The sequence below is a fragment of the Nicotiana sylvestris genome, chromosome 10 (assembly GCF_000393655.2).
Source record: "Nicotiana sylvestris chromosome 10, ASM39365v2, whole genome shotgun sequence".
NCBI lineage: Eukaryota > Viridiplantae > Streptophyta > Magnoliopsida > Solanales > Solanaceae > Nicotiana > Nicotiana sylvestris.
Window position 1 is genome coordinate 126,546,561 of NC_091066.1, and position 72,089 is coordinate 126,618,649.

Here is a 72,089-nt window from a genome sequence, read left to right on the forward strand (position 1 = left end):
GGGGCTTCCCCAAAATGATAGGTTTGAAGAAGGACCCAGAACTGACATGTTTGAAAGAATCCTACATCGTTTTTGACTATTTGTATGAGAGGTATGGGCACAGCAAATCCTATCGTACCTATCCTGACAAGTTCGCCATCACATCATTAGGGCATATTCACCGAAGAGTCTTTGCATTCATGTTTTGTTTCCTTGGGTTGATCGTGTTTCCAATGAAGAAAGCAAGAATCCACACCAGACTGGCTATGGTAACTAAGACTCTAATGAAGGAATTAGTGGGCAACACTTCAGCATTGTGCCCATGATCATTGCAGAAATATATCGAGCCTTGGAGAAGTGTCACCGAGGAGCCAAACACTTTGAAGGCTGCAATTTGTTACTTCAACTCTGGCTCATGGAGCATCTCCAAAGGGGTGAATACCGACAAGAGATTCAGTGAAGGGACTGGGATGATCATATCTCTTTCCATCATCCGAGGCGAATGAATTACATGCCCAATATGTTCGCTCAGCCAGAAGATGTCAAAGGATGGGTAGAGTTATTTGACAATCTAACTGAGGACCAGGTACAGTAGATGTTCGAGTGGTTTCCGATCGAGGAATTTATCGCCCGATCCAGAGATGCACCTTTCCTGTTACTGATCGGTCCACGAGGAACATACCCTTATGTCCCTCTCCGGGTTATGAGACAAGCTGGTAGGAAGTAGGTTATACCCAGGGTCGACAAGATGAGTCATTTCCGGGATGACTTTCAGGCTGATGATAGTCCTTATAAGTGCCAAGCTCAGCATATGCGGCACTGCAAGATCGTCATGGGGAGAGATACCATCGAGCCAGATAGATACCACGCTGGTTGTGCTCCCTACTATTCAGGCTGATTGGAAGATAATCACGATAGTCTGGGCCAGCCAAGGTTTGCTAGGGGCCACAGGATCATAGATGAAAGGGCCGAGGTATAGGTCAAATACAACCAACTGCGCAAGAGGATCTGGGAGTGCGAAAGCGAGCACCGTGAGATACAAGAAGCCAACCAGAAGTTACTTGAGGAGTGGAAGGACATGGCTGTCAGTGCCAACAAGTGACTGGGATACTTGGAGCGGGGCTAGTGGAATTGGAAAGGAAGTTTCTCAAGAAGGTCGAAGACTGCCAAAATGCTGAGGGAAATGAAGGCGGACATCTAGCTAGAGCCTACCTATTGCTGGGACTTCGAGAGTTGGGAAAGCTGTTCAACGGAGACAAAGATGCCGAATCTGGGGAAGGTCCTTCTGGGACCAAGTAGATAGGAGTTTTTTCTTTTCGCTTTATAAAATGTAATAAGGCCAATGGCCAGTAGTGACATTTATTTCCTGTTTACTTAGTGTCAATTTGGGATTCGTCTTATTTTCTATCAATAAAATGAGGCATTCAACATTCTAAGTTCTCCAAATCAATTTGTCGCTAGGCCTACCTCGGGCACAAAGAGGTCCCCAAATTAGGACACGATTTACATTCCCGCATTATGTGTTTAAATATTGCATTACTTCCTATAGTCCTTACTAACTTGTTACCTTTTTTGTTTTTTCCTTTTTGTTTGTTATTCCCCTCCCCAAAGGTTAGTTCGTGCACTCTGGCAACATCATCTTATTCCACGGGATCCAGGGGCCCTCCACCCACTCCTCCTCTTAGTCCTGTCAAAAACAAGAACAAAGGGACGATGGAAGATTTGAATAATGTCAGAAAAGAGAACTCAACTAAACGGGTAGAGGTCACTCATTGTCACGGTACTCAGGTTTCCAAAGAAAATGCATCCCAACTCGAACAAAAGCTGCTGAAATTCCAGGAAGAACTTGATCAGGTTCGGAATCTGGCAAATCTGTCATTTTCCCTCACCACTCCAGATATCAATTTCCCAAATGCTCAGAACCCTACACCTCCACAAAATATCACAAAGCAACAAAACCATCCCGCTCCTCACCATCACTGTAACACTTGCCATACCTCAAACAACACCCCGCTGCTTATCCCAGAACTCCAAAACTCCAGAAATGACCACTTCCACACCCACCATAACACCCACATCTATGTGGAGACTATGGCACACTCCGCCCAACCCATCTCAAGCACATTCGAGTCTAATGACAAGGATTTGCTCATCAGGAACCTGGCTGAAGAACTCAAGAAATTGACTAGCCGAATTCAAGGCATTGAAGGAAATAAGGGAATTCAAGGGCTGAACTATGAAGATCTTTGCATATAGCCCGACGTCAAACTACCCGAGGTGTACAACCTCCGAAGTTCGAAACGTTTGATTGTACAGGGGATCCAAGGGTCCATTTGAAAACTTACTGTGGCAAGCTGGTTGGAGTAGGGAAAGATAAAAGAATCCGTATAAAGCTGTTCATGAGGAGTTTGAAGGGAGATGCTTTGTCTTGGTACATTAGCCAAGATCCGAAGAAGTGGTCAAATTGGGTAGGCATGGCATCCGACTTTGTGGACAGGTTCAGGTTCAACACAGAGAATGCGCAAGACGTGTTCTATATTCAGAATCTGAAGAAGAAGCCCACATAAACATTCTACGAGTATGCTACTCGCTGGAGGTCCGAAACTGCTAAGGTCAGACCTGCCTTAGAAGAGGAACAAATGAACAAATTCTTCGTCCGGGCTCAGGACCCGCAGTATTATGAACAACTAATGATGATCGAGAGCCACAAATTTTCTGACATTATCAAGCTGGGTGAAAGGATCGAAGGGGGCACCAAAAGTGGTATGGTTACAAACTTTGAGGCCTTGCAAGCTATAAATAAGGCTTTACAGTCTGGCGGTGTGTCGAAAAAAAGGGACGTAGGGGCCGTAATGGTTGCACAAAGAACCAAATCTCCCATCAACTACCAAACCTACCAAATTCCTCCACTCACATATCAGCCTACCCCGAACTACCAAGCACCTTCACCCTCTTACCAAACTCCGCCACCCGCTTATCAATTACCTCCACCTCCCATATATCAGCCTACTTCACCTAGATATTTCCAACCCGCACATGTGTACCAAGCCTACAATGCTCAACCATCCCACCATCAATCCCCTCCTGCACGCCAAAACTTCCCTAAACCTCAACCAAATTTTGACCGCCGACCTCCGAAACAATATATAGCCATTGCTGAACCTATTGACCATTTGTATGAAAGAATCAAAGTTGTTGGTTATGTCACTCCCATCTCTGCTACAACTCTTGAGAACCCTTCTCAGTGGGTTAACCCAAACAAATCCTGTGCATACCACTCCGGCATGAAGGGACACACCATCGACGAATGTCGTTATTTGAAGGACAAGATCCTAACTTTAATTGACAACAAAATTATTGTGGCAAAGGAACCCGATCCGAATGTCCGTAATAACCTGCTGCTAGACCACAAGGGTGGAGGCGTTCACATGATTGAAATAGAGGATGATTGGGATCCCGAGGGACCGATCGGTTTGATCACAGAAGGTGATGACCCAAAGAAGCCAATAGTTACTCTTAATCCGATCGTGGTCCAGATTCAGCCCTCTGGGGATGCCGAGGTAAATATGTTTGTGCCACTTGAGTTTGAAACAACGTCATCTGCAAAGACACCAACACCAATTGAGGTCGAATTCGTGTCTCCAGCAAATGCACCCATACCGTTTGAAGTTATGATTTTACCACCCAAGGCATATGCTCCGTTCGGAGTAAGGATATCCATGCCGATTCCAGTGGCGATGTCAACCATGATGCCATACCATACAAAGCCTTTACCATGGGACTATACAACCGGGGCAAGGAGGAAAGGCAAGGGTAGGTTCGAAGAAACTATTGTCGCACAAGGTATGACGAGAACTGGTAGAGTTTATACCCCTGAACATCTGGCTGAGTCAAGCAAGCAGGCCTCCAACCGACCACCCATTATAGAGACAGGTCCAGACGATCTTTGGAGAAATATACAGGCCAAGGAATACTCGGTCATCGACCAGTTGAACAAAACACCAGCACAAATCTCCATACTTGCTTTGCTACAAAATTCTGAGGCACACAAGAATGCCCTGCTAAGGGTGCTAAGTAAAGCATAAGTGCCAAGCAACATCATTGGAGGGGAAATGGCTAACATAGTAGGACAGGTATTGGAAAGTCATAAAATTACTTTTCATGAAGATGAGCTGCCACCTGAAGGGTTGGGTCACAATGAAGCACTGCACATCACCGTGCAATGCGAAAACTATTTCATCACTAGGATTCTGATCGACGGGGTCCCAGTCTCAACATTTGTCCACTGGTAACACTCAAGAAGCTGGGTAAAGGACTATACAAGATAAAGGACGGGGCCATCAATGTGAAAGCCTTCGACGGCTCTCAAAGGTCCACTATTGGGGAAATTAGTCTATGCTTGCAAATGGGGCCAACCTGGTTCAATGTTGATTTCCAGGTAATAGATGTGCCAACATCTTACAATCTGCTGTTGGGACGGCCATGGATCCATGCCGCTGGGGTCGTAGCATCAACACTACATCAGGCAGTAAAATTCGAATGGAATCATCAAGAGATAATTATTCACGGCGACGGGAGCAACCCTATATACAGTCGCCAAACTATCCCGTTAATCGAAGGAAGAAGGAAGTTGGGCGAAAAGACTTACTATCACATTGAACGGGTAAATGTTGTTGACAAAAATAAATGGTGGGATAAAAAGATCGAGAGTATACTGAATTTTGAGTGGGTATGAACCTGGAAAGCGGCTCGGCAAGAACCTCTAAGGAATCACTAAGCCTATAAAACTCAAGAAACATGGCACCACTTTCGGCTTGGGATACGAGTATACCTGGGAAGAACTCAACAAATGGTCACCACCATGGCGCAGTCCCTACTATCCGCTGGAGCAACCAATACCACATTTGGAGCAGACTTTCCAACCAGCCGATATTATCTATAGGTCTGATAAGGAGGAAGCCCTGATAGTGGTGAAGAACTTGTTCCTAGAAGACAATGATATGGACTACTGTGTTATTCTTGAGGAGGAGGGGAGGAAGGCCCTTCCATACAGGCTGTAAGCAGAGGAGCACGCCTTAATAACTGGACCATCAGGACAACCAGAGCCCGATGAGCCTTGGGGTAGCAAGGCTAAAACAAGCATCATGCACTGTTTTTATTTTACTAAATGATTTTATTTTCGTATTTTAATTTCCGCAATAAGATCTCCAATGTTCCAAAACAGTTATGCAATTTATCAAAGCATATTGACTTTTCTTATGAATCAATGCTCATTATTATTTTTCTCTCATTACTTTACTTATACAGCATTACTATTACTTATCTTGAGAAGTCAATGACTGTGACATGCAATAAGACAACGCAACAAACGGACATAGATTCATAGGAAGATGACATACTGGAGGAGATTGTTAAAGAAGTTGAGAATTTTGAAAACAGACCTAAGTCCAACCTGGACAGACAGAAGTTGTTAACCTAGGAGATGCAGAAAACATCAAAGAAACATGAATCAGCGTCCACTTATCACCATCAGAAAAGAAGGAATACACAGATTTTCTAAGAGAATATGAGGACATATTCGTCTGGTCGTATGATGATATGGCTGGACTGAGTACGTCTATTGTGGCTCACAAACAACCAACCGATCCAACATGTCCACCGGTAAAGCAAAAGCTCAGAAAGTTCAAGCCTGATATGAGTCTGAAAATCAAGGAAGAAGTCACTAAGCAAGTCAAAGCTAAGGTTCTTAGGGTAGTAGAATACCCGACATGGTTAGCCAACATTATGCCTGTACCAAAGAAGGATGGGAAGGTCAGAGTCTGTGTCGACTATCGGGATCTCAATCGAGCCAGTCCAAAAGATGACTTCCCTTTGCCAAACATACACATCCTGATCGACAATTACGCCAAGCATGAGTTGCGATCATTTGTAGATTGTTTCGCTGGTTATCATCAGATCTGGATGGATGAAGAAGATGCTGAGAAAATGGCTTTTATTATGTTGTGGGGAATGTATTGTTACAAGATGATGCCATTTGGGTTGAAGAATGCAGGGGCCACCTACATGAGGACCATGACCACCATTTTCCATGATATGATACACAAGGAGATTGAGGTATATGTAGATGATTTCATCATCAAATCCAAGAGAGCCACTGATCACATGGAAGATTTGAGGAAGTTCTTCAATAGACTGCGAAGGTACAACCTGAAACTGAACCCCGCAAAATGCGTATTTGGGGTTCCCATTGGGAAATTGCTTGGGTTTATTGTGAGTCGCCGAGGAATAGAACTGTATCCATCAAAAGTCAAAACTATTCAAGAATTGCCACCGCCAAAGAGAAATAAGGATGTGATGAGTTTCTTGGGAAGGCTTAATTACATCAGCCAGTTCATAGCATAGTCTACAGTTATCTATGAGCCGATCTTTAAGATGTTGAAGAAGGATGCCACTACCGAATAGACCAATGACTGCCAGAAGGCCTTCGATAGAATCAAGAAGTACTTGTCAACACCACCAGTCCTGGTCCCGCCTGAGCCAGGTAGACCCTTATTACTCTACCTTGTAGTATTAGATGGAGCTTTCGGTTGCGTTCTGGGGCATCATGATGAAACGGGGAGGAAGGATCAGGCCATCTATTACCTCAGTAAGAAGTTCACCCCGTATGAGGCCCGGTATTCTTTGTTAGAGCGCACCTGTTGTGCTTTGGCTTGGGTAGCTTAGAAGCTGAGGCATTACTTCTGTGCCTATACCACGTATCTCATATCAAGGATGGATCTTTTGAAGTACATCTTTCAGAAGCCCATGCCCACTGGCAAGCTAGCCAAGTGGCAAATCCTATTGAGTAAATTTGACATTGTCTACGTAACTCAGAAGGCAATCAAGGGATAGGCACTAGCAGATCACCTTGCTGAAAACTCCGTGGATGGAGAATACGAACCCTTAAAAACGTATTTTCCTAACGAGAAGGTATCATTCATAGGAGAAAACATTGCAGAATCCTATGATGGTTGGAGAATGTTTTTCGACGGAGCAACAAACTTCAAGGGAGTTGGCATAGGAGCAGTCCTAGTATCGGGAACCGATCAACATTATCCGGTATCTGCCAAACTCAGGTTCCCATGCACCAATAACATGGCCGAATACGAAGCTTGCATCCTAGGGCTCAAGATGGCCATTGACATGAACATTCAAGAGTTGTTAGTGATCGGAGATTCAGACCTACTCATACATCAGGTCCGAGAAGAATGGGCGACCAAGAACTCCAAGATACTCCCGTATCTGCATCATGTACATGAATTGAGGAAGAGGTTCACGAAAATGGAGTTCCAACATGTTCCTAGAGTCTAGAATGAGTTCGCTGATGCATTGGCTACCCTATCATCCATGATACAACATCCAAACAAAAACTTCATTGATCCCATTCCAGTGAAAATACATGATCAGCCGGCTTATTGTGCCCATGTTGAAGAAGAAGCGGACGGAAAGCCTTGGTTTCATGATATCAAGGAATATTTGACAAAAGAAGAGTACCCAGAGCTTGCAAATCCTACTCAGAAACGCAGGATTTGGAGGTTGTCCAACAATTTCTTTCACAGCGGAGGAATCCTATATAGGAGGACTCCTGATTTAGGATTACTAAGGTGTGTCGACGCAAAAGAAGCATCCAGGTTACTAGAGGAAATTCACGCCGGGACCTGCGATCCATATATGAACGGCTTTGTCTTAGCAAAAAAGATACTCCGAAATGGTTACTTTTGGATGACTATGGAAACAGACTGTATCCAATATGTCCAGAAATGCCACCGCTGTCAAATACATGCAGACATGATAAAGGTACCGCCAAACGAGCTTAATGCAACAAGCTCACCATGGTCGTTCGCCGCTTGGAGAATGGATGTTATTGGACCAATCGAGCCCACCGCTTCCAGCGGGCACAGATTTATCCTGGTAGTAATTGACTATTTTACCAAATGGGTCGAAGCAGCATCTTACAGAGCAGTGACTAAGAAAGTCGTGGCAGACTTTGTCCACGACCGCATTGTTTGTCGATTCAGGATTCCAGAGTCAATCATTACTGATAATGGCTCCAACCTCACTAGTGACTTGATGAAAGCTATGTGTGGAACTTTCAAGATCAAACACAAGAATTCTACAGCCTAAGGCCTCAGATGAATAGAGCTGTAGAAGCCACCAACAAGAATATCAAGAAGATATTGAGGAAAATGGTAGAGAAGCATAAACAGTGGCACGAGAAGTTATCATTTGCTTTATTGGGGTATCGAACCACAGTCCGCGCATCAATCGGGGCAACCCCCTATATGCTGGTTTATGGTACAGAAGACTCATTCCCGCCGAAGTAGAAATTTCCTCCTTAAGGATCATACAGGAAATTTCAGCCCTATGGGTTCGGTCACAACTCAATAAAATTTTCATTTCCCCCCTGAAATTGGAAACTGGGGCAGAATTTTGAGGGGTAATTTCAGTCGATCGTCGCAAGCAACAGTCAGAAACATCAACCCATTAAACTGGGGCAGAATTTTGAGGAGGACCCTCAAAATTCCGTAGCAAGAGAGGTTGCAATGTCTCGAACTACGTCACAGTCGTCGGTCCATCTAAAAAACTATCTTAATTATATACATATGTTATATTTTTACAAATCATGCATGTTTATTACTGAAATTGCCTTGTTTAGCAACGCTACCCCAATGATACATATAGTATCACCAGATCGAAGCCGAGCAAGTCAAACGGAGCCAGTGGGGATACGAACTAACCTTCCTCCTTTACAAAACTCACGATTTTTCTTTGGATGCAGGCACTTGGATTACGAAAGCATCATACATACAATACACTCACGAGACAAACATCATTCAGGAATACAACTCTCAGAACTGTCGCCCTTACTCACATTTTCCATCCATGCATACCGGTGACGTTCCGTGTGTCACCACATTCCCAACAGTTACAATATCGCAATCCACTATCAACTAAGAAAGCTCTGTTACCGCTTGCTACTTTATTTCTTGCATAAGGCTACCATTCTGCCTTTCGAGACTAAACGCTATCTCCATCTGCATTTCTACATTGCATAAGGCTACCATTCTGCCTTCCGAGACTAAAAGTTGTCTCCATCTACATTTCTACATTACATAAGGCTACCATTCTGCCTTCCGAGACTAAACGCTGTCTCCATCTGCATTTTTGCATTGCATAAGGCTACCATTCTGCCTTCCGAGGTTAAATTCAACCTCCATCTGCATATGCATGGCTAAAATATCACCACCCTATCTACACTTGCATGACTGAAAGATCGTCATCTTATTTACATTTGCATGGCTGAAAGATCGCCACCTCAACTACATTTGCATGGCTGAAATATCGCCACCTTATCTACATGTGCATGGCTAAAGGATCACCACCTCATCTACATTTTCATGGCTGAAATATCGCTGCCTTATCTATATTTGCATGGCTGAAAGATCGCCGCCTTATCTATATTTGTATGGCTGAAAGATCGCCATCTTATCCATATTTGCATGGCTGAAAGATCGCGAAATACTACATCTCATGGGCTAAAGATCGCCAAATCATCCGAAGGCGTCATTGTTCGGAGGCACCATTTTCATAGCCAGAGAACGCCATGTCATGGTCTGAGGACCCCTTTTAATCTTTTGCATATCATTATTCAAAGGCGTCATGGTTCGGAGTCATCATCCTCATAGCCCGAGAGCATCATTTCCTGGACTGCGAATCCTTTATTATATGCTTCATGTCCGAGGACATCATGGTCTAAGGACGTTATTCTAACCGTCCGAAGACAATCCTCATGGTCCGACGGGAGATTGCATCATGTTTAAATTTATGCACAATATATGCTTGTATTGCTTATTTGCAGGTAAACCGGAAAGTAACGGCAATCTCGGCAGGAGCGATCCTGCTCCAGTTCCCGTAGCCATGTCCAATCTTAACCATTCCCCCGCCCTGAATATTGTGTTCGTTCTCGAAAGTCTCCATCAACATACCCCGCCAATGAATATCGAACTACATATGGACTGATTCCTGTAAGACCAGGTATATGTAGGAAACTCAGAAGCCAGGGTGCGGCCTAATTCCTCAAACCATTTTTCTTGGTCAAAATTGGCCATCATATCTTTACCCGACAACTCTTTCATCCTTCCCGGATAAAGAGGGGCAGCTGTTGATATCCAATTTTTCCATGTATATTTCTTATATGCAAATTACTTTCAAAATAGCATATATATGCATGTATAAGTAAGTACCAATGTTTAATTAATTTTCTTAATTTTAAAGATTTTTTAACCAATTTATTCCTTTGTTTTATTCATAAAACAAACCCAATAATAATTCCCAAAGTTATCAATCTTGGTGATTCATTTATTATATTCTCATATTTATACTAAAATATAGTCAAAATAATATTTGCATATTTTTACAAATTTATTTAGTATTTTTAAAGCTGAATTGCATATAATTACAATATTAGCCTCTTTTAGATTTATATGCGTTTATATTTATAAATAATTAAGTCCAGTATTTTTAAATTGATAATTATGTATTACAAATCATTTTAGTACCTTCAATTTATTTTCAGGAATTAATTTACTATTTTTTATAAAATTAAAAGGGGAAAGTGGCTATTGCAATTATAGCCCAAATTGAGTTTCAATTATAATCCAAAACAGGTCCCCAATTTCCCAACCCAATTTCAATTTCAACCCGACCCCAACCCAATCTAAATAACCCAACCCGGATCCCCTACCTAACCCTTTCAATCCTGGCCGTTGATCAAAATGATCAACGGCCAATATCGGCCCTTTCCATTTTTAACCTCAAACGACCCCTTACCCCACCTCATTTCACACCAAATGCCGCCCCTGAATCCCTTTCCCTCTCAACTCTCTCTGCAATCCCTCATGAACCCTAGCCGCCGCCACCTAACCCAACCCTAATACCTCTCAAATCTATGGCTTCCGAGGTCATCGAAGACCTGTATCAACCCCCCTTGGCTTCTACGTGTTCGATTCTTTGGTCTTAAGGCTAGATCTTGAAAGAGCTTGGTACAGACCCTGTTCGATTTCAGCTCATGACTGTTCTCCGGTCATCCATGGCTATTCCAATCAGACCCTTGACTCTTCTACTTAGATCGATGGTTTTCAAAGCCTTTCTCATCACTTGGGGTTCTTCTGAAACCCTAACCTCTAAGGTTCTTTCGATTTCTTTTAGATCTGTTTCAGATCTATGTTTGCTCTGAACTGCTAAGCGTTTTTCTCGAAGTTTCTTTTAAAACTCTGCCTTCAAAACCCCTTATCTTTTCCGATTAGGGTTCTTGTTAGTTTATTTCAAAACTTTTCTCTGATTTTTTACATGTTCTGTTGTGTTTCCTTATATCTTTCTTCTACTTGAGCTTGCATGTTAAAAGCCCTAATTTCTTATGACTGTTTATTAGACGAATGTTTGTTTGCCTGAATTTCTGTCTGATTTGTTTGTTTATCCTCTTTTAAAAACTCTTTTATTGTTGAAAATCCTATGGTTTTGGGTTTGAGGCTGTTCGTTTAAGTGCATAACTCGATTTTGAAGTTCTTTATCTCAAAATCTCTTATTTCTCTGTGTGATTCTTCTGACTCTAGTTTTCTATCATCTATAAAAATTGATTTTGCTCGAAACCCTAATTTTCAATAGGGGTTTTCTTCACCTGCTACTGTGCGATCTTCACATGCTTTGATATTCTATATTTTCTTCACTACTTGACCTACTGGCTATCATGTTTTGAATGTTGCTATCCACTGACTTTTGTGCTACTATTGTATGCTATTTCCTTCTGCCAACAGGCTTGGCCTCGTATGTATAGTGTTTATGCACCCTATTTATATGCTAAGTTTCCTTCTTTGTTTGACCTTCGACTTGTGACTGATTTCGAACTTTTCCTTTGTGAAATTCTGATTTCAATCGCCTGTTAGGGTTAATTGATTTTGTTTTCCTATTTTGCCTTGCTGAATTCTTTCCAAAATTAGTATATCTCTATACCTAGACTCGATGGCCCACTTAATGTTTTACTACTTCTTTTATGGCAACTGTCAGCCTGCTTATAAATTGATTTCTTTCCTTATTTTTGTACCTGTCACTATCCGTTAAGTAAAGTGATCCCTTAATTAAAGGCAATCACTTGTATAATTGATTCTGAATCATGATTGTTTCCATGTTTGTAGCTTATTACCCTCTCTTACTTGTTTTCAAAAAGCTATAAATATCATGTACTTCTTTTCTTTCATAAAACATGAACACAAGGCATAAACACTTGAGTTCAAACACACACTCCACCAAATCTCTCTTTTCTCTGTTATTACTATATTGCTGCCTTACCTAGCCGGCTGAAAGCCAAGGCTAGGTTGTGGGAAAACTTGCTTATTTTCTGCATTTGCATTTCTTACTGGTATGTTCTAATTAAGTTTTCTGCACCAACAACAATATGCTTATTTACTGTTTCTTGCATTCTTGTCTGCCTACTATTTGTATTTAGCCCAGTACCATTGTTTAGCATGCTGTAATTTCCTTTCTCCTATTCTGAATCAATGTATCATGACCTATGAATTCTAAATCCCCACCCCAATGTGTTTAATACTTGTGGTTGGTTTAGGGCATGACAACATTAGAAATTGCTGTGCATGACCCAAACTTGATCCTCTTAGGATCATAACCTCCATGTTTCTCTTATATGTTGTGTGTTCTTGTTGATTTACAGGCATGTCAGCACTTTCTATTACTGTACATGCCCAAAGTTAACTCATGCCTAAGTGTATAAGCTCCTTGAATGGATTCCCAATCCCCTGCCCCCTTTGTGTGAAGTTATTGACTCCCTGAAATGTTAATGGTTGTCTCCCATCACCATTTCCCTCTCCTTTATTCCCTCAGCTCTTAGAACTCTGTGTCTGCACTTTCACTCTCTTCTTAGATTTAAGTTCTGCTCCCCTCATGTGAGCCTTGCCTTGGGACCCATGAGCTCCATCTGAACTTGGACACTTGAGGGCTGACATTTTCACACTACACTCATCTCTATTCTGGTTATGTAACATGGGTGTGAGTACTACTCGGGGTCCTATTGAGGCCCTTAGGGAGCTCTGACACACTCAAGTCTGAGAAAGGCTTTGGATCAATGTCATTTTGAGGTGGTTTACTCCATAACTCAGAGAGAAAGTAAAGAATCAGGCTTCCTCTAGTTCTAACCTTTCTTTGTACTTTTCTGATGTGATTCAGTACTCCTGGTTTGTAATAATTTATAATAAACATTTGGGGCTGGCTAGTGAAAAGGGCTGGGTAATTATGCATGCTCAAGGGTAGAAAACATGCCTATAGGACTGCTTTTTCTACATGTTCAATTTGCATTTAGAAAATATGTCTATAGGACTGCTTTTAATTCTACATATTCACATCACATTTAGAAACCATGTCTATAGGACCTACTTGTTCAACTTCACAGCTAGATAACCTGCCTATAGGAATTATCTAAAATTTTGCATGTTTGTCGCCGTTTAGATATCATATTTTTTTAGGACCCAATTGGCTATAACCCAGTCGCCTGTTAAAATCAGCATAATGAATATAAATCATGCTTATAGGAATTCCCAAGTGAAAACCCTCCTGTTTCCATTGTCTACTAGATATTATGCCTATAGGGGTTTGACATTATTCAGATACTATGTACGCAAAGGTTTAAAATCGGCAATTATGTCTCAAGGGTCTAAAATTAGTAATCCTAGATACCATGTTCATAGGAGTAAAAATCAGCGATAGTGGATACTGTCATCTGCAGAAACAGAAACTAGTCTAATTTAAAATTCGTCCATTCTGAATCATTTTTTTAATAATCTGATTCCCTTATTTTAACGAGGCTTAGCAAGTATGCCTATAGGATTTCAAACAATTTGCTTTGAGTTATCACTGTTTCACCACCTTCTGAATTAAGTAGATATCATGCCTATAGGACCCCGTCTAAATACTTAGGCAAGCCTTAGAGTAATGACTATAAAATTGAGTCCGCCTTTGTTAATTGTTACAACCAGCAGGCGGGCCTGATTCGGACTTCTTATCTGAGTTATGTAATAAACAAATTTGCTTCAATAATCAAACACCCTTCGTCTTTAGTATTTTAATCAGACCTAAAAAGTATGTGCAAGTCATGCTAGTTATGTGCTTTTGTTCAAGGAGGTATATTTGAGCCTTTATCTGTTTATATGCTTCCCCAACATGCAGTATGTGTTTTTTGTATGTCGCCTTAGATTTTTATCATTTGAAACCAATCAGCCTAATATCCCACCCTTTAGGACTAGTAGTCCTAAGTGCCTCCGGGACTGATAGGAATGGGACGGGTAATAGCATGCAATAGTAATCGAGACCAATCTGCGCTTTAATACCTTAAAAGGTGGGAAAGGTAGATATGAATATGATGACCGGTGTACTAATGCCACGTGTAACCCCTCTTTGAGGAGTGATTACCGGGTATTGCATTGACGTGATCCATATTAAATATAAACCTAGGTTCCTTTTCCTTTTATTGGCAAACTTTTTCTTAACTCTTCTTTTAATTGTTCTTTCTTTTTTTATATGTTTAAATCCCCTAATATTTGAGCCCGTACTTGTATATTTGCTAAATTCACAATAACTGTTTGGCCGGGAACCACACTAGTGGATCTTGAGGGGTGCCTAACACCTTCTCCTCGGGATAATTTCAAGCCCTTACCCAATCTCTGGTTATCCAAACAAACTTAGAATTGAATCCCATTGGTGTCCTAATGCACCTCAAATCATTAGGTGACGACTCTTCATAAATGCAAAACCCAGTTCCCAAAAGGAACGAGTTGTCCCATACCAAATGTCATAAACCCAATTTCACGAGAAAAAGGGGGGCGATATAGGAGCACTCAAAGAATCACTAGGCATGACCAGATATGGTGCAAAATAAGATGACACATAGGAGTACGTAGATCCTGGATCAAATAGAACCGAAGCATCTCTACTACAAACCATAACAGTACCTGTGATAACTGCATCAGAAGCCTCAGCCTCAGGCCTGGCTGGAAGAGCATAAATCGGGGCTATGCCCCACCACTTTGAACCACATCTCTAGGATGGCCTGCTGATGGCTGGCCTCCACCTCTAGCGGCCTGACCTCCACCTCCACCTCTAGCACCTCTACCTCCACCTCTAGCTGGCTGAGCGGGCTGTGGAACACTCAGTGCCTGAACCATGGCACGAGAACCCTGATGCTGAGAACTGCTCGATGCTCAAGGGCAAAATCTAGCAATATGCCCCATATCGCCAGAAGTATAAAAGCCCTCGGCTGCTAAGACTACTGACCCACCCTCGGGAGTCATGATGGCGCCTACTAGTGAAAGCTAGGCAAGCCAGCTGTTTGAACGATTTACCTTTTTCCCATTTTTAATCCTTTAACAATTATGAACCAACAATTTATAAACAGTGGAATTTAAACAAGTGGAAGAAATAAATAAAACCATTTAAATATTTCCAATACAATTTATTAAACAAGGACTACCCAGAATTGGTGTCACAACTTCACAGACGGTATGAGAATACTACAAACAAGGTCCGAAAAATAAATACAATATTGTTTCTAAAATACGTAAATGAAACAGGATGAAAGGATAGATGGAGACGTCAGGGCCTACGGACGCCTGCAGGACTACCTTGGATCTCCGAATGGACTGAAGGCAGCAACCCAAAGCTACAGTCCGTATGCTCCAGTGCCGGGATCTGCACACAGTGCAGAGTGTAGTATCAGCACAACCAACCCCATGTTCTAGTAAGTGCCTAGCCTAACCTCGGTGAAGTAGTGACGAGGCTAGGACCAGACTACCAAAATAAACCCGTGCAGTTAAATCATATACAGTGGAAAGTAAAAGCAGGAAAGTATAGTTAAGGATGGGAGAGGGAAACATGCTGCGGGGAAACATCAAATGATAATAGAAGGACTGCAGGTAAATACAAGGAACAACATAACTCAATTATCAACAAGAATCAGAAATCAAACAAGTACACGACATCACCCTTCGTACTTTTACTCCCGTTCTCACCATAAGAATCAATATAATCTGCACGGTATCACCCTTCGTGCTTTTACTCTCATCCTCACCATAAAATCAATATAATCGATACGGAATTGTACATTGTGCGGCACGGCATCACACTTCGTGCTTTACACTCTTCCTCAAAAAATAATACACGACATCACCCTTCATGCTTTAACACTCTTCCTCACTCAAACAACAATCACAAGAAATAAGGGAAAGGAAATAAATGAAATCATAATAAAATCCCGGCAATGGAACAATATCAAAATATCAACATCTCGGCAAGTGAGATAGCATTATAAGCAACAACATCCCGGCAAGGGAGACAATATAATAATTCTCTTCTCTTTTTCACATTTGCTTCACGACTCACTACACAACTTGAGTCAATGCTCCATAAGGTCCAATTACAAATTTTACTTCCATAATTCGTTTTACAATTTGAGCCAACACTTCTCAATATTCAATTACCAATACTATTTCCACACGCTTTGCTCAACAATAGAAATCATCACATAAGGCATGAATAATACAAACGGGGTCATAATAATCATAATATAAGACTCACGGGCATACTTGACACCAACATATAGATACTCGTCACCATGCCTATACGTCGTACTCAATAAATAATACATAGCAAATAGGACACAACTCCTAATCCATCAAGCTAAGGTTAGACCAAACACTTACCTCGATGCCACGAACACAATTCAAGTCTCAACTATCGCTTTACCTCTTGGTTCCACCACCAATTCGCTCGTATCTAGCCACAAATTACTTAACTATATCAATAAAAGCTAAATGAATCAATTCCAATGCATGAAAATAGGTTTTTAAAGTTTTTACCAAAAAGTCAAAAATCGCTCCCCGACCCACATGGTCAAAACCTGAGGTACGACCCAAAATCCGATTACCCATTCCCCCACGAACCCAAATATATAATTTATTTTGAAATCGGACCTCAAATCGAGGTCCAAATTTGCAAAATTTGACAAACCTAGGTTCTACTCAAAACATCCAATTTCTCCCATGAAAACCTTTGATTTTGAGTTGAAATCATGAGAAAAGATGTTAAAGATTAATAAAAACAAGTTAGAAATGACTTACAATCGATTTGGAAGAGTACTTGTCTTTGAAAAATCGTCCAAGAGTGTTTTGGTTTTGAAAGGGTTTGAAAAATGAAAGATTTTCGGCTAAGTTAGTAGGTCGCAGATATCGCATTTGCGACCAGGGTTCGCAATTGCGAACCCTTCAGAAGACTGCTGTCATCACATTTGCGATTAATATTCGCAACTGCGAACTCGCTTTTGCGATGGGATTGTCGCATTTGCGACACTGAAGGATTCCAGGCCACTTCGCAAATGTGATGGCCCTTGCGCATTTGTGATATCGCATTTGCGATATCGCTTTTGCGATGACTACGTCGCATTTGCGACCTCAAGGCAGACCAGGTCTTCTTCACATTTGCGATGAACGTTCGCATTTGCGGGCTCGCATTTGCGAAGCCTGCAGACCTGCAACATACCAGCTAAAAACCTGGAACTTCTTAAGTCCAAATTTCACTCTGTGGCCTATCCAAAACTCACCCGAGCCCTCGGGGCTCCAAACCAAACATGCACACTAACCCAAAAACATCATACAGATTTGCTCGTGCAATCAAATCACCAAAATAACATCAACAACTATGAATTTAGCATCAAAATCAAAGAAAATCTCAAGAACTTTCAAAGTTTCAAATTTTACAACTAAGATTCCGAATCGCGTCATATGAACTCCATTTCTTACCAAATTTTACAGGTTCAACTTAAATCACATATAAGACCTGTACCGGGCTCCGGAACCAAAATACGGGCCTGATACCATCAAATTCCAAACACATTTCATTTCCAGAAACATATATATATTCCAGAAAATAATTTTCTTTAAAAATTCATTTCTCGGGCTTGGGACCTCGGAATTCGATTCCGAGCATACGCCCAAGTTCCCATATATTCCTACGGACCCTCCGGGACCGTCAAATCATGGGTCCGGATCCGTTTACCCCATTGATCGAAGTCAACTTAAATTCATTTTAAAAGCAAATTTTATCATTTTTACAGATTTTCACATAATGGCTTTTCGGATGAGCGCCCGGATTGCGCACGTAAATCGAGGTAAGACAGAATGAGGTTTTTAAGGCCTCGAAACATATAATTTATTTCTAAAATAAGTGATGAATAAAGTGTTGGGCCAAAAACGTGAGGGAAGTGTCAATCCGAAAAAAATTGACCCTGTAACAACCTCCATGACCCGTTTTTAGTACTACTATCTATGAAGCCTCTGACTTGAAGAAGTGGCGGACTATCCAGGATACAGATTTTTGGGCTAGTCCTCAAAATCAATAAAGTAAAAGAATAAGTAAAAAAGATAAAATGTTTCCACGTGAAGCAAACGGCGGAACTCGCCCATTAATTGGGGCAGTGAGGTGAATATCCTAGCTCATAACCTGCTTACGTGTAAAACTTATACCTACATTGTCATAGATCAATGTAGGTTTCGACGAAGAGAACGTCACTATACCATGAAAATACTCAGTGAGTCTCAACATTCCCCTCACGAAAGCTGGAACGAGACTTGAAGAAAACGTGAACGCAACGCAGCAAAGCATCTTTAAAATATAACCATTTTTATATCCGATAATTCATCTGAGCAAAACAATTTTTGTAACTTCCAGATATGCCATTTCTTTTTTACTTTCTTTTCTAAAATAATATGCAAAACTCAGACAAATAATATGGAAGCTTTTGCTCAAAATAATAGTTGTAAATTTCTTTTATAAAATAACCTTTTTTTTGGAGGAATACCATTGAGTTTAACATTCTTTCTTATTCTTATTTGAAAATGACACTATATGATTGATAATGGTGGACGATCCCAACCCAATCGCCTAAACTCTATTTGTGTGGTGCCTTATAGTTTATGGTTTTAGCATGCTCGCCTTGTTGTTCCTTAACAGGACATTCTATCATGGTGTCTGAACCAACACTACACCAATCTCATACTCTAGCACGAGTAATTTCGGGGTAACACAAACCTTAGAGGTTATGAACCCTTCTCAGAAAACTTAGGAAACTCCCAAAATATTTTTCTGAAAATTCATTCTTTGACCCTTGAGTTTAATTTTGTTTCTGAATTCTTTTGATGAAATGTTGGAACAAGTTTTTTATTCTTTAAAAATAAAACAATCAATTCGCGGGTCATTCTGATATTCAGGACATAAGATAAGTATGAACATGATTTTCTCATATCTAAAATTTTCTTTCTATCAATAATGAATTTAAGCGTATAACATCATGAAAATACTTTCTAAGCTTATGATGGAAACACTCATACAATACAATTTGATCAATCACTAGCAATAAATTATTCTGTAATAAGGAATTTACCTTTCAAACCCAAAACTCTAACTCTTCCTTGATGTGTGATCTTGCCAAACTGTCACGCCCCAAATTCTATCTTAAGGACCGTGATGACATCTAGTTTTTAAGATTAGATAAGCCTATTACACAACAATATCAGACAGATTATAACAACCTAATATTAAATAAAACTGAAAAATAACCCAAAACATAGCCAATATGGTAATACAACATTCACAAATCCCAAAACACGAAAATACGAAGTCATAAGCTCTACAGAATAGTACACAAAAAATCTCAAAATACAGTACTGTTTGGGAATTTCAATAAACTAGTAGCAATTTTTTCATTTTTTATTTCTAATTTTTACCATTCTTTTAAATTTAAAGATATCATATACATGAATCATATTGTAACTTTCCAAATTCTTTATTGACTTTTCTTGTTTTTTTTTCTTTACGTAATGTCATGCAACTTTCCAAATTATTTTCTTCTTTTTCCATACTAAAGCAAATTATCTACATCCTTCTTTTGGATTATCAATTCTCTTCGTACAAATAATCATTTATAATTTCTTTTTCTTATAGGCTATTAATTCCTGAATCTTTAAAACAATTATTTAATCTAATTTGTTAAAATTACCTACAAATAGGTAATATATTTATAATTAATCTATATTTTATTTATTAAAAGAAGAAGAAAAGGCCTCCACATTAAACCAAGTGGCATCCTCACAATAGGCCACTTGGCAATTTAGGACAAAGTTAGTTACGTTAGATAATAATTAGTTTCTCTTTGAGTTTAAATTTTTAAAAAAATTAGATTATAATTTGTTGTTAATATTAGTTACTCTTTTTAAATTTGAATTTAAACATACTTATTTTACGAAAATAATAATTTTTTATATATTTAAAAAAAATTCTATTTTACGCTCAATGCCATCTTTCAAGTTTGACACTCAGATCATCTTGTTACAACTACCATACCTCTATAAAATTTTATTTGTCGGCATTCTTCTACACATAAGTAATTCAACTATTATGCTAATAAAGACATTACTGTAGAGATTGAGAAAGGGGACGGGCTTTTTGGTATTCCTTTTGAAATGCAAGACAAGTCTTCTACTAATATGGAGGCGTTCTATGATAGAATAAGAGATGAAATTATTGAGAAATATTATCATGTGTGAGTGACTTTGCTTATTATTTCATGTTAATATATAGTAATTTGTGGAATAGACTTCTAGTTCATATTGAATGATGTATTTTGATTATTCACTCAACATGTAAACAATAAGTGATTATACTAAATAATATTATATGTTTTGGTATAACTATATATGTCATATCGATTTAAATCTTTAATACGTATATTTATTTTATGTTTTATATTTTAATTAAATAAAATAAAAAATAATAAAAGTCACTTAAGGTAAATATTTAAGCTCATTTTTTCTCTTAAAAATAATTATAAGATCTTGGTACTATCCTTTTTGGTAATTTGACACTCAAAAGTACTTTTTAGAAAGATCGGCCAAACATCATTTGTTTACCAAATGTTGCAAAAAGCACTTCTTAAATTAATTGGTCAAACATAAATTATTTTTTTACAAAAGTACTTTTGGATAAAGCACTTCTAAAAAAAATACTCTTTGAAATAAACAATTTTTGGCAATTTGCTAAAGCGGGCTCTAAATCTGCTACGCTCTACGAGGGTTATTAGATGCACAATGTCACAATGTAATTGGAGTTGAAGTGGTGAACTCAAAATTTTAATTTTATGAGTTCAAAAACTCAGGTTCCAATTCTGGGTTCATAGTTAAGTATTTTTAGTAATTTCAACAGATTTTATTCTGATAAATTCAGATTTAAGTTAAAACTATGGATTCAAACGAACTACTGTATCATTACTTGTAGGATATTGTATATAATTTTATAACTGGAATATATTTAAAAGATAGTTAAGTACTCCTAATACTTATTTTCTTGTGTGTGTGTGTGTGGGGGGGGGGGGGTACATTGTCCCCCTCCGGTTATTTTGAGTTTAGGTTTGTGTATAGAGTATAGACTCCTCCATTCCAAATCCCATCAACTATTGTCAATAACAGTAAAATCTCATGACCAGGGTCATTTATTTGGTTCATTACAAGAGTAAGAAACTTTTGACAAATATTTATTGACCAATCAAATATTAACTCTCTATCTGTATATATTTCTTTTATTTTCCAAACGAACGTCTTCAGTTTGTAAAGAAGATTCGGAAAATATTAATCCCAGTAAACATCAATTATGTATGCCATATTATTTTTTCAAAAAAGAGCTCATCAAAAACCCTCTCCTTAAAAGGAATGAAAGCAGAGTGTAAGAGTAAAAAAGAGGGCCATGAGGCTGCATAATTGTTTTAGTCTTCAATTTCTTTCTCCTTTCCTTCTTTCTGCCGCCTGCTTCCTTTTTCCTTTATTTCTTTAGCGCCTGTTGGATTGGATCTCCAAATTTAATGAAGGTTTATTTAGTTGATAGAATACCTATGCTCGGTATTAGTAGATTGGAGGTTCCAATCATGTAGAAGTAAGCTTGGTAAAATCGTCTCTAGCTCAGCTCGAGCTCGATTATATTAGGCTCGATTCGACTCGATATTATAGCAACTTTAGTTGAACTTAGCTTGGACTCAACTCAACTTGATATTATAGTGAACTCAATCAGGCTCAACCTGCTAGACTGGACGTCCAGTCCTATTTAGAAGTAATTAAAACGAGAATGTTGCAAATCCTTCCGAAAATAACCAAGGTGAATAAAAGGTTTAATGAAGTGTAATGTGATTACAATAAGCATATTGATGGTCTAATCATTGGAAGACAAAAGAACCCTACCCCCAACTCAAGCAAAATCATATCCTACATTTACTTTCCCAAAAGCCAAGGAATAAAGAAACGAATCAAAACAAAGTGTGTCCCAAATTACTCCCATCACTAACTATATATTTTTCTCCATTATTTTTGCATCGGAAAACTCTTCTTTGACACTTTATTTTTGTTGGTGGATTCATACCTACTTTTCCACATTTCACATAATGATTATTTTCTCCTTTTTATCCCACCAATGCTTAAAACAATATGACCACCTTCACTTTTATGCCCAAAATTATCATGATTGAAGATTAGATCACAACATTATACGGCGATAATTAAAGGCCATTTCACATATCCTCCTCGATTTCAGCAACTTGTTCTACTCCATTAGCGAGAAAAAATAATCATTCTCTTATTTTCAATCCAAATCCCAATTAGATTTCAATTTGCTTTTTCCCAATAAGTTATTCTCCAAATCATTGTTTCCTCCGCACTATTATTTTGGGTTTATATTTTAAGTTCGGACAGTAATTTTTTTTTTCTTTCTATCGGATTGAGTTGATCTACATGTAACTCTACAGATTAAGCCTAGTATGATTTTGTGAAAAATACAACAATAATATGAAAAATTCTTTACATCATGAAAATATATAACTTAAAATCTATTTTTTCCAAGTTTGAAAAGTCAAAAGTTCTAAGGGACATGATCTACTGTGTGTTTAACCTTTCAGAAAAGGTGACAATGATCCTACAATTGTATGCTGAGAACACTGTTGGAAAGTCGAAGATTGATGTACATTCATCATTGAATACGGGCAATATCTTCAGACATCCAAAATAGTGAGATGTGGTGAAAAAATGTGGGATGGAGTGAATACTTGTGACACCAAATCATAATAACTCATACTCTTTAATCTTCTTTTTGCTCAATTTTTGTAATGTTCAGAGTACATTTGTTAAGTTGATTCCATTAGTTGCATCAAACAAGAAGAATATATATGTGTATCACTTAGTCAATCAACTGTTATGCATGATTATTTCATGCAGGGGCGAATGCAGAGTATAAGGTATGAGTTTTGTTGAATTAACTAGCTTTGGCTCATATATATGTCTTACATACGTGTTAAGAAATACACCACATGTTTACACATTAAATTTTGAATGTAGTAACTCAAACGGTCAACAGGGTCAATGGCATCCCAAATTCATAAAATTCATATATCCTGAATCCGTTTTCATGATGTTTGGAAAGAATCCAAATCATTAGAAGTTTATAATCTCGTGATTAATATGCCAATCAACTAAGCATTATTGTAAAAGTACCACAAATGATCTAGACAAATTCAGGCATGTAAATTCTGTACTGACTAAACTGACATAACAGTCTCTGCTGCATTATAGACATAATACAGAGTAGTAAGACAGTAAAGTGAAAGGAGCTGAGCCATGTTGGAATAAGAGACTTTCATGGGGTCTTGTGAAATTCAACAGATTAGTGAAGTATTCAAAGTTAGGAAAGCCAAAATCTTACTTTCTCTCTTAACAAAGCAAACAAAATTAAAATACCCTTCCTTCCTGCAGTAAAGGACATCAAGAATATCTTTAGTTGTCTCTCTTTATTAAAGAAAAAGCATCCCTTTTTTGAATTCAAAACCCCCCTCAAACCAAACCAAGAATATATCTAACCTAATGGAGTACAATAACCCCACATGTATGATTCTTGATAATTGCTTATTTTTCCATTTCTTCTCCTAAGTCTTCTCTTGTTTCACTCAAACACCTTAGAGATATTAGCCTAGAACCCTATCACACCAAAATCAAGAATCACGCTTTATAAAATGAAATATTCCTACATGTATTGTCTTAGCTAATGTTTGTTCTCCCATACTTCTCAAAGACATTCCTTTGGTTTCACTCAAAGAACACAACCTTAGATTTTAGTCCAAAAATAAGTTCATACCATTAGTCAAACTGCTGAACTCAATCGCTTGTTGTTGTTACTCTTCAGTTTCTGTTGGCGTCTGTTCTACTTACCCTAACTTGTCTAAACCAAAATTCCAAGAAAATGTCTCAGTTGGAACCACAACAACCAGTTCAAGTTTATCCTAATAATCCAAACAATTTCCCTAATCAGGCAAACAATATCCCAACTCAATCTTCTTCTTCTTCCTCTTCTCAGTCAAATGGTTCATTTGTCAGTGTTTTCGTTGTCCTGGCTATAGTTTTGGTCATATCTCTCATTGCTTGTGTCGTTGGACGTCTCTGCAGCAAGAAAAGCCATGGTTCTAAGGTGAAGAAAAGCAATGGTCATCCACAAAAACAAAAAGAGGGAAAGCAGAAGCATAATGAGTTTCATCAAAGAGGTCAAGGGGATATAGAATTTGGATTTGATAAGAGAATTGCAAGTTCTAAAGTTGCTGCAGCACATGGAGATCATTATAAAGGGTCTAAGCCTTTTAAGAATACTGGAGGTAAAGGAGGAGTTAGATTTGCTGATGATCATATTGATTTCAGGCCTGGTCATTGAAAATTAGTAGAAAAAATGTTCATAGAGGAACTCCTTCTATGCACCAATCACTTGGTAGCTTATAAAACTTTCTACTATATGGAAGGGTAAGGTAAAGGGACATGTGTTTTGTTGGTGTTTTACTTTTTTCTTTTTGGTTAATTGTAGCTTTTGGCTTGGGTTTTTATTTTATATTTATGCCTATGCAACAAGTTTGTTGTTCTTGGGATTGTCAAAAGTGTAGTATTTTAAGTTTTTCATCAATTGGAAAATATGGTTAATGGGGGTTCAAGAAAAGCCAGATTTGTTGCTTTTCCTTCATTTCATTTGTTATTGCCTCTCTACATTCGCACGCTAAGTAACTCAAACGGCCAACCGCTCTAAAATTTAGCGTGTTTTGGATAGTAGAGGTCTCAAAAACGATCCACACTCACCTGCATCTGAAACGAAATTAAAATCAATAAAATAAGAGAAATATAGTTTTGGGTAATTACACGTAGCAGTGTAAGGGGTCCAAAATTATTTATTATCGATTGCTTGTGTATCATGTTACCCGCAAAGTTAAAATGAGGATTTTTGAATTAATTTCATGTATAATTGTTGAACTTTATATTCTATAATAGTGAAGTGGCGAAATTATTTTGTTTCATATTAAACTAATTGAACTTTTCCCCATAAGAGTAAGTCACACAACAAACATAAACGTTAATGGAAATGGTCGGGGAATCTTTGCCAATATCTAATATGATCAATCTCATTTTAAAAAAAATGGATTAAGAAGAAAATTAACAGAAGAGAAAAAAATAGGATTTAAAAGAAATGTACTTTTGTGTTCGGGCAATTCGTATTGGATATGAGAATTTCAGTTTGGATTTTTCGATTTTCGGATTGAAGAAATGATAATCCAAATCCAATCCAAATAAGCTCGGATTGAATCAAACTTTTTAAGTTCAATTTCAGATTAATCGATTTGAATTTTCGGATTTAAACCTATATGTTGAATTGTTTTTTCTTCTTACAAAAATGAATATCTACATTCTATTTTATGTATCACTATTTTCTTTTTCTTATGTTTTTCAAAAAAAATATTACATCTCTATATCTAAAATTAATAACTTAAAACTTTATATTTTATCTAATGACAAACTTTTAAACTCGCAAAATTATCATATTATATTTAAGATTATAAGTAGAAGTGTTTACTTATTTTTAAAATTTGATGTCCAATCAAACATCGCCATATATCTATCTATATTATTATAAATGCACGAATAATATATGCTAAATGTTGTATGACTAAAATATCCCTCAAATATTGATCGACTTTTATACGCTTAAATATTTATATAATTTAAGGATATAATCATAAATCACCTAAGGCTGAAACTCTTTTTCGATTTAAATTAAACTACAAATACGTTGGGTCAAATACTTTTGGTACATCTTGAATGTAGCCTACCAAGTCTACAAAATTGATTGTCTAATACTGAAGAAATTTTATACTAAATAAAATTGTTTATTGATTCTATAGGCATATAAATTTTATTAAAATTAAATTCATAAAATAATTTTGGACTATATTTTAAATTCAAGATATATTGGTCCAAATAAATATATGGGCTAATATAATTGAATTAATTATATAAGTCCAATACATATGGATTAAATAAATAAGTCTTAATCCATTGGGCTAGCCCATTTAATTGGGCTAAAGTGATGAGCCCACTTCATTAAGCCCAAGATGTCATCTTCCTAGAGGCCTGGTTTGGTGCCACGTGTCAAATGACGTAGCGCGCCAAGTAAAGCGAAAGAGCCAATAGGACCATGTCACGTGTCAAAATGACGAGGTATGTCCAGTCACGCTAAAAGGCCAATGAAATCGCGCCACGTGTGCAAGTGACATGTTCTGGCCAATCAAATGCAGCCATGTCACAATTTAATTTGATTGGTCGGAAAGAGTTTGTTCTTATCATAACTCCTCCCTTCCACAACTATAAATAGGGGTCTTCATAACTCAGAGAAGATACCAGAAGTTATAACAAGAAGCAAGAAAGAGCTCGTGGATCAAACGCTGCAAATTTCTCCACAAGTTTCAGGCTTCAAGTTCAAGTTCAAGAAATCAAGTGCAAGTTCAAGAACGAAGAACAAATCAAGGTCAAGTTCAAGCAATCAAGTTCAAGCAATCAAGTTCAAGATCATCGTTCGAGGCAACAAATACATATTCAAGATCAAGCTCAAAGGTCCTTGAATTTATTTACTATAGAAAAGTAGAATCAGAGGATTCATAGAGATTGTAATACTCAAATATTCGAAATAAAATACTACGATTGTTGCGATATTTTTCGGTCTTGATTTTATTTTCTCGACGCAAATTTATTGTCTACAAATTCTGGCACGCCCAGTGGGACAATCTCTACCTCTCATCTCAACTTTTCAATCACCAAATACCAAGAACATTGAAATGGCTTTAAAGAAAATCAACTCCGATTCAACTTCCGCCAAGGCTGCTAACTCCAGGTTCTATGCTGATGTGGAAAGCATCCTCGATGTTACCTTTGGAAGCTTCAGACCAGTTACAAGGAGCAAAGCAAGCTCTCTAGGACAACAAGCACCCCAAGTGCCATCTGCATCAACCCCTGTTTTCGGATCTTCATCCTCAAAAGGAGCAAGATCTTCCACAAATGCATCTGAAGGAGGAAGCGATGTTGCTGAAAAGATCAAGAAAACTCTTGCTTTGCTTGACCTCTCCGGATCCAAGCACTCTGCTGTGAAGGAAGATGATGATGCTTCAAGTGATGGATCCTCCCCACTTACACCACATAGCGTGAGCCAATCAAGGATTAATCTGTGTGAAAATCCATGCTACTCTCCATCGTCCATGACAATCATGCAAGCCATGGTGACAAACACTTCATCTATGGAGGAGCAGTTGGCAAACTTGACGGAAGCAATCGCTGGCTTGACCAAATGCATGCAAAATCAAGAGGCTAAAATTGACAAGCTAACAGACAGGGTAGGAATCTTGATGAAAGAAGAATCCACCCATGCACCCGGCAAGCTCCCAGAAGTTCTAGAGAGTGACTCTCCCCCAAGACAAGTAGCATCTACTAAGGCTATCCCTGTCTCATCTGAAAGGATGATTCCAATCGATCAACTGAAGGAGTTCATCGAAGGAACCATTAAGAACAAATATGAAGTTGCTGCCAAATCCTCCCTTACATATGCAAAGCCGTACACTGCAAGGGTCGATATGTTGAAGATGCCTGCTGGCTATCAACCTCCGAAGTTTCAATAGTTTGACGGTAAAGGTAACCCAAAGCAACATGTTGCGCACTTCGTGGAGACATGCAACAATGCTGGGACTTATGGAGATTGCCTCATCAAGCAGTTTGTCTGCTCGCTAAAAGGAAATGCTTTTGACTGGTACACGGACCTCGAGGCTGGATCTATCGATAGCTGGGATCAACTAAAGCAAGAGTTCCTTAATCGCTTTTATAGTACAAGACTTACTGTGAGTATGATAGAACTTACAAATACTCGTCAATGAAAGGGGGAACCAGTTATCGACTTTATCAATCGTTGGAGGAATACAAGCCTCAACTGCAAAGATAGGCTTAGTGAAGCTTCAGGCATAGAGATGTGCATCCAAGGCATGCATTGGGGATTGCGCTACATCTTGCAAGGTATCAAGCCTAGCACATTTGAAGAACTTGCAACTCGTGCCCATGACATGAAATTGAGCATGGCCTCCGCTGGAAATGAAAGGCTACCCATCTATGAACCTCGCAAAGTGAATGACAAGCAAGAAGTCAGGAAGTGGGGCAAGTTCGTACCCAAGTCTGAAAGCAAAGAAGCTATGAATGTCAATACGTCACCTATGAAGTTCACGACGAAGGTGAGCAAGAAGCAGGGTATGAAATCCACTTCTTTTCAAGACAAGCCAAGTGGAAAGTTAACTCTAAAAGAAATGCAGGAAAAAGAGTACCCATTCCTGGATTCTGATGTGCTATCCATTTTTGAAGAACTCCTCGAGTTAAATCTCATTGAGCTTCCGGAGATGAAGCGACCAAATGAAGCTGGGAAAACAAATGACCCGAACTACTACAAATATCACCGACTTGTAAGCCACCCTATGGAGAAGTGCTTTGTCTTCAAGGATAAAGTCATGGATTTGGCTCGCGAAAAGAAGATCGTGCTTGAAGATGAGAAAGCAAGCGCAAACCAAGTCTCTATCACCTTTGGCTCATTCAGTCCGGATGACTTATGTGGTTTTAAAGAAAGTAAAGATGAAGAATTACTGGAGAGCGACAAAGCTGAAGTCAATCAACCTGATAACGATGAAGGTTGGACATTGGTGACTCATCGTAGGCACCACAAAAAGAGCCCACGAAAGGAATCAATAGAACAACCAACAAGGAAGATGATGGTAAAAAGACCAACGAAAAAAATCCAGTTAGGCATTTGAAGAAAGCAAAAGTGGAGATGCACCATTCTCAAAAGCCACGAAATCCAATGACCTTGGAGGAGTTTTTACCAAGTTGGTTCCGCACAAAGATTTCCCATGAGGGCATTGATGCCTCTTGTTGCCATGCTGACAAAGGGGAAGAAAAGAGTGATGACCTACTGTTGGCACCATCTTCGGAAAAGCCCATCGAGTCCACTCCTCAAGAAGTTAATGCTTGTGAGGAAAAGGTCACGTTCACAAATGACGATCTTTTGCTAGGTGACACTCCTCATAACCGCCCATTGTACATGGTTGGCTATATGCGCGATGAAAGGGTAAATCGGATTTTGGTTGATGGAGGATCCTCAGTGAACATTTTGTCAATCCACACTGTGAAAGAACTTCGTATTCCCATGAACGAACTCTCACAAAATCATGTGATGATCCAAGGATTCAACCAAGGGGGGCAAAGAGCCATAGGCGCGATCATGCTGGGAATCACTATTGAAGATATGCAATCAAGTGCATGGCTGCATGTGATCGACGCGAAGAATTCATGCAATATTTTGCTTGGGAGGCCTTGGATACATGAGAATAAAGTAGTTCCATCTACCTACCATCAATATTTAAAATACTACGAGGGTAAAGTCGAGAAGACGGTAGTTGCTGATGATGAGCCATTCATCGAGGCTGAGTCACACTTTGCCGATGCAAAGTTCTACTTGAAGAACCGCATTGTGAAGGAGCTGAAAGTTGATGATGGTACGAAAAGCAAGAATGACGGACCCATAACTAAAAGAGCTGATGTGACTATTGGTAAAGCCAAAACTGTTACTAAGGAGGTACCCTCCAACGTGAATAAATCTCATAAAGGGGGTATTGCATCTTATGGAGAGAAAGTAAGTCATGCGCTCCAATATGTCCCTAAAAGGAAGAACGACGAGGGCGGATCACATAATCTCCAAACCAAGACGCTAAGGGAGTTAACCCTTCCGGTAAAACGAATTGAGGCAGTAAAGTTGTTCTCAAAGCCGCTTGCAGGGTTTGTAGCCCAAAATTGTTTGCAGAATGTGGCACTCCCTACAAAGCGAACAAATGAAGGTTTCGATCCTAACGCTTACAAGCTATTTGAAAAAGCTGGATACAATCCCAATAAGCCGTCAAAGTTAGGGAAGCTCCCATCAGAAGATGCAATGAGGCAACCACGTGAAGGTCTGGGATACAAGCAACCGTCACCAGTGCGCATCTCAATAAGAAGGGCGAGTAGCAATTATATTAGTGTAGAAGATGAATTTGCCGCTTCTAACAGACCTTCTGTCTTTGATCGGCTTGGAAAATCAACTGAGAGAACTTCTGTATTTGAGAGATTGGGTCCACTAAAGAAGGGGAATAAGTTCCAGAGAAATCATCGAAATACAAGAACACCCGCTTCACCCAAAATTCAGGAGATCTCTAAGGATTTCCAAAGTTTGGTTCCTTCCAGAATGAGGCGACAAACAAAACTAGTGGTTTTATGTGAAGAAGTACTGAAGGTAAAGCCATACACTGTGGTCTACACTAAGGAACGTGACGAAGATGAAGAAAGTGTAGGTTCTTCATATCATTTCACTATACAATGCGAGAATGGTGTTTCGTCTTCGATGGGAGATAATGCGGATTTGGAGGATGTTTCGCCGTGTTATCACATATCCTTCAATGATGGGGACCTCAAGAAGATGAAGATGCGAAAGATGCTCCACCTGAACTTGAAGAAGGAGTGAAGACGATAGTTGATGCCTTAAAATAAGTTAACCTTGGCACCGATGAGGAACCAAGACCCACCTACCTAAGTGCTTTACTAGAAGCTGATGAAGAGAGCACTTATATTGAGTTACTCAAAGAATTCAGGGATGTCTTTGCTTGGAGTTACAAAGAGATTCCTGGCTTGGACCCGAAAGTAGCAGTCCATCACCTTGCAGTCAAAAATGGTGCTCGCCCTATTAAACAATCTCAAAGGAAGAAGAATGGCCAGATTCGAGTATGTGTTGACTTCAGGGACCTCTATAATGCATGTCCCAAAGATTAATTCCCTCTTATTCCAAAGCTGATGATCGATGCTACTACTGGTTACGAGGCAATATCTTTCATGGACGGTTTGTCGGGCTATAACCAAATTCGCATGGCACCAAAAGATGAAGAGCTTACTACGTTTCGCACCCCCAAGGGTATTTATTGCTACAAGGTAATGCCTTTTGGCTTGAAGAATGCTGGTGCTACTTACCAAAGGGCTATGTAGAATATTTTCAACGATCTTCTCCATAAGAATGTCGAATGCTATGTTGACGACTTGGTGGTGAAATCAAGAGAGAAGGGCGACCACATAAAAGACTTGAGGATGGTATTTGAATTGCTCCGGAGGTACCAACTTAGGATGAATCCATTGAAATGTGCCTTTGGAGTTACTTCTGGAAAGTTCCTTGGTTTCATTGTCCGCCATCGAGGGATCGAAATTGATCAAGCCAAAATGGATGCCATTTTGAAAATGCCTGAGCCTCGAGATATCCATGAATTGAAAAGTCTGCAAGGAAAGCTAGCATACCTTAGAAGATTCATATCAAACCTGGCTGGGAGGTGCCAACCATTTAGTCACCTCATGAAGAAAGGCGTTCCTTTCACGTGGGATTAAGCTTGTAGCAATGCCTTCGAAAGTATCAAAACCTATTTGATGAAGCCTCCAATTTTAGTAGCTCCAATACCAGGAAAGCCATTAATACTATACATTGCGGCGCAAGAAAGGTCTGTTGGAGCACTGTTGGCCCAAGAAAATAGTGAGGGAAAAGAAAACTCTCTTTACTACTTGAGCAGGATGATGACACCTAACGAGTTGAACTATTCGCCAATTGAAAAGTTGTGTTTGGCGCTAGTCTTCTCAATTCAAAAGTTGAAGCACTACTTTCAAGCTCATGTTGTCCGTCTTGTTTCTAAAGCAAATCCCATCAAGTTCGTGATGTCAAAACCTGTTCTTAGTGATCGACTAGCTAGATGGTACCTCCAATTTCAACAATTTGAGATATTGTGCATCCCTCAAAAGGCTGTAAAAGGACAAGCATTGGCAGACTTCTTGGTAGATCATCCGATACCTGATGACTGGGAGCTAACTGATGAACTACCTGATGAGGACGCAATGGTCGTTGAGGTTCAACCTCCATAAAAGATGTACTTTGATGGTGCTGCGCATCGTGGGGGAGCCGAGGCTGGCGTAGTATTTGTCACTCCTCAAGGTGAAGTCTTGCCCTACTCTTTCACTTTGACACAACTTTGTTCCAACAATGTTGCTGAATATCAAACATTAATACTTGGGCTTGAAATGGCCTGTCACACCTCCTTTTCCACCCCGTGAGGGGTGAAGGAGTTTTTCCAATTAAAGTACAATCGAAACGGGATTTGTTTATTTATTTCAGAGTCGCCACTTGGGAGATTTAGGGTGTCCCAAGTCACCAATTTAATCCCGAATCGAGGAAAAGAATGACTCTGTATTACAGTCCGCGAACCAGAAATCCGGATAAGGAATTCTGTTAACCCGGGAGAAGGTGTTAGGCATTCCCGAGTTCCGTGGTTCTAGCACGGTCGCTCAACTGTCATATTCGGCTTGTTTATCTGATTTTATACAATTATGAGCTAATGTGCAAGTTTTAACTTTTAACCGCTTTCGTCATTATTTATATATTTTTTCAAGAATTGCAACATCATGGAAATACATCTCCAACCACGTCACATCAATGCACCCGTGGTTGTTGGCACATTTCAACTCTGTTGAGATTTGGATTTGGGTCACATAAATGTGCACCCGAGTTTTAAGAAAATTAAATTATTAAAAGGCGTGCCTAAAGCGACTAGCGTATCATTTACTTTGGGTAGGGCCGTGAAATTTTGCTAAACGGTCCATCCCGAAGTCTAAGCAATTTTAAAGCAAATATTTACCGAGGGCCCCACAATTTTGTATTTTTATTCGGTGAGGCTCATCTCATTCTTATTTTTTAAAAGGAATTTGCAACGTCATGGACATGCATCTCGGACCACGTCACAATCAATGTACCCGTGATTAGAGACACATTTCGACTCCGTTGAGATTTGGATTTGGGTCACATAAATGTGCACCCGAGTTTAAGAATGTAATTTAATTAAATCGCGTCTAAAGAGTCTAACGCGTTATTATCTTTGGGGAAGGCAGTGAAATTCACTAAACAGTCCATCCCGAATTCTAAGTATTTATTATGACCAATTATTGAGGGCCCCGCAATTTGCATTTTTATTTGGCGAGGCTCGTCTCATTATTTTTAAAAGGATAATCTTAGCATGACTATATTTTCTATTTTTCGTTTTCTAAAATAAATGAAGAAAAGGTACTACTTTATTTACATACTTTCGAGTTATTATAGTTAAGTTTCGAAAGTGAGTCATTTAAAGAGTTTACATGGGCAGCGCATAGAATATTCTACATACAGACAGTAAAAGAAAGAAAAGACTACATTAAACTACAACTTCAAATCTTTCTCATTTTTGCATTCATTCTTCGAGTGGCTTACAAGATGAACCAATGTATCAGTTTGTGTACCTGGTATTTGGAAAGCAAGGAAAAAAGATGAAGATCAGTAGAAGCAACAGTAGTGTAAATACACAGCAACAACAGCAACCCAGCAGCAATTCGACCCAGGTTCAAGGCCCAGAAAACTTTGAAGAAAACCGAACAACTCAATAGAACAAACCCAAAAGTATGTAAACAAACTAAACAGCAACAACCCACGCGTGTATTAAAACCTGAAACTAAACTCGTTTCTCACTTTGTTTTTGTTTTCTCTTTTTAAACTCTATCACACTCTCTTCAGATTTTTCAGAATGTATTCCTCTCTCAAAAATGTTCTCCCCAAAAATCCTTCTCTCCTTTAGTTTTGAAATTTCTCCAATTTCTATCTCTCAAAATTCTTCCAAAATCTCCTCCCTCTTAATTCAATCCCCTCATCCCCCTTTATATACAAAGCAAGACCCAATCTTCTTCCACTATGTGCACCCTTTAACTTTTATTATTACCCACACTTTTACTTTAGTAAAAGTAGTCAACGTGAGCCCCCGTGTTCCCTCTTTTTGAAAAGTAGTCAAAGTGGGCCCCCATGTTCCCTCTTTCTGAAAAGTAGTCAAAGTTGGCCTACTTGTTCCCTCTTTTTGAAAAGAAGACATCATTATCCACCTTTTCCTTTTTGTTTTTATCATTACGTTTTGTCTCCCACCATAATTAAATAATCTGCAATTGGTTAATTCCCGTATTACCCCTAAAACTGTTGTTACTGCCCTGATTCAAAATCTGTTATAACTTCAAAAATCTGTCCAAATAACAATTATCGCACATTTAAATAACAATTAACTATAAAAATCACACAATTTAGACGTTAAATGCTAGAAATGCAACGTACATTATTTTTATGATTTTGTAAAACAAACTTAAATAAATACTAAATGCAAATGCGACATATTTTTGTAATTTTTTATTAATTTAACCAATAAACACGCACATACAGAAATACAAATAATTATCAAAAATACCACAAAAATTCTAAAATTGTACACAAAGGAAAATTGTTTTATTTTGGATTTTTTGGGAGTAATTCTCTCATAGGGTAAAAATCACGTGCTTACAGCTGCCCTCTTTGCCCGAAGACACGAAGGGTTTTCGTGCAAAGATAAAGTGAGCGATTTTTGCCCATCCGAATACTCCGTGTGAAGCATTTTTTGAAAAAGATTTAACCGAACCTTTGCTTCAAAGGTTTCCTACATATCCCTGGCTAAAGGGGAATCAGGTTAATGTAGTTCGGGAAGTTTTGGTAGCTGGGACTACCATGGGACTGCAATGTTACTGCTGTTGCATGCTATTACCACTGCTTACCGATCTCCTTGTTACACCGTGCTTAAAAGAAAACAAGAAGCTAGGCTAGACTACAGATCATAAGATCTCATCTATCTTCAACTTGTTCTTGTTGCCTTGCTTTCTTGTCGGCTTGTATTTCTTCCGGTGATTTTCTTCCGAGAATTTGGGGATAACACTGGCCTTTTGCTTTTCTGAATACCAGTTTTCATCATTTTGTTCGGTCTACTGGGGATATGGCCTCCTTCATTAAGCTTTTCGGTGGTTCCTCTGGGGATACGACTTTCTTCATCAGATTTGTTATGCTGGGCATAATTTAATGTTCACAGGCCGCTTCTTTCAAGACGCGTCTTTCTTCCTTTTGACTCATGCGCTTGAACTTGTGCTGGGACCTCTTGTTGCAACCTTCTGCTTCCCGGTGCTGGGGATTTTTATTGTTTCCTGCTGGGGATTCATGTTGTAACCTTCTGCCTTCCGGGGGGGTTACTGATTTCAAGACCTGAAGTATAAGACTGAAAAATATTCCTCTCGTTATACAGGTGGGCGCCTGAATCATGAAATGTAAATACTGAAAAGTATTCCTCTCGTTATACAGGTGGGCGCCTGATACATAAAATGTAAAGACTGAAAAGTATTCCTCTCGTTATGTAGGTGGGCGCCTGAGACATGAAATGTAAAGACTGAAAAGTATTCCTCTCGTTATACAGGTGGACGCCTGATTTTAACAACAACTTTGAAAAATAAAATGCCATTCCTTTCTTTAGGCTGACGAGATTTCAACAACTTTTAAAAATAAAACGCCTTTCCTCTCTTCAGGAGGGCTCCTGACTTCAACAACATTTTTGAAAATAAAATGCCATTCCTTTCTTTAGGCTGGCGAGATTTCAACAACAACTTTTAAAAATAAAATGCCTTTCCTCTCTTCAGGCGGGCTCCTGACTTCAACAACTTTGAAAAATAAACATCTTTCCTCTCTTCAGGCGGGCTCCTGATTTCAACAACAACTTTGAAAAATAAAACACCTTTCCTCTCTTCAGGCGGGCTCCTGACTTCAACAACTTTGAAAATAAAATGTCATTCCTTTCTTTAGGTTGGCGAGATTTCAACAACTTTTTCAAATAAAACGCCTTTCTTCTCTTCAGGCGGGCTCCTGACTTCAACAACTTTGAAAAATAAACGCCTTTCCTCTCTTCAGGCGGGCTCCTGATTTCAACAACAACTTTGAAAATAAAGTGACATTCCTTCCTCTAGGTTGGCGAGATTTAAACAACTTTAAAAATAAAAAGCCTTTCCTCTCTTCAGGCGGGCTCCTGACTTCAACAACTTTGAAAAATAAACGCCTTTCCTCTCTTCAGGCGGGATCCTGATTTCAACATCAACTTTGAAAATAAAGTGCCATTCCTTCCTTTAGGTTGGCGAGATTTAAACAACTTTAAAAATAAAATGTCTTTCCTCTCTTCAGGCGGGCTCCTGACTTCAACAACTTTGAAAAATAAACGTCTTTCCTCTCTTCAGGCGGGCTCCTGATTTCAACAACAACTTTGAAAATAAAGTTTCATTCCTTCCTTTAGGTTGGCGAGATTTAAACAACTTTAAAAATAAAAAGCCTTTCCTCTCTTCAGGCGGGCTCCTGATTTCAACAACTTTGAAAAATAAACGTCTTTCCTCTCTTTAGGCGGGCTCCTGATTTCAACAACCCAAAATATCCTATTTTGAGGGTGGATGAACCCAAAATATCCTATTCGAGGGCGGATGAACCCAAAATATCCTATTCGAGGGCGGATGAACCCAAAATATCCTATTCGAGGGTGGATGAACCTAAAATATCCTATTCGAGGGCGGATGAACCCAAGATATCCTATTCGAGGGCGGATGAACCCAAAATATCCTATTCGAGGGCGGATGAACCCAAAATATCCTATTCGAGGGAAGATGAACCCAAAATATCCTATTCGAGGGCGGATGAACCCAAAATATCCTATTCGAGGGTGGATGAACCCAAGATATCCTATTCGAGGGCGGATGAACCCAAAATATCCTATTCGAGGGCGGATGAACCCAAAATATCCTATTCGAGGGCGGATGAACCCAAGATATCCTATTCGAGGGCGGATGAACCCAAGATATCCTATTCGAGGGCGGATGAACCCAAAATATCCTATTCGAGGGCGGATGAACCCAAAATATCCTATTCGAGGGCGGATGAACCCAAAATATCCTATTCGAGGGCGGATGAACCAAAAATATCCTATTCGAGGGCGGATGAACCCAAAATATTCTATTCGAGGGCGGATGAACCCGAAATATCCTATTCGACGGCGGATAAACCCGAGATATCCTATTCGAGGGCGGATGAACCCGAAATATTCTATTCGAGGGCGGATGAACCCGACATATCCTATTCGAGGGCGGATGAACCCGAAATATCCTATTTGAGGGCGGATGAACCCGACATATCCTATTCGAGGGCGGATGAACCCAACATATCCTATTTGAGGGCGGATGAACCCAACATATCTTATTTGAGGGCGGATGATCCCAACTAGGAAGTGTGTCTCCTACGAGTAAAACTTGTACCAAGATCAGGAAATGTGTCTCCTAGTGGTAAACTCTCACTTTTAGAAAGTGCGTCTCCTAAAGCAAAATATAACCTGAACGACCCATACTACGAAATGCATTTTCTAGGGGTGAAACTTCAATGATTCAAACTAGAAAGTGCGTCTCCTACAAATGAACTTAAATGAACCAGACTAGGAAGTGCGTCTCCTAGGAGTGAAACTTAATTTAGGAAGTGCGTCTCCTATGCATGAAATTAAACTTAGGAAGTGCATCTCCTAGCATGAAATTAAACTTAGGAAGTGCGTCTCCTAGGGGTAAAAATAAATTTACGAAGTGCGTCTCCTATGGGTAAAACTTTAATGACTTTAAACTAGGAAGTGCGATGAATGAAAATAAACTCAGGAAGTGCGTCTCCTAGGGTAAAAATAAACTTAGGATATGCGTTTCCTATGGTGTAAAAGTAAACTTAGGAAGTGCGTCTCCTATGGGTAAAACTAAACTTAGGAAGTGCATCTCCTATTGGTAAAACTAAACTTAGGAAGTGCGTCTCCTATTCGTAAAACTAAACTTAGGAAGTGCGTCTCCTATGCGTGAACCATTTCCTTAAAAACTTGTGTTGTCTTCCCTCGTAACTACTGGGGATAACACTGCTGGGGAATTATTTACTTACTTGTTGGGGGATAAAATGTTATCAGTTGGGGATAACGTTGTCGAGGATAACACTGCTGGGGGATTTTGATTCTTCAAAACTAGTGCTTCACTCTTCGGAAGGCTGCTGGGAATGGCACTGGCCGGCCTTTTGCTTCTTCGAGCATAAGTTTCATCCTTTTATTCCGTCCTCTAGGGAACAACTTCCTTCATAAAAACTTGTTATACTGGGGGTAACACTGGTTCAAAGACCACTTCCCTTGAAATTGGTGCTATTTTTATTCTTCCCCAAATGGGTATCTCACTTTCAGAAAATTTTCTAAATGAAAGGAAAATTTTCTGCCCCAGTTTTACAATCTCCCTTGTGGCATGCATTTCTGTCATCAATGCCATTTATTTCACCTGTTTCAAATCAAACAAAATTTGTTAGTTTAAAACGCGGTGGTTGGTTACGACACTCCTACTGGGATGGTTTTACCTTTCTCCTTCCTTGCTTTGCGTTCCAAAACTTGTTGGGGATGATATTATTTGCTGGGGATAATCCCTTTCTGCTGGGGATATCCCTCTTCTTTTGTGGCATAGCTCGGAAACTGGCATTTCCCCGACCTTTTAGTCTCGTATGAATTTCCCAAATCATGATCATTTCTCTCCTTGATTTGTCCACGGGCCTTGGCCTTGAGGTTTATAACCTTTGATTTCGGCAAGGATATCCCTCTTGACACTCGTCAATCCTTTTGTCAATTCCCTTTTGCTGGGGATATCTTTCTTGACACTGGCCTCGCGCTTGTTCCTTGCTGACTATACCACTTGGATGTACTAGTCAGATCTCATCTTGCATAATTGGAAAGCTGATGGCATATTTTGAAGTCATTTCTCACTTGTTCTGACCAAACAAACTCTACTGGGGAATTTTTCTATGAATGGAGAAAGATAAAAAGGAACAGAATAAAAGACAAAGGAAAAATATGACTCTTTAACAAAAGAAACTATAAATAAAAACCTATCAAACGCAGATATCGACTCTAATGGTCATGACATGCACATGTGGCCTATCCTCCGCCGTCAATTGTCTTTCAAGATCTTCATTTGGCGATTCCCCATCTGATTCTCAATCTTATTCGACTTGTAGTGCCCGAAGGGTTTTCACTATCAAGCCTCTCTCATTTTGGTTTTTCTCTCAGCTTTCATCGCCTTACGGTGCCCGTGAAGATTTTCACCGATAAGACTCTCTCATTTGTATCATTTTCCAGATGGGGATTTGGAGTGTAACCGATATGACTCTCTCTGCTGGGGATTAGAGTCCTTTCTGCTGTGGATCAGAGTGTTATGTTCATCGGTAAGACTCTCATTTGTCTGACTTGGCATCTTTTTAAGACTGATAAGAAGGTCTTTCTTTGGACCGTAATGTGGGTTTTTGGATAGGCTAGAAAGAAAGGGTATTAAAGGCTCAAAAACAAATCAATTTGAGGTTCAAAATTACAACCTTCGGAACCATATTTGTTTACAACAAGCGCAACCCTTGCCCCAGTTTCTTGCTTGGGGATTATTTATTTTTGTTATACTACGTTACACTATGCACACTATGCACACTATGCACCCTATGCACATTATGCACCCTATGACAGAGCCGTGAAGCGCCTACGTATCCTCTTTGAGGAATCAGGTCAAACGTAGTTCCCATTTCCTCCATTTTCTTCTGACTTTCTTTTGTTTTTTGTTATCATTTTTCTTTTCTTCTCTCTTTTTGTCTTTTCTTTTTTTTCGTTTTGTTGTTTTCTTTTCTTTCTTCTTTTTTTTCTTCTTTTGTTTACATGCCATGCTTGCGTTTTCTAGTCGTTTCTACTGATTCCGAACGAGGGGTACGAAAGAAAAACAATAAGGCTCAAAAGGGGTTAACGAAGGATAAAGTGTTTAGGTAGCAGAACAAAATGCCTTCGTCATTCCAGTCTTCAAAACATGCCCAGTGCAAACAACACATTTAAACAAAGATTTGTAACCTCTTCCGATGCTGCTGGACTTGACAATTATATTCACACATTTGCTTTTTCATTTGTCATTTCTAAAGCACCGTTAGGCGACACTCTCACTCTCGACCCTCATGCCAATTTGGTGAATCTTTCTTTTAGCGGTTTTCTTTGTGTTGCCCTAGTTCCGTATGACTCGAGCTCCGAATAATCTCAAACCGTCCTTATTTTTTTTAAATGTTCTGATCACCTTTCCGGGGTTTTATGATTAACTTTAAAGACTAGGCCCAAACTGTGTGCGCATGTCATGTCACTAGAATCGGCGCTGAACAAAAATGATAAAAGGACTAAACAAAAAGTTGACTGGAAATAATAAAAGACCGGATTTTGCATTAGACTACCGGTGAAATGGTTTGAATAACAAAACAAACAAAAACAAACCAGAATAAAATCCTAAAACAGCCTGGACAAAACTTAAACAAACCGTTATGACAAAATGGAAAGATAAGAAAGTTTGACACAAGACAATATCCGGATTACAACCCTAAGAATAATCCGAACGACAGAAATGATAACAAAATAAGCCACCAAAAGCTTCTCTCTTGCTAACCAAGGAACGGAGCGTCCTCCCACTTTATCAACCCTGGTCTCTTAGCCACTGAGCTTTGCATCAGTATTGCCCAGACCATTATCAACTTCAATATGATCAACCTTAGTCAACAAGTTCCCAATAGGATTCGAGTGCTTCTGTCATCAGGCCTCATCCCCACAAAGTGTGCATCATGATGTGCAGGTAAAGGATTCTGCGTGATTCTGGGTGTCATTGTCTTGGATTACAATCAGGTTTTCCTGGATCTTGTGTTTCCGGATTACCACAAACCAACCACCTTAACTTTATTTGTGATTCAAAACAAAACATGTTAGAATGGACTCGGTCGGTCCTCATTATTAACAACATCTTTTTTTTCCTTTTTTTCTTTTCATTTTTTTCATTTTTTTTTCTTTTTCTTTTTTTTCCATTCTCTTTTTTTTTGTGGTCGAATCTTATGGAGATTGCCTACGTATCATGACCCCGCATGTATCAGACCTTGCTAGTTCGGACCAATAAAAGATAAACAATACTAAACATTTTTTTTTCAATTTTCATATTAAAACAAACTGGGTTTCAAAGGTTTGAAGATGACCTACAAACTCGAAAATCAAACAACCCACATATTCTAATTAAAAGATTTACAAACTCCAAAACAAATGGTCGGCTTCCTTTCTCCGTTTGACAAATGCAACTGAAGGGTTATTTTTGCAAACGTAGCCCCTTCCAAATTTCACATGAATTTTGAGGCCGGGGAGGATTATTTTTTGACACTTTAAAAACTTGTCCGTTCTTTTACGAAAATAGCATTTCGACAACTGAAAGATACTCTAAGGCTATTTCGGCAAGAACGGTTTAAGACACTGCCAAAGTTGGCTCGACTTATTTTGACCAAAAGCTCAAACGGTATTCACCTGACCGCCGACTCTTTTTTGTTGTTTTTTTCAAATTACAATAAAACCTGGTGTTGCAAACACGGCCCTTCAGCGCCTCGGGGACGAAGATTTTTAAGGCTGTGTGGGTCAACTGGACCAAATCTAAAACAAAGACCCCAAAGGTGGCTGTTTATGCAAAGTCAGCCCTCCGGCGTCCCTTTCGGGAACATTCAACTATTTTTGACAAAAATGGCATCACCCGACTTATTTATGACTCTTTTTATCGTTTTTCAAAATAGAAAACTCAATATTGCAAACACGACCTTTCAACGCCTCGGGGACGAAGATTTTTAAGGCTGTGTGGGTCAACTGGACCAAATCTTAAACATGACCTAAAAGTGGCTGTTTATGCAAAGTTAGCCCTCCGGCGTCCCTTTCGGGAACATTCGGCTACTTTTGACAAAACAGCGTCACCCGACATTCTTCATGATGAAATTAAAATTTGACATATATATATATATATATTATTTTATTTTTGCTATTTTTTTTTTTGCAAAAAAGGAGGTTGGAAATCACCCGACTTATTTATGACAAAATTAAAATTTTGACATGTTTTTTGTTTATTTGCTTGTTTTTGGTTATTTTAGCAAAAGGGGAGGTTGGACCCGATGAGGGTTGCCTACGTATCTCACATCCGGTGAAAATCAAACCCGCGTAGTTCGGAAATGATGAATGAAGTAAATGAACTAACTTTTTTTTTTGTTTGTTTTTTTTTAAAGGAAAAACTTATAAAGAAGAAAGGGAGCATTTTTGAAAGAAATGCTTTAAAAAAATATTTTTGAATTTTCTTTTCAATTTTGAAAGAAGAATGAAAATATTTTTCTTGGATTTTTTTTTGAAGAAATTAAAAGAAAATATTTTTATTTTTTTATTTTTATTTTAAAAAAAAAATAAAAAAAACTTTCTATTGAAATAAATAGTGGAAAATATTTTTGGATTTTGCTTTTGAAAATTGGGGGTCTAAAAAAAACTTTTCTAGAAAGGAAATAAAGAAAAATACTTTTTGGATTTATATATATATGCAACAAATAATAAAACCACGTTCAACACACGACTCTTTTTTATTTTCATTTTTGGCATTTTCATAAACAAATAAAAAAACCATTTTAAAATCAAGACTCTTTTTCATTTTCATTTTTCATGGCAAGACAAACTATTTTTTTTTTTTTGAAAACAAGACAAAGTGAAGATTTTTTTTTTCGTTTCACCAAAATAACTAACCTATCTTCCAAACTTAAAAAATAAAAAGACTCTTCTTTTTTTTCTTTTTTTTGAGTGAAATAAAATAAAACATTTTTCTTTTCTTCACTTTTTCAAGATTTTCGGCAGAATTTCGACAGTATTTGGGTATTGTTTTTTTTCTCTTCCTAAAATAGGCGATTAATTCTTTACACTGTTACCTCGCTCTTCTTTTTTTTCCATTATTTTCCAATATTCCTGATTTTTCGAAGCCGGTCAGCATGCAAGTCTGAAGCAAATAAATGCGTAAAGCAAACAGGATGCTGCAGGATGGTCTTTTCATTTCAGGTTGCTAGTCCTAGACGGACCCAACCCCTGTGTTGAGTCCCCTAAGTCAAAGCAACATGATGCAAATAATCGTTCCTACTAGGGATCCGGCATGAAGTCATGTTATTCTATGTTCAAAACCTGAGTCGGTGTTCTAGACTGTGTACCCGAGCGGACAACTCGAATCGAGGAGGGGGAAACTTTCTGGGAACCAAAGGGCCATCCGGCTTAGTAACTTGTCCAGCCTCTTTCATATTTCAAGGTATGACACTAACAGAATAGGGAGTCTCAACCAGTAAGCACATCCCCGGAGGTAAGAAGAGAATGGTTTCGGCACAGTTTATATACACTTCAGATAATATCAAAGCGGTAAAAGCAGCATTTAGCACATTAGGCTCAAACATGTAAAAATCAGATAAAGCCAAATATAACAATTTATCTAAGCTCAAATTCTGAACCCTGAACCAGAGATTCTGGGTTTAGAATTCCCCAGCAGAGTCGCCAGAGCTGTCACACCTCCTTTTTCCGCCCCCGCGAGGAGTGAAGGAGTTTTTCCAATTAAAGGACAATCGAAACGGGATTTGTTTATTTATTTCAGAGTCGCCACTTGGGAGATTTAGGGTGTCCCAAGTCACCATTTTAATCCCGAATCGAGGAAAAGAATGACTCTATTTAACAGTCCGCGAACCAGAAATCCGGATAAGGAATTCTGTTAACCCGGGAGAAGGTGTTAGGCATTCCCGAGTTCCGTGGTTCTAGCACGGTCGCTCAACTGTTATATTCGGCTTGATTATCTGATATAATACATATTATAGACTTATGTGCAAATTTTATCCTTTAGCCGCTTTTATTATTTTTATTTATTGTTATTATTTTACAGAGAATTGCAACATTGTGAAAACGTATTTCAAACCACGTCACAATCAATGCACCCGTAGTTATTGGCACATTTCAACTCTGTTGAGATTTGGATTTGGGTCACATAAATGTGCACCCGAGTTTTAAGAAAATTAAATTATTAAAGGCGCGCCTAAAGCGACTAGCGTATCATTTACTTTGGGTAGGGCCGTGAAATTTTGCTAAACGGTCCATCCCGAAGTCTAAGCAATTTTAAAGCAAATATTTACTGAGGCCCCCGCAATTTTGTATTTTTATTCGGCGAGGCTCATCTCATTCTTATTTTTAAAAGGAATTTGCAACGTCATGGACATGCATCTCGGACCACGTCACAATCAATGTACCCGTGATTAGAGACACATTTCGACTCCGTTGAGATTTGGATTTGGGTCACATAAATGTGCACCCGAGTTTAAGAATGTAATTTAATTAAATCGCATCTAAAGAGTCTAACGCGTTATTATCTTTGGGGAAGGCAGTGAAATTCACTAAACAGTCCATCTCAAATTCTAAGTATTTATTATGACCAATTATTGAGGGGCCCCCAATTTGCATTTTTTATTTGGCGAGGCTCGTCTCATTATTTTTAAAAGGATAATCTTAGCATGACTACATTTTCTATTTTTCGTTTTCTAAAATAAATGAAGAAAAGGTCCTACTTTATTTACATACTTTCGAGTTATTATAGTTATGTTTCGAAAGTGAGTCGTTTAAAGAGTTTACATGGGCAGCGCATAGAATATTCTACATACAGACAGTAAAAGAAAGAAAAGACTACATTAAACTACAACTTCAAATCTTTCTCATTTTTGCATTCATGCTTCGAGTGGCTTACAAGATGAACCAGTGTATCAGTTTGAGTACCTGGTATTTGGAAAGCAAGGAAAGAAGATGAAGATCAGTAGAAGCAGCAGTAGTGTAAATACACAGCAACAACAGCAACCCAGCAACAATTCGACCCAGGTTCAAGGCCCAGAAAACTTTGAAGAAAACCGAACAACTCAATAGAACAAACCCAAAAGTATGTAAACAAACTAAACAGCAACAACCCACGCGTGTATTAAAACCTGAAACTAAACTCGTTTCTCACTTTGTTTTTGTTTTCTTTTTTTAAACTCTATCACACTCTCTTCAGATTTTTCAGAATGTATTCCTCTCTCAAAAACGTTCTCCCCAAAAATCCTTCTCTCCTTTAGTTTTGAAATTTCTCCAATTTCTATCTCTCAAAATTCTTCCAAAATCTCCTCCCTCTTAATTCAATCCTCTCATCCCCCTTTATATACAAAGCAAGACCCAATCTTCTTCCACTATGTGCACCCTTTAACTTTTATTATTACCCACACTTTTACTTTAGTAAAAGTAGTCAACGTGGGCCCCCGTGTTCCCTCTTTTTGAAAAGTAGTCAAAGTGGGCCCCCTTGTTCCCTCTTTTTGAAAAGAAGACATCATTATCCACCTTTTCCTTTTTGCTTTTATCATTACGTCTTGTCCCCCACCATAATTAAATAATCTGCAATTGATTAATTCCCGTATTACCCCTAAAACTGTTGTTACTGCCCTGATTCAAAATCTGTTATAACTTCAAAAATCTGTCCAAATAACAATTATCGCACATTTAAATAGCAATTAACTATAAAAATCACACAATTTAGACGTTAAATGCTAAAAATGCAAAGTACATTATTTTTATGATTTTTTAAAACAAACTTAAATAAATACTAAATGCAAATGCGACATATTTTTGTAATTTTTTATTAATTTAGCCAATAAACACGCACAGACAGAAATACAAATAATTATAAAAAAATGCCACAAAAATTCTAAAATTGCACACAAAGGAAAATTGTTTTATTTTGGATTTTTTGGGAGTAATTCTCTCATAGGGCAAAAATCACGTGCTTACATGGCCGTTGATATGAAGCAATTGCAATTGCAAGTCTTTGGTGACTCCCAGTTAGTGGTCAATCAGCTTTTGGGTTGTTACGAGGTTAAGAATCCTGAACTACGCCGTTATCATGATTACGCAAAAAATTTGATGGGGTGGCTCAGCGATGTGACTATTCAGTATGTACCAAGGAAAGAAAATAAGAAGGCTGATGCTTTAGCTGCTCTAGCTACATCATTAGCCCTGCCTGACCAAGCGCAAGTTACCGTCTGCCAAAAATAGGTAGTACCGCCGCCAAATGAGGTCGAAGGTGAAGAAAGCGAACTCAAGCATCTTGTTGCTGTTTCTGAAGTTGAGAAAGAAGAATGGCGACAACCCATTATCGACTACTTATGCAATGGGATACTTCAAGAAAATCCGAGGAGAAGGACTGAAATCCGTCGTCGTGCACCTCGCTTCCTTTACTATAAGGATACTTTATACAGAAGGTCATTCAAGGGAGTACTTTTGCGATGCCTAGGAGAAGAAGAAGCTCTCCAAGCTTTGCAAGAGGCACATTCTGGGGTATGTGGGTCACACCAGTCTGGACCAAAGCTCCACTTCCATATAAAAAGGATGGGATATTATTGGCCAACGATGGTAAACGATTGCTTGGACTACGCTCGAAGATGCAAGGCTTGTCAATTCCATGCGAATTTTATTCATCAACCTCCTGAAATATTGCACCCGACTGCTGCTCCTGGCCATTTGACGCTTGGGGATTGGATGTTGTTGGACCACTGCCAAAGTCCTCTGGTGGGCACCTATATATCTTGGCTGCAACTGACTACTTCTCAAAATGGGCTGAAGCTGTTGCTCTTAAGGAAGTAAAAAAGGAAAATGTTGCAAGTTTCATCCGAGTAAACATTATTTATCGCTTTGGCATTCCTCGTTACATAATAACGGATAATGGAAAGCCATTCGATAATAGGTTGATGAACAGGATTTGTGATCTCTTTGGCTTCAAGCAACGTAACTCTTCGATGTACAATGTTGCCGCCAATGGTCTAGCTGAGGCATTCAACAAGACTCTATGCAACTTGTTAAAGAAAGTTGTCTCCAAATCCAAACGAGATTGGAATGACCGTATGGAAGAAGCTCTATGGGCATATAGAACGACTCATCGCACGCCAACACAGGCGACTCCTTATTCACTCGTTTATGGAGTTGAAGCCGTCTTGCCACTTGAGCGTCAAATACCTTCGTTACGACTGGCTATTCAAGAAGGGATCATTGATGAAGAAAATGCTCGACTTCGATTAGCAGAGTTGGAAGCTCTTGATGAAAAGAGATTGGAAGCTCAACAGAGTCTTGAATGTTATCAAGCTCGATTGTCTCGCGCCTTCAATAAAAGAGTTCGTCCGAGATCCTTTCAAGTAGGAGATCAAGTCCTTGCCGTACGAAGACCCATAATTACTTCCCATAAACCTGTAGGGAAGTTCACTTCAAAATGGGATGGGCCATATGTCGTACAAGAAGCTTATTCAAGTGGGGCTTACAAGCTGGTTGATGCAGATGGTATGGGAATCGGCCCTATCAACGGCATGTTTTTGAAGAAGTATTATCCGTGAAGTTGCAAGTCATGATGCTCCTCGACGTACGAGCCTAAACTGCAAGTCATGATGCTCCTCGACGTACGAGCCTAAATTGCAAGTCATGATGCTCCTCGACGTACGAGCCTAAACTGCAAGTTATGATGCTCCTCGACGCACGAGCCTAAACTACAAGCCATGATGCTCCTCGACGTACGAGCCTAAACTGCAAGTCATGATGCTCCTCGACGTACGAGCCTAAACTGCAAGTCATGATGCTCCTCAACGTACGAGCCTAAACTGCAAGTCATGATGCTCCTCGACGTACGAGCCTAAACTGAAAGTCATGATGCTCCTCGACGTACGAGCCTAAACTGCAAGTCATAACGCTCCTCGACGTACGAGCCTAAACTGCAAGTCATAACGCTCCTTGATGCACGAACCTAAACTGCATGTAGCTACACTCCTGGCCCGTATGAGTCTAAACTGTGTACACCCCCCCCCCCCCTAAAAAAAATTCGCTAGGTTGAAAATCTCGAAAGAGGCGGCCTAGGCTAAAGTTAGGACATAAAAAAAAGTCACCCAATCTGAATTATGGTATGACTTGATCCTCTTCACCGGGGTACGTAGGCAGCTTAGAGTTTCATTCTAAGTTCAGTCGCATAAGTTCAAAAGATACATATTGCCCCAATTGTTGTTCGAGTGAAGTATGGAGGAATGCAAAATCAAGCTGAAATGTCATTCTCCTGTTGAACTTTGGTCTCATTTGATTTAAAGGGGGCAACCCTCCTTGGTAAAATTGATATCTTCAATGGGCCAATTTTAGAAGAATGTCAAGTATTTGCATTAAAGTCCAGGGATTCTCTATGTCTTCAGGTTCGCCAAACCTTCAAGTTTGTTGGTCTCCAAGTCCACCCTCTGCCTAAAAAACGGAGGGGAGGGGGGAAGAGAAGCGAGGCGTCAAAAGGAAACACAAGTATAAGGAAATGATTGCTTGGCGCAACGTTTCAAATTCAGTGAGACTTGAACTCAAAATATTTGTGAGAATATGGCTCTTAAATTTCGATTGATGGCAAGTAAGACATCTTCCGATCTCGAGACTTCCATACCAAGGTATGAATTTTGTGAGACTGCGCAAACCTGGAATTGATAGCGAAGTGCAATATAAAGTTGGTTTCAAAATATTATTTGGGACGATTTTGAAATTGTTTGATTTATAATTTTGGATATGCTCTAGATCTTGAAGTCTAGTTTTCTTGAAATCAAACGGTTTGCAATTTCGATATTTTTAGATCGAGATATGAATTTTTTTTGGGTAAGACTGCACAAATCTGAAATTTTCAATGTGGTGGGATCTAAAGTTGGTAAGACTGCACATTGAGAGTAATCTCTCCAGTAGTCGGGTCACTTTGAGAGTAATCTCTCCAAGAATCGGGCCACACTGAGAGTAATCTCTCCAAGAATTGGGCCACATTGAGAGTAATCTCTCCAAGAATTGGGCCACATTGAGAGTTATCTCTCCAAGAATCGGGCCATTTTGAGAGTAATCTCTCCAAGAATTGGGCCACATTGAGAGTAATCTCTCCAAGAATCGGGCTATTTTGAGAGTAATCTCTCCGGTAGTCGGGCCATGAAAGTAATCCCTCCGATATTTGGGCAGGGATGAGTACCCATCCCCTCACACCCCAAGATTATCTTCTTCATGCGTGGATCATCTTGTTGAACAAGAACATATCATTCTCGCTTGACCTACAAAAAAAAGGGATAACAAGACAAGAAAAGCACAAGAAAAGAAAAAGAAATTACCTTCGCGCCAATGCTTCCGAGTAGTCAAACGTGGACACAAGGTAGCTTGCAAGTGGACGATATTGATATTCACGATTGGAGAGCATGCGTCTCTATATACAAGTGCCGAGGATGGCTTGCACAGGCATAACACGATGTGGGAATCAGTAATATGATATGTCTCCTAGAAGGATTTGGTTACTGACGGCAGGTTAATCTTTGGTCAGTATCAATTCGGCCACTTTGAGTTGAAGTAGGATTTGGAAATTTGCAAAATACTTCGTGTACAATTAGTAATATGTGGACGACAATTGCTTATACAAATAGAATTGTTTCCATCAAGATGGCCACGTAAAGAATTTCTATGTTGAATAAAAAAAAAAATAGAAAGTCTCTTTGTTGCAAAAAGCAAAAAGAGTTTCATTAATATCCAACGTAACTGATGGTTGGTCATTACATATATTCATACAATCCAAGTAACATGTTAATACTTTTCTTAATTCAAGGAAAGTGAGGATTCTATTTCGGGATAGCTTTCAAGTAATATATATATTACGTGTACTTCAAGTTATTCCTTGAGTCTCGATCAGTCTACGCTATAATAAGCCTTGAAGTAGGGAGCATTTGTAGACATATAAATTTTATTAAACTTAAATTCATAAAATAATTTGGACTATATTTTAAATTCAATAAATATTGGTTCAAATAAATATATGGGTTAATATAATTGAATTAATTATATAAGTCCAATATATATAGATTAAATAAATAAATCTTAATCCATTGGGCTAGCCCATTTAATTGGGCTAAAGTGATGAGCCCACTTTATTAAGCCCAAGATGTCATCTTCCTAGAGGCCCAGTTTGGTGTCACGTGTCAAATGACGTGGCGCACCAAGTAAAGCGGAAGAGCCAATAGGACAATGCCACGTGTCAAAATGACAAGGCATGTCCAGTCACGCTAAAAGGCCAATGAAATCGCGCCACGTGTGCAAGTGACATGTTCTGGCCAATCAAATGCAGCCATGTCACAATTTAATTTGATTGGTCGGAAAGAGTTTGTTCTTATCACAACTCCTCCCTTCCACAACTATAAATAGGGGTCTTCATAACTCAGAGAAGATACCAGAAGTTATAACAAGAAGCAAGAAAGAACAAATTCCTCCAAATTCCTCCCTTGTGGATCAAACGCTGCAAATTCCTCCACAAGTTTCAAGCTTCAAGTTCAAGTTCAAGAAATCAAGTACAAGTTCAAGAACGAAGAACAAATCAAGGTCAAGTTCAAGCAATCAAGTTCAAGCTCAAGAACAAGATCATCGTTCAAGGCAACAAATACATATTCAAGATCAAGCTCAAAGGCCCTTGAATTTATTTACTATAGAAAAGTAGAATCAGAGGATTCATAGAGATTGTAACACTCAAATATTTAAAATAAAATACTACGATTATTGCGATATTTTTCGGTCTTGATTTTATTTTCTCGACGCAAATTTATTGTCTACAGATTCCATTGCCTAATATTTAGAGTCCGGAATCTTCTAAGTTTTGCCATATATTTTACCCTCAATAAACTTTTTTCTTTCCTTATTATATTGGAACATATATAGAGCATGTTTGGATTAGCTGGGAAAAAGTAGCTTTGTGCTTAAAAGCAGCTTTTAAGTGCTGAAACTTATTTTATAAATAAGCAGTTACCTATTTGGATAAAAGTGATGAAGCTTAAAAAAAGTTGTTGAAGTGTTTGGTAAACAGTGCTGGTAAGAACTTTTTTCTGTTAAAAAAACAGAAATATCCTTAAAGCTGTTAACATTATAAAAGGAGCTGATTACTACAACATATTTGATTTATAAGTAATGCAAACAAAAAATAATTTATATTTTAATTTAATTTTAATTTAAATAATTACTTAAGATAGTTTTTTTATTTGTTTGCCAAGAAAATAAAAAGAATAGTTTTTGCTTTGTATATATCTGTATGAGAATCTAATTGATCAATTGCTTTTTTTTCTTCACTTGCCTCAAAAAGTGCTACGACAGAAGTCAATTGCATGGCTTAAGTAAATTTAATTTTATGTGGATTGGATTATATAAAAGGACTTTTACTTGTTCTGATGGAGTTAGTGGAAGCGTTTAATTTGTTAGAAATTAAAGTTTGTTAGAGGGAGTTAGTTACCGTGCACGTCTATGAGCAGCGTAAAGCATTGGTAATAATTCGAAGTCAATTGAAGTTATAGATTTGAATTCCAGTCAATTGAAGTTATACACTGATTTCTCAAATTATATAAAAGTTAGGTCATTATATGCATATTTCAAAGAACGAAACAAATAACATTTCTTAATTGGAATGTAAAATAATAAATATTAGTGTTTTAAAAGATTCATACAACTACAAGTATCAAGCTTCACAAATTTCATTAGCAATCAAATCGCGAAGACCCATCCAAACAAGATCACTTTGCTCTTCCATATTTTCCGCATTTATATTGTTATTAGCTCTCAAATATGTACCAACATCAGGATCAACAAATGGAACATATCTCTCATTCTCAGCTGCTCGGAACGCATCATCCATATTGCATTTCTTTATGATATAGTTATGAATGACCATAGTAGCAAGTACGATGTCTCTTTGAGTGTCAATGTGATAAAAAGGCATGTCTCGCAAAATTGACCATCTTGCTTTCCAAACCCCAAATGTCCGCTCAATAATATTTCTACAAGAAGAATGCAAATAGTTACATTTTTCAATTCGCCTTCTGGTTCTCGCAATTGTCTTGTTGCACCGCGGCGGAATTGTGCTAGGTGATATCTCATATTATCTCCTTTGTATGGAGCCATATATCCCTTCATGTGAGGATATCCTGCATCAACTAGATAATACTTATTTCCAATTGGACGTGGAAAGTTAAGTTCTGGTCTACGAAGGGCCTCACCAAATATACGACTATCGTGAGCTGCTCCTTCCCACCCAGCCCATGCAAATATAAAACACATATTAAAATCTACGCCAACAAGAATATTTTGAGTCGGATAACCTTTACGTCCAATATATGGTATCTCTTGACCTTGCGGTAATCTTGCTTTAACATGTGTGCCATCAAGTGCTCCAATACAATCCTACATACATTTATAAGTATAAATTTAACTTAAGCTAGTAATACTTATAAAAGTTAAGTTATAAGTTTAATAAAAAATAATTATGTAAAAATATTTCTTACTCTAAAGAAAGGGAGATATCGACCATTACATGGCTTGTGAGCTCCTGCACTATCATTATAATTTTGATGTGGTCTAATTATATCTCTTGCAAGCTCACAAATCGCCTTTAAAACACTATGAAAGTGTCTATGAATTATTTCTCCCGAATGTTGAAAGATTTCCTGTATCAACCGATTTCCAGCTCCATGTGCACAAGCCATCAAGAACATGCCTAACATCTCGTGTATAGACATTCCACGTGTGGGTTTAAGCCCATACTTTTCATTTAAGTCATTCGATAGATCAACAAAAACGACTTCCTCAATCGAATTTTTTTATAACAACGAGTCTAGATGTACGACAAGGTTCCTTGCATAGGTATTTTTGGTAATACATTAATATCAATTTACCTGCTATTTGACATAAAGCAGTCCATTCCTTTCCATCTTGCTCCCTCTGTATTTCCTCCAGTTCTTCTTCATCTTCATCATCTGACGAATAATTTGGATAAAGATCTACTATGTCATTAGAGTTTGAACTCTCTATTTAACTGAAAATGAAAACATAAGTAAAGAGGAGTTAACTGAAAGCTTTACAAATTCATTCCAATGGTCAGTTGTGGAATTTAAAAAGAACTGGAGGATATTGAAGCTAACTAAAAGCTATACAAATTCATACGCTCCAATAGTCAGTTAACTGAAGCTTAACATTTAAAATAAATGTTACCTGAAGCTTAACAATAGTAAGCTTAACAAACAAAATCTTTAATTTAATAAAAGTTTAGTGATACAATCACAACATCTAAGCAAGAAGCAATATATAAAGTTTACACATAAAATCATAATAAAGTTTACACATATAATCACAATATTCGAACACGGAATAATAGAAAGACTCAACCACAACGATACATTATCCATTTTTCTTAAGGTATAACTGGTAGTTAAACTCCAACCAAGACTTGCGAGCTTCATCAGTAGGCATCCCCAAAAATAACTGTGGGTTATTTTTTTGCGGAGTATATTCATAGTAAAACTGTAAATTCCACTCCCAGCTAGAATATCAGTAATTTGTCCCAACATGCCAATACACTTCTCGATGGATGTCTCATCAATTGCAGGAGATGTAGCAGTGCTTTTGCTAGACATAAAGTCTATGAGAGAGTGTATATCCTCTTTTATTAATGTTGCAGCTGTTTTTTTCTTACTCTTTCTTACTTGACTACTGGTGCTAACACTATCAGTTGGTTTTTGTCTTTTTAGTGATGACTCTGGAAACATAATAGAATTTATATTCTGTAAATCATCACTTTCATCGCTCATTTCATCATTAATATAAGTAAAGTGTTCTTTGTCACAATCATCAATAACATTTATCCCTTCTTCATCGAGATTAAGTCCAATGCCGGTTCTTGATTTGCTGCACGTGCTCTTTCTCCTGTGGCAATAACATCAGCAAACAATGCATCGTAGCGAAACCATATGAGCGAAAGATCTTTGTTCCTAAATTTCTTATATTTTGCATTCTCCTGTAAAAAGAGAAAATAAAAACTACTTTAATCAAACTGATAGAATTAATAATGACAAAAATAAGAATTACACATATAATAATGTGAGAAATGTACCTTAATTGTTCGCTCCCACCAATCATCATCTGCCATAATCGTATTTTTTGTGGCATCCCATCCTAAACCTGTCTCCCCTCTCATCAACTGTTTAAAAAGTGTCCATTCGTCTTTCATGTAGTCCCAATAATTTTTCATTTTTTTATCATAGTCTTTCCCCGTCTTCTTACAGAACTCATCAACAATACTTTTCCAACCATCTTTATTTAAGTAAGTGTTTGGTCTATTTCTTTTTCTAACCTCTTGCTCATACAACTCAAGAAATATAATATGTGTATCATCGTCCCACTTAGCATTGTTTGGCATGATTGAATGTAAATAATCTGAAGAAATCAAAACAACCAAGAAGCTAAGACTGAAGTTGCATAAAGAGAACCTGAAAGAGCCTTGTGTTTGACAGCTTATTCCAGTACAAAAAATATTATATTGTTAATGCCATTGAATTAACAGTGTCTTCATCCATTCCATTGCAACAAAAAATTATATTGTTAATGCCCAGAGAGAAGCAAATTCTGCCTCTTGCGGTAATCTACTTAGGGAGTCAAGCAAAAGTATCCAAATAGAAGCGTTTCATGTCTTCAAGCTATTTGTCGCAAATCACAATAAGCCTCCAGATATTGTTAGCATCTTTAATGCTAATGGAAGCAAACTACTTCGTCTCTTTGCCGATTTTAAGACTGACAAAGAGGACGAGCAGTTTGAGGCCGACAAAGCGCAAGTTGTTAAAAATTATTTCTTAGAAATCTTCAGAATCACAAGAGACCACAGGACACTTATTCAGTAAAAGCTAAGTGAACTAGCAATCAAGCATACGACATAAGTCCCATTAGTTAGAAATACACTGCCCAAGATGCAGATCGCACTGCCTAATGAACATCTTCTGCTCAAAAAGAACAACCAAGAAACTACATATGCTAAGTACTGAAAAAGTGAGGACAAATGGAAAAATTAACAGCAACTTGGCAGTACCAAGCTTTAGCGAATATTCCATAACTTGGGAATGTATGCATCTTCATGGTCATGTAGGCACATCAAATATATGAATGCAGGCTTATACCGTAAAACTAGAGCAACAAAACATAATTCTGGTTAAGCCCAAATGGATTGCTGGTATTATAGTTTGCATACTAGGAAATAGAAATCATGATAACAACTCACAATAAAGGGGATAATAAGAATAAAAATACAGGGGCACTAGGTTTTCTTTCTATTTGATCCGTGATTAGGAAACTAAACTATATCATTGAGAGGAAAACAAGGACTAAACACTAGGAAACCATATAAACTATCATTTTCCTTTCATTTGTTTTTAATTGAATCAGAAAAATAAACTATATCGTTCAGCAGAACTGGAACCAAATAAGAAGTACAACAGGAAGATAACTTACTGGGCTGAAGAGGCTTTCAAATTGGAGCTGAAGTTGGGGAGAGTTATGGAAGAAGAGGAAGAAGAAATCAGAGGCGCTGTCAACAACAGAGAAAAGAAAGAGACCGTATATTTTTAGGTTTTCTAATGAGGGGTAATTTCGGGAATAAGAAATATTATAAGGGATACAAAAGTAATATCCTTGGTCAAACCAATGTTTTGGATTTTTTAAGCAGATTTTAACTTTTTTTAGTTGTCAAACACTTCCAGAAGTTAAAAAGTGCTTAAAAGCTGGTCAGCTTGACCAGCTTTTAAGCCCATCCAAACAAGCTCATATTCTCTCGGACCAGAATAAAACGTGTATTCTCATCTTTCTAACCTTTCAAAGATGGAAATCACATAACTTTGAACGAATTGACTAAGAATTTCAATTCTTTTCGGGTTAAAGTTCTTTTATTGAAGGAAATTCCAAATAGGCTCTTAAGTCTTAATCAATTCCATATCTTATAGTATCAAACAAGCGAAGAAAAAAAGTCAAAATAAGAACTGCTTTCGGAAACTGATGTGGTACAATAAATAAGTTAGATTGCATTAAACTGCTTATTTTAAGGTAGTTGTTAATGAGATTTGTTTCTAAATAGTAAATCAATTTTAACATTGGAGACGTATTACAATTAATAAATCTAGACATTGTCATTAATGAATCTTAAAATAAGAAGAAGAATTTCCATAACATGAATCATTAAGACTGAACTAAAGTAATTTTTGCATAATAAAAGAAGAAGGTATTTCTGTATTCTTAACGTGATTTTACAACTTTAATCTCTAACTATATGATTCCAAATAGTTTCGCTTTGTCCTGTGATTGCGTCAAAACTTTATTGATGAGTATAATAAACTTTTTTTATAAGGTTAATGAGTTTATTAGACTATATGTTATATTCTATAAAAAAAATATTTTAAGGAACTAGTTATTAAAATTCGTCCATATCCATGATTAATTTTATAGTATATATGCAATTAAAAGTTTTTATTTTTATTTTTGGTATGCGTTATAATATTTGACAAATAATATTCGTGCATCGCATGAACGTAGAGACTAGTACTATATTAAAAGCACGAAGGCCCTTAGCGAAATATCGTTCGCCTTTTTTACCCTTTTTAAAATAGAATTCACATTAGACAAAATAATCATTTAATTATTTCCCTAATATTTAAAAATAGTCATTTAATTAATTCCCTACTATTTAGGAATAGTAATTTAATTACTATTCCAATAATACTTATAATAATATTGACACACATACTAGGAAACATTTTCGTTCTCTACACAATCAGAAGTTTTCGTCCAACTCTATATTTAGGAGTATTATTAAATTTTTCTTTCTAATTTAGGAGGATCTTTTTTAATTAATAAGAATTTGTCCAATTTACACACAATAGGAAGGTTTCAGTTTTTCTTTAGTTAATAAAATTTTAACTAATTCACATACTAGGAAATTTTTGATACTTTCAACTATATTTAAATTTAGGAGTATTAAAATTTCACACTTGAAAAGTTCTTAAATTTTGACTAATTCATGCACACACTAGGAAAATTTTGATATAAATTTTTGACACTGAATTTTTTATAACTATATTAGATGAAGACGAGCTCTTTGAAAACTTATAAGAGCCTTTTTTTAATAAAATTTTCATCCAATTTTATATACGCCTGTAATTCTATAAAAGAAATTACAATTTCATCTTTTCATCATCATAATTTGCCTTGTTGGAGCAACAACTACAAAATTAAGGGTTTTAGGTTTTCTTTCTTTGACCAATTTTTTTATTAGCAGTTGAATTTTGCATTCATCTATTTGTATTAGTAGTTGAATTTTGCATGCACATATTTAACCAATACATCTTATTTTGATGTTCTGGATTGTAAAGCTTGGTTGAATAGAATCCTTTTTGTATTAGACTGTATGCTTTAACCTTTAGTCAAGTTATTTCTTTTACTATTTTTTTGTGCTCTTATTGGACCTTTTTTCTCCGTTTTTAGTTGCTTTTAATAGTTCTTATATTGGACAAAACTGTATTAAATTTTTTTTCTTAAAAGTTTAAGATTTTGCAATTCACTAAAATTTTAGTTATAATTTTTTTATTTGAACTACGTAGGAAGTCCTAATATTTAATACTCTAAAATCAATTAAGATTTTACCTTATGAAAATTTTAAAAATAATTTATTTATTGGAACTAAAAAGCACGAAGGCCCTAAACGAAATGTCATTCGTCTTTTTTACCCTCTAAATATAAAGTTCACACTAGATAAAACAGTCATTTAATTATTTCTCTAATAATTAAAAATATTTTGTTTAATAGATTTCCTAATATTTATGAATACTCATTTAATTATTCTCCTACTATTTAGGATTTTAATTTTTCTATTCCTTTTAGATCTACAAGTCGTGCCTTTTCAAATCCATGTAGATTTAGTGGTATTAAATTTTATGAACTTTCAATTACCACTAGGAAAATTTCGAAAACTTTGTACCACTTATATGTTTAAGATGATCTTTTAATAAAATTGTCATCACTTTCAAATTTCATTTAATTTTAGACTTATGATGGTTTTTCACTTTCTACCTCCACTTAAATTTAGTAGTATTAAATTTTAAACACGATTTATCCTAGGAAAGTGACCACTTTGTAACTCCTTTTAGTTTTAGGAGGCTTTTTAAATAAAATTTTGGCTCAATTAAATTTCAAGCACTTTCATTTTATACTAGGAAAGTTTCGATCACTTTGTACTCATTTTAGATTAATTTTTTATAAGTTATTAGGTAAACAATAAGCACTTTGAACTCCTTTTTGTTTTAGGAGTCTCTATTTTTTAAAAAAATCTTTATTTATTTTAACTATATATAATTTTACCTTACATAAATCTTTTCCTGTTTCAATTATATATATAATGCTTCTATTAAAGAAGCTTTACTATTCTACTATTTTTATCATCGAAACTTACACAATTTTACTTTAGAAAGTGTCAAAAAATTTGCACTGAACAAAATAGTTATTTAATTATTTTTTTGAATATTTAGGACTTTAATTATTTCTTAAATATTTAGGACGTCAAAATTAATTAAATTTATGTATTCAATTTTTTTCTATTCTGATTATGTACTATACCTTATTTGTAAAAGAAAATCACATTTTTAGATTTAGAAGCTTAAAATTCATATATTACAAATTCAAATTAGGACTTCCAAGTTCCAAGGCACGTAGGCCATATGCCTTGAAATCATACTTTTATCTTCGAACATCAATTTTAGGTTCAAGAGTCTTAATTATTATAGTTTTAAAACTTTCAAAGCGGGTAGACACAAAATATAGTTTCACCTTTCAATCAAATGTTATTCCTTTGATATTTTTATATAATAAAGCAAGTATTAGAACAAACTAAAGGAAAAACTACTAGAATAGATCAAATTTCTAAACATGATTAACACAATTATCATTTAAAACTTATAATTTTTTGTTAATTCTTATATTATAAGGTAAACACATATTTTGAATAATATTTATGTTATTTTTAAAAAATTATTCTCATTAATACGAGGTAACACCCAGCGAACGTACAATAAGATGCAACGCGTACTTTCTATCTATTGATACTATATTAAAAGTAAGAAGCTCCTTAGCAAAATTTTATTTGCATTTTTTATCCTTTAAAATAGCTTTCATATTAGTCAAAGCTATAATTTAATTAATTCTATTATCTAAAATTTTAAAATCAAATAAAATTTTAATTATTAAAACTTATTTTTTGCGTATTTTAACTATATAGAAACTCCTAATATTTAGAACTACATCGTCAATAAATTTTCTTTCACATATTTGACCTAAAACTTTACTCTCCAAAATATTGTTACTATAGTTTTTTATCTAACATTAAATGTATGTACAATATTTTACTCCTATGATTAATATTTTTTTAGTAATTTACATGTATTTTTTCCCACAATAATATACATGCATATTTACTTTTAATATTCTTTGCTAAAATATTTGGCATTTTAGTAAATGCATCATAACAAACTTAATCAAATTATTTATCGTTGTAGGTCCAATTATTGTAACTCTAACTATCGCATTAATTTAATAAACAAATGTTTGCATCTATTTTAATATCCATTATAATTTTACATAACTTATTCTTTCACATAAATTTTAATTGGTTGACGCGATAAACACTTCATGTAACCTAAAGCTAGTTTAAAAGAAATAGGAGTAGTATATTACTGGAAAAAAAAACAGCCGGAATTTAAGGAATGTATAATGGGGAAGAAAAAAAAGGCGGGAATTAGAAGAAATATTAAGAAGAAAATTCAAAGCTGGGAAAAAGGGGAAAAACAAAAGCACCGGAAAACGCAGCAGCGTCACCGGAGATCATGGCTTCCGGCGATTTCAGCGTCTATGCCGGTTCAAGTAGTGTGAGAAATCAATCGGCGGAGAAACGAACCGAGAGAATCACGGGAACCCTAGACTGAATTAGTAATTTACCGGACATAGTCCTCGTTCAAGTTCTATCTCTTTTGCCGACGAAGGATGCTTTCATAACTCGTCTCGTCTCAGAACGGTGTCAGTATCTCTGAACTTCAGTTGATTGCTTATATTTCTGTTTCCCATATGATTTGAACCTTAAAAACTTCATATCCTTTGTGGACTATGCATTTATCGCACTTTTTCAAAAATTAAAATATTTTATCTCGATGTTGACTTGCGTAGATATGATTTCAAAATCAGCCGATGGCTTAATATTGCTGTGGATAACAAAGTGGAAGATGTTATTGTATTCAAGTAGTGATGGCATTTACAAATTACTTCAAATGCATATGCACTTGCTCGTCATTGATAAATTTGAATTTGGGGCATTGTGCATTAGGTAGAGCACTTGCTTGTTATTACGTGGAAGGCTCTGAGAACTTTGACACTTTTCTCAGTAGGGTTAGATGATGAAACTGTTGCGAACTTACTGTCGGGTTTTCCTGCTTTGGGAACTTCGGAATTGCTTTTTGTTAATGGTTTCCGTAAGCGGAAAATTAGACCTTCGAATTTAAAGAAGCTAAAGCTGTAGAACTATTTGCTATTGGATAAGGGAGGTGATCATTAATGGGGATTTTTTGCGCTTTATCTTCAGCATTTGGAGATTTCAGGATATCTTTGATGATCTCAAGTGTTGGCAAGTAAATTTATCCTCCATGGTCAACACTACGGTTACCTTTGCTATTATTTGTGTGGCAGACTCCTGGGTTGGTGTTGCTGAAGAAGAGAGTTGTCATGATTATCGTCAAGTTCAGGGTCCAAGATTATCTTCAAAACTTGACTCGTGCAACTGAGCTAACAATAGAAGCTGCGTTCGTGGAGGTTTGTTTTTTGAGTAAAAATGCCTCATTTGCACTATTGTTTATTTTTAGCGAATAGTTACAGGATATGTACCTCAGTAAGAGAAGAGCCCTCAAATCTAATGAGAAACTTTCTGCAACTGTAAATATTTATGGAAATTTTGTTGTTGCTAAAGTCTTTAGACAATTACATTTGTCATAGCAATATATTAGTGGTGCGAATTACTTTTATTTTCTTGTTTTTTCTTTCTTTAATCTTTACTAGTTTCATTGTGATTATTGCAGTAGGTCATGCTCGTGTTGCAGCTCAAAGGAGTGGCGCTTCCATAATTGAAATGCAAATGTTTAATGCTAGAGTTGCATATAACATAGGATAATTTGTGTGGGGTAGCTAGCCTTTTGCAGGCCTCTCCTAACGTGGAGACAATCAACATATAATTGGAATCTATGAACGTGTCTTCCTATAACTTTTGCTCTTGTTGCACTCATTTATTTTTTGATGTTTTACGTGCCCCCCTAGCTCCTCTCCTGACTGAAAATTGTTCTGAATCACCACACTTAACCATGAAATTGTCATGTTTTCACTTTTAAATGCGAGTCCCATTAGGCTTTGGACCTTTAATTGATCCAGATTACTCATATTCTGTTTCCAGTTTTATTGTTCCTGCCGCTGCCCCTTTGTGCTAGGGTATTTGGGCCAAGGAGATCTTATCAGTTTGGAGAGTTGGATTTCAAACTATGCATTTCCCAATCTCAAGAAAGTTAATGTTGTCTCCTCAACAGGGGTATGTTTGAAGCGCTATGATAGGGTTTTCAAATTTTTAGAATGTTTGCTAAAGAATGCAATCGTCTCGGAGAAGTTTGTTATCATATCACGGAGAAGGAAATGCTGGTTGGGTAAAGAGAACTGTATGTCCATATATTCACGACGATTGGCTAAGAAATTGTCAGATTGTCCAAGATCCCTTACCATTATTATGCCTAGCTTCCACGAGTCAGTTGACCATGACTAGACTGCAAATTCTGGTTCTTGGCGCACCAGAAATGCCGCCTTATATGTTATTTTTTGAATGAATCTTTAACTTGTCTATTTAAGTAATAACAGTTTTTTTGTGAACTTAGTGTTATGTCATACCAAATGTCAAGAATCTTGGGTTCTCATGTAGAGTTGCTTGTTGCACTCTGGCATTGCATATGCTTGGAATTTTCTGTCAACTCTTATTTTCCTGGACCTGTCAATATGAGCAGATCTACAAGCCACATCTTTCTGATTATTAGGTTCCCGAAATGTATTTTCCTACCTTTGTCAAATAGCTTTATGGTTCTTAAATTGGGAAATGGTTCCTTTTTTTGGCTTTTTCATGGAAGAGGAAGAGGTACATACTGTTTATTCACCTCAAATAATTCTTACGCATTGTGATTTATAATGCTGTTGACTGCTTTTACTTGAGATTCGTGTCATAAAAGAGTATTTGATTAGATCTATCTATTTGATTTCCCTAAAATCTTCATTCATGAGACAGACTTGAGGTGGCCAGAGCAGCATTGAGGGGTTTTTTTTTTTTTTTTTTTTGGGGGGGGGGGGGTTGTCAAGTCTTCTGTTTCATGGAACCTATCAGGCCTTAGGGCCAAGAAAGGGCTGAGTAATTGTCCTCCTTGGCCATGCCTGAGTTCTCATATCAGGTCCTTTGGCTTGAGCCTGGACGCTTGTCAATTGGACTCTCCTAATGGAGGGTAGAGTATATTATTCGAGTGGGATAATCCTTTGTTATTGTCTCCTATGATTATTAGTGAATACTGTAAAACAGGTAACAAATTGTCTTGCAATTGAGTATAATAATTCAGTACCAGCATTGCGTCTTCTAGCAGATTACCAAATTCCATTGCTCCACCAGTTGAATCAAAAGGTCTTACCTATCTGTCCCGCTTTTTTCAAGTGGTATCAATTTTTACAGGCTTAAATTTTACTGTTGTTGCTAATTAGTGAGCATAATTCTGACTGCACCCGCAACCATATGCCTCGGCTGGTCTGAGTACCTATAATATACAGATGGTCAATGAGTGACATAGCCTAATATGCTTCATGGACCTGTCTCGATCAAATTTCGTATAGCTATGAGATTCTTCTTCCCCCTGTGGAGCTCTCTACGCAATCTATTCCCTATATATGTAGTAGTGATGCTAATGTGGTTTTGTGTTAAGAATCCTAGGAAGTATCTTGATATCAAGTCTCTTCTTCTCTTGATTTTACAGTTAACTTCTAGCTGAGAAACTAGTTCTATATTACATCTGCCTATTATTTTTTTCTCAGTTCGCGGATAATTCTTGTTAATTTGTTCCAGGTGAAAAGTGATCGAGTGGAGTCTTTTCATTCCTTTGGAGTGTTATTGTTCTCTTGCACGCGTGGTAAATATCTGTTGGTATGTCTGAATGGTATATAGAGAGCCTCTATTATAGATATTTGCCCAATTTTTTATTTTTTTTGGTGAATGGTGTTATGGTGTAAGTTTTTGAATAATGATGATGAACTTTGATAGTGTCACGACCCGAATTTTCCACCCTCGGGAGTCGTGATGACGCCTACTAATGTGAGCTAGGCAAGCCAATTCTTAACTGCTACTTCATTAACAAATTTCTTCTTTTGACAATTATCAGTAATATCATGAAAACAATGGAATTAAATAAATATGCGGGAGACGTAAATTAAAGAAACTTAACAATAATGAGGAAATCAACATATGCCTCTACCAAAGAACTGGTGTCACATTACTCACGAACTTCTAAGAGTATTAAATACAACCGTTTGAAAGAAAAATATAAACTATTTGTCTCGGAAACATAAGATAACAGACTGAAATAAAAGATAGAGGAGACGCCGGGCCTGCGGACGCTTGCAAGCTACCTCGGTGTCTCACTGGACTGAAGGCTAGCTCCTGCGCTACTACTGCTATCTAAGACCTAGATCTGTGCAAAAGAGCACAGAGTGTAGTATCAACACAACCGACTCCATGTGCTGGTAAGTGTCCAGCCTAATTTCGGCGAAGTAGTGACGAGGCTAGGACCAGACTCCAAATAAACCTGTGCAGTTCATATATATATATATATAGTGGAAAAGAGATACATGAATAACAAGTCAATGTGGGAAGGGGAAACATGTTGTGGAGGTGAATATAGTTCCGAATAGAAAGGTATCAAGTAAGGAAGGAAACAACATAACTAGAATATCAACAAGGAAGCAGAAATCAACAATTTTCACGGTATCACCCTTCGTGCTCTTACTCTCGTTCTCACCAAAACAATACACGACATCACCCTTCGTGCTTTACGCTCTTCCTCACCCAAACAACAATCACAAGGCAAATAGGGTAAGGAAATCTAATACCTCGAAGTAAATCAAATAACAGCAGGTAATGAAAGAAACAACATAACTCGGATATCAACAAGGAAATCAGAAATCAACACGTGCACGGCATCACCCTTCGTACTTTTACTCTCGTCCTTACCAAATCAATCGTATCTTAATAATGTGCACGACATCACCCTTCGTACTTTTACTCTCTTTCCTCACAATATAGTCAATGAATATCGGTACAGAATGGTACATCGTACGACACAACATCACCCCTCGTGCTTTTCACTCTTTCCTCACAATAGCAAACAATGCACGGCATCACCCTTCGTGATTTATCGCTCTTCCTCACCCAAACAACAATCACAAACAAGGGGCAAGGGATTAAACAAATAATAGTAATAATAATAGAAATCCCGGCAAGGGAATACAATTAAACAGCTAAGTCCCGGCGAGGGAACAATATCAATAAATCTCAACATCCTGGCAAGGGAGATAATCAACAAAGCAACAGGCATCCCGGCAAGGGAACAATTCAATAACTCTTTCTCTTTCTTTCACTTCTTACTTTATAACTCACTTTACCACTTGAGCCAATGCTCCAAAGGGTTCCATTTATCTCATATACTTTCACAATTCGTATTACCACTCGAGCCAATGCTTCTCGAAGTTCAAAGATCGCAATTTCTTTCACATGCTTTTTACAACATATAGAAATCATCATTAAGGCATGAAAGATACAACAAGATCAGAATATCTGCAATATAAAGACTCACGGTCATGCTAGACACCAACGTATAGATACTCGTCACCATGCCTATACGTCGTACTCGACAATTAGCACGTAGCAAATAAGACTCAACTCCTAATCCCTCAAGCTAAGGTTAGACCAAACACTTACCTCGAAGCTTTGAACAACACTCAAGCCTCAATTATAGCTTTACCCCCTTGATTCCACCACAAATCCGCTCGTATCTAGTCACACGTTACTTAATTACATTAATAAGCGCTAAATGAATCAACCCCAATGCATGAAAATGAGTTTTCCCAAAGTTTTACCAAAAAAGTCAAAAATCACCCCGGGCCCATGTGGTCGAAACCCGAGGACCAAAACCCGACTACACATTCCCCCACGAATCCAAATGTATAATTTGTTTTGAAATCGGACCTCAAATTGAGGTCTAAATCCCCAATTTTTGGAAAACCTAGGTTCTACCCAAAACATCCAATTTCCCCCATGAAAATCTTTGATTTTAAGTTGAAACCATGTTAAAAGATGTTAATGATTGAAGAAAACTAGTTAAAAATGACTTATAATTGATTTGGAGAAGAAAGGTTGTTTGAAAAATCGCCTCTTATATTTTTGGGGTTTTGAAAAGTGAAAAATAACTGAAAATCCCGTCTATTTATACCCCTCTCAGACCCTCACCGCGGACCGCATAAAAAGGACTGCGGCCGTGGAGCTCCACCGCGGACCGCATTAAATGGACTGCGGCCGCACAGGCCTCCCTGAAGACCTGCAGTTCAGCACCCTGTGCGGACCGCACAAAGGCGACCGCGGCCGCGCTGGCCCCTCCGCGGTCGCACGCGATTTCTCGCGGACCGCACTAAAGGGTTCAGAGGCCTGCAACTTCCCGAACCTACAACATCTGACTTTCTAAGCCTAAGGCATCCCGAAACCTACTCGAACTCACCCGAGCCCTCGAAACTCCAACCCAAGTATACAAACAACCTCAAAAACATCCTACGAACACATTCGTGTCATCAAATTACCAAAATAACATCACGAACATCGAATTAAACATCGAGATCAATGAAATTTCTCAAAACTCTTTTAAACATCACATTTCCCAATTAAGGTCCGGATCGCATAAAACGACGTCCGTTTTTAACCAAATTTCACAAGAATGACTCAAGTCATATATAAGACCTGTACCGGGCACCAGAACCAAAATACGAGCCCGATACCATTGCTTTCTAATCAGTTTTCACTTCAAATTTCCTTAAATAATTTCTAAAAACAATTTCACTTAAAAATTCATTTCTCGGGCTAGGGACCTCGGATTCCGATTCCGGGCGCACGCTCGAGTCCCATATTTTCCTACGGACCTTCCGGGAACGTCAAATCAGGGATCCGGGTCCGTTTACCCAAAATATTGACCAAAGTCAAATTTATTCATTTTAAAGTCAAGACTTAACGTTTTCCACAGAATTTCATATTTAAGCTTTTCGGCTACGCGCCCGGACTGCGCACGCGAATTGAGGCGACTCTAAATGAGGTTTTCAAGGCCTCAAAAGCACATAAACGGGTAAGAAAATAGGTGATGACCCTTTGGGTCGTTACATTCTCCACCTCTAAAACAACCGTTCATCCTCGAACGGACAGAAGAAGGAAGTACCTGAGTCGGGGAATAAATGACGATAACGGCTCCGCATATCGAACTCGGACTCCCAGGTCGATGCCTCAAGAGGCTGACCTCTCCACTGAACACGAACCGAAGGAAAACTCTTCGATCTCAACTGACGGACTTGCCGGTCTAGAATAGCCACCGACTCCTCCTCATAAGACAAGGCCTTGTCCAACTGGACAGTACTAAAATCTAACATGTGGGATGGATCGCCGTGATACTTCCGAAGCATGGACACATGAAATACTGGATGCACGACTGATAAGCTAGGCGGAAATGCAATTCTATAAGCCATCTCTCCCACTCGATCAAGAATCTCAAATAGACCAATGAACCTAGGGCTAGGCTTGCCCTTCTTCCCGAATCTCATCACGCCCTTCATAGGCGACACTCAGAGCAGTACCCGCTCACCAACCATAAAAGTCACATCTCGAACATTGCAATCTGCATAGCTCTTTTGCCTGGACTGGGCTGTACGTAGTCTATCCTGAATGATCCTGACCTTGTCCAAGGCCTCCTGAACCAGATCCGTACCCAACAACCGAGACTCTCCCGGTTCAAACCATCCAACTGGAGATCGACACCTCCTACCATATAAAGCCTCATAAGGAGCCATCTGGATACTCGATTGGTAACTGTTGTTATAGTCAAACTCCGCTAAAAGCAAAAACTGATCCCACAAACCTCCAAAGTCAATGACACAAGCTCGGAGCATATCCTCTAATATGTAAATAGTCCGCTCGGACTGCCCGTCCGTCTGAGGGTGAAATGTTGTACTCAATTCAACCTGGGTGCCTAACTCTCGCTGAACTGCTCTCCAGAAACGCGAGGTAAACTGCGTACCTCGGTCCGAAATGATAGATACCGGCACACCATGAAGGCGAACAATCTCCCGGATATAGATCTCAGCTAACTTCTTGGATGAATAGGAGACTGCCATAAGAATAAAATGCACTGACTTGGTCAGCCTATCAACAATGACCTAAACTGCGTCGAACTTCTTTCGAGTCAGCGGAAGTCCAGTAACGAAGTCCATAGTGATCCGCTACCACTTCCACTCGGGAAGCTCAATCCTCTGAAACAATCCACCAGGCCTCTGATGCTAGTACTTAACCTGCTAAGAATTCAAACACTGTGCCACATATGCCATAATATCCTTCTTCATTCTACGCCACCAATAATGCTGCCGCAAATCCTGATACATCTTCGCGTCGCCCGGATGAATAGAGTACCGGGAACTATGGGGCTCCTCTAAAATCAACTCTCGAAGCCCATCCACATTAGGCACAAAAACTCGACCCTGCAATCTCAAAACTCCATCAACATCTAAGGTAACCTTCCTGGCACCTCCACGCTGCACCGTGTCTCAAAGGACACACAAATGAGGATCATCAAATTGGCGATCACGGATATGCTCCAATAACAAAGAACGAGCGACCGTGCAAGCTAATACCCGACTAGGCTCAGAAATATCCAACCTCATGAATCGATTGGCTAAGACATGAACATCCAAAGCAAGCGGCCTCTCACCGACTGGGATATAAGCAAGACTGCCCATACTGGCTGACTTTCTACTCAAAGCATCGGCCACCACATTGGCCTTTCCCGGGTGATATAAGATAGTGATGTCATAATCCTTCAACAACTCCAACCACCTCCTCTGCCTCAAATTCAACTCCTTTTGCTTAAACAAATACTGAAGACTCTTGTAATCAGTGAACACCTCACATGCCACGCCATACAGATAATGCCTCCAGATCTTCAATGCGTGAACAATGGCTGCCAACTCCAAGTCATGAACCGGATAGTTCTTCTCATGAATCTTCAACTACCTCGAAGCATAAGCAATGACCTTGCCATCCTGCATCAACACTGCACAAGGCCCAATACGGGAAGCATCACAATAGACTGTGTAAGGCCCTGAACCCGTGGGCAATACTAACACCGGTGCCGTAATCAGAGCTGTCTTGAGCCTCTGGAAGCTCGCCTCACACTCGTCCGACCATCTAAACTAGGCACCCTTCTAGGTCAACCTAGTCATTGGGGCTGCGATAGATGAGAACCCCTCCATGAACCGACGATAGTAGCCTGCCAATCCCAAGAAACTCCGAATCTCTGTAGTTGATGCTGGTCTAGGCCAGTTCTTGACTGCTTCAATCTTCTTCGGGTCAACCTGAATACCCTCTACTGACACAATATGACCCAGGAATGCAACTGAACTCAACCAGAACTCACACTTCGAGAATTTAGCATATAACTGACTATCCCTCAAGGTCTGAAGAACCACTCTAAGATGCTGCTCATGCTCCTCCGGCTGCGGGAATATATCAGAATATCATCAATGAAGACTATCACGAATGAGTCCAAATAAGTCCTGAACACTCGGTTCATCAAATCCATAAAAGCTGCCGGGGTATTTGCCAACCCGAATGACATAACCAAGAACTCATAATGCCCGTACCGAGTGCGGAAAGCTGTCTTAGGGACATCAAATGCCCTAATCCTCAACTGGTGGTAGCCACAAGTCAATCTTTGAAAATACCTTGGCACCCTGAAGCTGATCGAACAAATCATCAATCCTCGACAGTCGATACTTATTCTTGATGGTGACCTTATTCAACTGCCAGTAATCAATGCACATTCTCATCGAACCATCCTTTTTCTTAACAAACAACACCGGCGCACCCCAAGGCAAAACACTGGGTCTAATGAAACACTTCTCAAACAAGTCTTGCAACTGCTCCTTCAACTCTTTCAACTCTGGCGGGGCCATGCGATATGGTGAAATAGAAATGGGCTGAGTGCCCGGAACCAAATCGATGCAGAAATAAATATCCCTGTCGGGTGGCATACCCGGCAGGTCTGAAGGGAAATATCAGGAAACTCACGAACCACGGGCACCGAATCAATAGAGGGAACCTCAACACTGAATCGCGAACATAAGCCAAATATGCCAAACACCCCTTCTCGACCATATGCCGAGCCTTCACGTACGAGATAACACTGCGGGAAGAATGACCAGGGGTCCCTTTCCACTTTAAACGGGGCAAATCCGGTAAGGCTAAGGTCACAGTCTTGGCGTGACAGTCCAAGATGGCGTGGTACGGGGATAACCAGTCCATCCCCAATATAACATCAAAGTCGACCATGTCTAACTGCAATAAATTAACACGGGTCTCAAGACCCCGAATCACAACAATACAGGAATGATGAACTCGATCGACCACAATAGAATCACCCACCGTTGTAGACACATAAACAGGAATACTCAATGAATCACTAGGCATGACCAGGAACGGTGAAAAATAAGATGACACATACGAATACGTAGACCCTGGATCAAATAGCACTGAAGCATCTCTATCACAAACCAGAATGGTACCTATAATGACTGCATCTGAAGCCTCAGCCTCGGGCCTAGCTGGAAGGGCGTAACATCGAGGTTGGGCCCCACCACCCTGAACTACCTCTCTGGGACGGCCTGCTGCTGGCTGGCCTGAGCTCCATCTCTAGGACCTCTACCTCCACCTCTAGCACCTCTACCCCCACCTCTAACTGGCTGGGCGGCTGTGGAACGCCTGGTGCCTGTACCATAGCACGAGAACCCTGAGAACCCTAATGCTGAGAGCTACCTGGTGCTCGAGGGCAAAACCTAGCAATGTGACCAGGATCACCACAAGTGTAACAAGCCCTCGGCTGCTGAAACTGCTGGCCCTGTCGAACTGAATGACCACCTCGAAAACTCTGAAGCGGCGGTGCACTGATGGGAGCTGGTGGTGCACTGTAAGGCTGCTGATCAGAATAGTACATCTGAGAAACACGACCACCTGAAGTACCATGAGAGACCTGGAGAGCTGACTGAAAGGGCCTAGGAGGATGGCCTCTACCATATAAATCTCTACCTCCTAATGAGGTACCACTGAATCCGCCTGAATGACTGGGCCTCTTATCCGACCCATGACCACCTCCCTATGACAGAACCATCTCAACTCTGCGGGCCACATTGGTCGCCTCTTGGAAATTGATCTCACTCCCGGCCTCTTTGGCCATCTGAAGACAAATTGGCTGAATAAGACCATCAATAAACCTCCTCACCCTCTCCCTTTCGGTGGGAAGTATGACAAGATCATGGCGAGCTAGATCGATGAACCTGGTCTCATACTGGGTGACCGTCATGGAACACTGTTGGAGGCACTCAAACTGCCTCCGAAAGGCCTCTCTCTGAGTCACGGGGAGAAACTTCTCCAAAAATAACGCTGTGAACTGCTCCCAAGTCAAAGATGGCGAACCGGCTGGTCTAGCTAAGCAATAATCCCTCCACTAAGTCTTGGCATATCCATACAGACGAAAGGTAGCAAAATCAACTCCATTGGTATCAACGATCCCTATGTTCCGAAGAACCTCGTGACAATTATCCAGATAATCCTGGGGATCCTCAGTAGATGCACCGCTGAATGTAGAAGTGAAGAGCTTGGTGAACCTATCCAGCCTCCACAAAGCATCAGCGGACATAGCCGCTCCATTGCCGATCTAAGCTACTACACCCGGCTGAACTGCCACAGCTGGTTGAACCGCTGGAACTTGAACCTGGGGAGCTACCTGCTCTGGAGTGCGCGTAGTAGGAGTCTGAGCCCCTCCTACAGCCTGAGATGTGGCTGGTGCTACAGGAAGCAAACCCGCTTGGGTGACACTCTCCATGAGGCCCACCAATCGGACCAGAGCGTCCTGAAGAACTGGGGTGGCAATGAACCCCTCTGGGACCTGAGCTGGGGCCACCGGAACTGCTGGGGTCGGAACCTCCTCCTCAAAATCAACCTGAGGCTCCGCCACTGGTGCTGCTGCTCGGGGCTGAGCTCTGCCCCTACCTCGGCCTCTAGCACGGCCTCGGCCTCGAACTCTACCCCTAGTGGAAGCTGCTATTGGGGGCTCGAGCTGTTGAGCGGTAGATAAGGAAGCGCGTGTTCTCGCCATCTGCGATAGAACATGGTAGAAATCCAATTAGTATTTGAGGAACAACTCTATAGCCTCTGGGGATAAGTACAGACGTCTCTATACCAATCCCTCAGACTCTACTGAGCTTGTCCTTGAGTTGTGAGACCTATGTAACCTAGAGCTCTGATACCACTTGTCACGACCCGGATTTTTCACCCTCGGGAGTCGTGATGGCGCCTACTAATGTGATCTAGGCAAGCCAATTCTTAACTGCTACTTCATTAACAAATTTCTTCTTTTGACAATTA

General features: G+C 38.5%; 3 protein-coding genes across 3 annotated transcripts; 2 read left to right on the forward strand and 1 right to left on the reverse strand.

Moving 5' to 3' along the window:
- The first annotated feature begins 24,399 nt into the window (after nucleotides 1–24,399).
- LOC138879917 (uncharacterized) lies at nucleotides 24,400–24,861 on the forward strand. The gene has a single exon (XM_070159565.1). The coding sequence runs from the start codon at nucleotides 24,400–24,402 to the stop codon at nucleotides 24,859–24,861; it is 462 nt and encodes a 153-aa protein (XP_070015666.1).
- A 4,731-nt stretch (nucleotides 24,862–29,592) lies between these two features.
- LOC138879918 (uncharacterized) lies at nucleotides 29,593–32,474 on the forward strand. The gene is made up of 4 exons (XM_070159566.1): nucleotides 29,593–29,883; nucleotides 30,352–30,639; nucleotides 31,368–31,505; nucleotides 32,355–32,474. The coding sequence occupies exons 1-4, from the start codon at nucleotides 29,593–29,595 to the stop codon at nucleotides 32,472–32,474; spliced, it is 837 nt and encodes a 278-aa protein (XP_070015667.1).
- A 20,988-nt stretch (nucleotides 32,475–53,462) lies between these two features.
- LOC104244543 (L10-interacting MYB domain-containing protein-like) lies at nucleotides 53,463–55,810 on the reverse strand. Its single transcript, XM_070160378.1, has 3 exons — nucleotides 55,727–55,810; nucleotides 54,339–54,661; nucleotides 53,463–54,242 (listed from the first exon to the last, which is right to left on the reverse strand). Exons 2-3 carry the CDS (start codon nucleotides 54,642–54,644, stop codon nucleotides 54,087–54,089), a joined length of 462 nt encoding a protein of 153 aa, XP_070016479.1. The 5' UTR covers nucleotides 54,645–54,661; nucleotides 55,727–55,810; the 3' UTR covers nucleotides 53,463–54,086.
- Nucleotides 55,811–72,089: the final 16,279 nt, after the last annotated feature.

What these genes read in the sequence shown, in the direction of transcription:
- LOC138879917 (XM_070159565.1), top strand. Translation starts at nt 24,400, where the DNA reads ATGTCTCAGTTGGAACCACAACAACCAGTTCAAGTTTATCCTAATAAT.
- LOC138879918 (XM_070159566.1), top strand. Translation starts at nt 29,593, where the DNA reads ATGGTTGGCTATATGCGCGATGAAAGGGTAAATCGGATTTTGGTTGAT. An exon ending in CTTGGATACATGAGAATAAA is followed by an intron (nt 29,884 to 30,351) that starts GTAGTTCCATCT and finishes AATTGTTTGCAG; the next exon opens with AATGTGGCACTCCCTACAAA. An exon ending in AATCAACTGAGAGAACTTCT is followed by an intron (nt 30,640 to 31,367) that starts GTATTTGAGAGA and finishes CTTATTCCAAAG; the next exon opens with CTGATGATCGATGCTACTAC.
- LOC104244543 (XM_070160378.1), bottom strand. Translation starts at nt 54,644, where the DNA reads ATGCCAAACAATGCTAAGTGGGACGATGATACACATATTATATTTCTT. An exon ending in GGTGGGAGCGAACAATTAAG is followed by an intron (nt 54,243 to 54,338) that starts GTACATTTCTCA and finishes CTCTTTTTACAG; the next exon opens with GAGAATGCAAAATATAAGAA.